Source organism: Haemorhous mexicanus, chromosome 2 (assembly GCF_027477595.1).
Source record: "Haemorhous mexicanus isolate bHaeMex1 chromosome 2, bHaeMex1.pri, whole genome shotgun sequence".
Taxonomy (NCBI): domain Eukaryota; kingdom Metazoa; phylum Chordata; class Aves; order Passeriformes; family Fringillidae; genus Haemorhous; species Haemorhous mexicanus.
Window position 1 is genome coordinate 52,880,060 of NC_082342.1, and position 71,655 is coordinate 52,951,714.

The window sequence follows — 71,655 nt, forward strand, 5'->3', positions numbered from 1 at the left end:
CATCATTTAAACCAACAGTTTGAGTTCCTCCAAAATGCTTTGGGAAGAAAGTTACTGCAGCTTCCCAGAACACTGCAGGGTTAGAAGTTCCTTGAAAGTACAAGGTATATGGAAAATTATTGTAGGACAAGAAACTGATGAAAGTGGCAGATGACTAAGCAGGTGATGTGATAAAACTGCAACATTAGGACTGCTGTGGAGAGGTAGGAAGAAACCCCTTTATGGCACAAGAATAGATGAACATCCCACTAAAATGAAGATGGTAAACTCAAAGCTGGTGGTAGAAAGAGTGTTCCATACATCTTGAAGTGGTTCCATCACCAAAGCCAAGAATTTAATGAAGAGACAAAGCGGGAATGGACATGTATGTGGAGGATAGTTAACATTCTCTTTATTGGAACGTCAACAACTATTTCATGTGTCAAGGCCTACAAAACCACCTGAGAAGCAGAGCCTTTTCCCAAGGGGTCGGTGTTAGCTGCCGTTGCCCAGCAACGCGGGCCGTGTCAGCCGCGGATGTGGTACCTCATCCCCCGGCCTCTACACGCGAAGCTGCTGGCGGCCATCCCGGCTCAGGGCATGCACCCTTTCTGCTCTGTGCGGAGCCAGCCACGGCGGGCCAGCCCTTACGGCGGGCACCACGCGTCCCCGGCCGCAATGCCGGGCCCCGTGCAGGGCAGGCCGGCGCGGCCGAGGCGGGGCCGCTTCGCCGCCGCCTTGCCGGGAGGGGGCCGCGGCGGAGGGCGGGAGCGGCGGATGCTCCCGCTGCGCAGGCGCGGGGCTGCGTTGGCGCCAAGCTTCGAACGAGGCGGCCGGGCTGGGGGTCTGCCGTGCCCCCTCATCCCCCGTCGCCTTCCCTGCCCGCCCTGCCCGCTCCGCCCGCCTCGCTCCCCTGCGTGAGGCGATGCTGCGGCCGCTGCTCCGCCCGAGGCGCCGCCGGCAGGTAACGGCCCCGCGTGTGCCTCGGCCCTGCCCCGGAGCTGCGCTGTGCCCTGAGGGTGTCACTGCCTCCCCTCGGGCGTCCCCCCCTCTCCTCACAGCCCGCCGAGGGTCCGCAGTTACCGGGTGTGACTCGGTCACGGGAAGCGGGGGTTGGGTTCCGTCCCCGGGGACCCCGCGGTGACCCGGCGGGGCTGCACAGGCCGCGCTCCGTGCGCAGTCATTGCCCGGGAGGAGCTTCCCCTCACGGAAAGCGGCGCGGACTGGTCAAGTCGCGCTTTTAAAAATGTACTTCTCAGGCAATGTTGAGTTCCTCGGTGTTCTGTCTTAATGCTGCCCGTACCCTATTTTAAAGCGCCCGTTTTTCCTAAGGTTTTGGTAAGGCAGCGTGTGGGAAACGTGATTTACTGTGGAAGGCATAGATGTGTTAAACGGTGAAGTCTCACTATGGGCTTATTTTACATGTTTTTTTGATAGAACCGTGAAACCGGCAGTGTCTGCTCCACTTGAAAGCAACTTTGAATTAAATTCTTGACATGTAAGTTGTACGAGTATGGTTTTTAGAGTATATATGTGATACTACATATTCCATCCTATCACGTAGTAGTGAGTGTGGGGTTTTGATTTGTGTTTAAAATACCTTAGAAGTGTTCTGCCCTTTCCATCGTGTCGTTTGTTTGCTGAGTGTTTTCATTATCTCTGGTATAATTCCCTTTGCTCTTGTCTGTTTTTTTCCCACCATGTTCATCATTGTGGTGGTTGAATGCTCGCATCACTGTCAAAGCAAAACAAGCTGGGCTGTGGCACACCACAAAATGCAGAAAAGCCAGCCTAAGATATTCAAACAGCAGTGTATGAAAGTGTTTTATTTCTTCTCAGGCTCTTCAACTGTTCCGGTAACTTAATGGATAAGAAAATGGCTGGCAAACCAGTGGAAACACTAACTTTCTTTGACATATTTAAGGCACACTGCAGTGAATCAGGTACAGCTTATCTAAAGTAATTCTTACTAAGATTGCTTTCTGGGCACCAGTATTTTCTACATATTTGCTGTGTGTTTCACAGGAAAGCTTTATGCAAGTTGTTAACTGCTGTTCTTGCCCCAAACCTGTATTTCCTATTACCTAGATTTCTTCAAGTTTTTATTTGTAGTTTTTGTACTTCCTTTTTTAGAGTTGTCACCTCTGTACATACCCACATGTAGACCAGGCTTAGTCTTTTGGTAGAGATACCTGTGGTTGTTGGTAATTTTAAAAGGAACCTGTTTAGCTTGCCACTCTGAGCGAAACAAGAGAAACTAAAAGCCAGAGTATACTTGTGATTTTAAACAAACTGGATATTTTTCTGGTCCTTCAGTTAGCTTGTTAATGGTCTGAGAATTTGGGCAGACATCCCTGTATATTTGTGGTTATCAGAGTCCAAAGCCATCCAGAAAGAAGCAAACCAGGACTATGGCAGTGGCAGGAGCGATGTGTTTTGCTGTTAGCATTTAAATGCCTGGTGTGTTTTCGCATCCTCCATGGAGGAACCTTTTTCCTTTTCATGTGGATTTCTGTATGTTTTCCTTTGTAGATCTAGGACCTATCAGTCTTAATTGGTTTGAAGAACTCAGCGCAGAAGCACCCCCATATGAGCCCAAATCCTTTGGAGAGGTTGATGGGCCCTATGGCTGGCTTGATCAAACAGCTTTTAAAACTCCAAGAACAAAACCCTCTACATACAGTCAGCTGGCATCAACCCCACTGCTCTTTAAAGAACAAAATGCAATATTGCCACCTTCTTCTCCTGAAAAAGAGCCAGATCAGAAAAAAATAAGAGCAAGTGAGTAACTTTTTTTTTAACCTTCTGTTGCAGCTGATGATCATTATGTAATAGATAATGCTACTGCAGCAACTGTGGGACTGAAAAGCTTATTTTAGTAGTCTTCTGAAGATCATCTATAAAAATGCAGAATTAATCTCAATAGTGGATTCAGATTGTGAAAAACTGGCAACATATAAGCAAAATTCCCTGTATAAATGATACTGTTGTGGTCCAAACATTCTAAGTACTGTTAATATGAGGGGATATGAACTCAGTATAACCTGTTGACTGCAAATCAAAGTGAATATTTCAGCAGTCTAATTTTTTTATGTGGAAGTTTTGAAGCTTTTAAAGGGAGAGAATCATCCTTATCATGATAATGTGGGAGGAAATGTAGGGCACTCCTTAACCTTTCTTGGAAAGTTTTAGAAGCACCATCAATTTGGGTTACTGAGATTGTAAATTATAGAAAAAAAACTACATTTTTCCATTTGGAAAAAAAAAGTAATTTTGTGAGGTACTTCTCATGCATTATTTCCAAATCCCAAGTACATCATGGAAGTACATGTCACTCTGCTCCTTTCTGGTGTACCCATCCTCCTTGGACAGCCAGAACCTTTTTTATGGAGAATGTATATGCAACATTGTCTGTAAGAATATCTTCTTTGGAAGAGTATTTAACCTAATTCCTGAAGTATGTGATTGGTACATCTGCTCTGTGTCCTTCTGATAAGCTTTTCTAACCAGAAACACAAGACTGCCTTTTATTACCAGAATTGTTCTTAGATCCTGTGCAAATTCTGTGAAGGGTTTGAGCGGTGCTGCTGTTCAAGTATACTTTATAACACTACTTCCATGGAATATTGTAACTCTCTTTGTTCCTGCTCAACTTCTGCTGAGAAAATGTTTCTTCTCAATGTGTAGCTATTTGTATTTTACAGTGTAAAGTCCTTAGGGAATTCCTGGTTTCAGGAATTTCATTTGGCAGTTTCATAAATAGCAAAGAAAGGAGCCTTATGATAGTTTATTTCAAAATGGTCCATTTTGGTCTGCATATGTGCAAAGTTCACGTGTGACTGCCTGAAATATTCTATTTTCTTGGTTAGAGCCAAATGGCTCTTGTGAAAACAGGTGCCTGGATGGGAGCTGATGGATTTCATATCTTGCTGTGGTACCGGGATGCACCTGTGCTGTGCATATGAACTCAGGAACTCAAAAGCAGAGAGAAATGCACAAACTAAAGTGTAATTTTTGATACTAAGGTTGTTTGGAAACTTCAGAGTAGAAATTCCTGTTAGTAGTTGATTGTCCATGTAAGGGTCTCACTGTTCATAGGGTTCTGCTGGCTATTTAGTGGTTACATTGTCTTTTGCCTGGAGATGCTTTGCAAATAAAGAGATGGTGCTGACAGTGACAGTGACTCCAACAACAGTTCTGGAAATAATTTTTGCTTTTTGCTGCTTATCTGAATCAGTAAGTGTATGACTTAGTAAATTTGAGGGTAAACTGCACAAACCTGTGTTTGCATGTATTGTATTTTTGCTAAGAATAACTTGTGCAATGACAAGAAAGGCACAATGCAGTATATTAAAACTGAAATGGAATGGAATATATGACTTGATTAATACCAAGTCAATAAAGTGACATGATGAGGGGTCTTCTTGGCTGTGCATTTGAAACATGTTTAGCATTGGTTGGATATAAAATTTGAACATATTTAAAGTACTAGAGTAGAAATTAGGATTGGGTTGTGGTTTTTTTGGGTTTTTTTGGGTTTGTTGTTGTTGTTTTGGTTTGGTTTTGTTTGGGTTTTTGTGAAAACTCAGCTTTAAACTTCAAAATTGAAACTGTTACCTGGAGTTCTGCAAAGTTGTGCTATTATTATCTTCTATGTTGTAGATCGAGAGAATTTGATAAGCCCAAGTAACACAAGAAGAAAAATAGACCAAGAAAATGAAATGCTGGCTTCTCCTTCTGGTACCTTCCACAACTGCCTCACTGCTAGGTATGCTAAATATGTCAACACAAATAGAAAATAAGCTGGACCTTAAGCAAAAAGTAACATTTAACCCACCATATTTGACTATTGAATTTTAAGAGCAGTAAATAGTCTTGTATGTCTTATATGTTTATGATACATGTAGGTTGCTAAGTGAGTTGAAAATAAAACAATAGCTAAATTCGAAAATGTCCTTGCTTTCAGGTGATCATTCTTCATATTTTTCTACTCTTTCACAGCTGGAATACAAAATTTTTTAACATTATTTCAACTTTCCAAGTTCAAACATCCAAAGAAAGAGTAGTAGTGATGTATCATGTACTTCTCAAATAGTAAAGCTATTTGTTATATTTACTGAGACTTTTTTTTTAATAGTAGCCTTGATTTTTACAGACTTATGTCTGTATTTCAGATAAATTTTATCAAAGTACTTGTGTTGATTATAAGAAGAGTTAAAGTAGTTATTTAATTGCAGCCAATTTCCCTGATTTCATACAGCCTATTATAAAATGCATGGTTACGTTAGAATTTATTACTTGTCAGACAAATCATCACTGAAAATTATAATATTTACTGAAAGAAAAATGTTACAGTTTATAGTGGACTTATGGTAATGTTTAAAATATTGACTGATGGTTAGGAGGAATCTACATTTTATCTAGTCAGGGAAGTAACCATGGTGCAAAGAAAAGAAATAATGGAGGTGGTAATATATGTAATGTTTGAAATATTCAATGATTTTAAGAAATTGAGACATGAAATTAATATTATGGCTTTATTTTTCTTTTGCAGTCCAACTATTTTAAGGAATAATTACAGAACACCTCAGAGAAATAATGTCCCTGGTTTGTATCTTCCCTTTTTGGTTCTATAAAATATTTGACATCTCTAGATAAAAACCCATATTTTTTAGTCACTGTTTAATGTCCTTTTTATATAATGTTTTTCAGGTCCATATGGAAGCTTGTTTTACACACCAAAACTTTTGGAGGTACAGATTTTATTCATGCATTTTGTTTCCTTTTCCTGAGTTGTACATTTAGAATTTGGTATAGAAATTATATATATGATTGTTAAATGTATTTCTAGGTCAGAACTCCAAAATGTATTTCTGAAAGTCTGGGAGCAGAAGTGGATCCAGATATGTCCTGGTCAAGTTCTTTAGCCACACCTCCTACCCTTGGTGAAACTGTGATAATAGGTATTTCTTAAAATGAGCAATTGCTAAGGGTTTAAAACTTCTAGTCTTGACACTGGAAGTTCACTCAGTATGAACTGTTTGGTTTTTCAACTAAAAAAAGACAAAATTCCTACAGTGATTATTAGTGGGTGCCTTTAGATAATGCAGCTCTACACAGAAAACTTTTCAGAAGTTTTCTTCCTTTGGCTGAGGGGTTAGGGAATATAAATTAAATAGAAATAACATAGCAAAGCATAGAAAGAGGATTAGATATGTTTCCTTTGTCCTGTCACTTAACTAGAAACTGTTGGGCTAAGTTAAATGGGTTTGTTTATGCAGTGTAAGATGGTGGCCTGCTGAGTTAACCTGCCAGCAGCAGTGTTGTGTTCAGCATTTTAACCACTCTCACTATGCCTGCCATCAGAATCAATCCAGTGCGATGGACTGGGATACTCATCCAATTTAAGACCTGAGCTCCTGGGTTCATATTTCCTGGGTTGTTTGGACGGGGCAATTTCTGGAGCTCATTTACTGCACAGCTGCACAAACAGCTGTGTCAGCAGAGCTGTGAATGAGAATGAGTGAGTGATAATTGCTTCAGTGGTAACTAACAGTGATGATAAACATCAAGCCTCAACCTAAGGTGTTGGTGAAAGTGAGATTTCATTAGCATATGATAAGCAAAATGAAGTTTGACTGTATGATTTGTTGATGAAAATTCATGAGAAAATGGGGAGATGTGGATGTGTTTCCTTAGCTTCTGATATTGCTCTTTTTCATGTTGTTAAACTACCACTGTATAGAGTATATAAAGCATATTAAGAATGAATTCTAGGACTGGGAATTTCTTTTGGGATGTAGGGGATGGTACTATTCACAAGGCTTTTGAGTTGTGCTATTTTGGGTGTTCTTTGGTCCGGAAAGGTGTGAGCTGAAGAAGGGCTGGGGAAAGTATCCATACCTTAATGATGATATTCTGGGAGATGAGCTGTGGTTTGAGTTCTCATTCTCCCATGTTGTGGATAAGCCTAATATTTTATAATAGTGATGTCATGCTCTCTGCCTTCTGACACCTGTAAAAATAGAGCTGCTACACAGAACCTAGATGTTGTGCCTATGAAATATTTTAATATACGCTCTTCAGGCATTTTAAAAATAGGGTTCACTTTCTCCTTTTTTTACAAAAGTGAAGATAAGACTGCTGTTTTGGGAGGAAGTGGGAAAAAAACCCAAATTCCTGAAAGGCTTGAAGATCTCATCCACATCTTTGGACAGAAGAAAATGGGGAGTAGTGCCATGAATAATTGCTTGAAAGGGGAACGACAGTGCTGTTTCAAGGTGGTAACTGGAAACAGCAGAAACCATAACCTGTGGTTTGTGCTGTTACAAAACTGCCTTTGTACCCTGTCCATCCTCCTCATCTGTATGACTTTTTAATTAGAACTTTTAGTTTTTAGTAGTTTATTTATAGATCTGAGAGGAATTTAAAATAATCCAATGAAAATCCTCCCAAAACACAGCTGTATTTGAAAACACACAGCAGATCACTCAGGAGAAAATAAATTGACTTGTCTGTCTCGTTCTAAAGCTAGAGAGAATGATTCTGTTTCTGAAGCAAAGCGACAGGATGGAAGAGCTGATACAGTAAGTGGTTTTAAGAGCTGTATTCTTCAATTTCAGTTAAGCTATTTGGTTACATGTTTACATTCCTTGAGCCAAGAATAAAAAATTCCGTTGTTTTCATTTTAAGCTCTCCTATCTGTTTTTTTTTAAAAATTACTGCTCACAAGACAAAATTTGCAATACATGGTTGCAGAATATGTTCTCACAAATAACCCTCTCTGAGGAATATTTTTTGCTGTGCTTATTAAAAAAAACCAAAGCAACCCCAATCCCCCAAACCACTTGGCTTCTGCAGCACTCAGTATTATTCAGAGAGGAATCAAATCTAGGAATTATGTTACTTATCTGAAGATTGATTTTTCTGGTTTTTCCCACTTCCATCAGATTTTTGGAAGTTATTCTTTGGGAATAATGTGTTGCTCTCAACCTCTACAATCAAGAGTTGAAACTGAGTATTAATTTCAGTCCTTTGATAGTGGTAGGGAAAGTTCTTGCATAATTGGAATTTGACACTGTGTATATGAAAGCTGAATGGTTATTGAGACTGAAGACCAAGAGTGGCATTAAAAGGATTCAATTACAAATTTAAGTTGGATCCTTAATGACCTGAAATTTCACAGTTAACAAACTGTTACAAGTGAAAATAGGCAAAATGTCTTTGTCCTTCCTCATATCTCCTTTGTTCCCTTTTTGAGAAGATTACAGTAAACTGCTGAATCCATTTACTGCCCTGAAGGCGACTTTAAAATGGAATCTGATTTGCATCAAAAATGGGGATTATCTGATTATTTGTTTTATCTGAATATTTGTTTTTCATGTGTACCTGTGAAAATGTTACCTTTCATTTTAAGAGATGGAGTCAGGTACTGCAGTAAATGTTTAGAGTTCTGTCCTTGACAATTAAAGTGACACTTACTGGTGCATAATTTAACAACTTTTGTCTTTGGTTTACAGATTTTACACAACGGTTTTTCGGAGCATGATAAATGTCCTGGGATAAGTGATGCAAGTATGCTGCCTGTACCAGAGACAGTAAAACTAAATGCTGAAGATGACATCAAAGATTTGGGTATGCATTGATGCTTTACCTAATAAGTATTCAGTGAAGCAAGACTGAGGATAAAAGTACATTCTGTGGTTTGGGCTGTTCTTATGGCTGGTTTGTTCTGCCAGCTGTGTACTGTGAGTCCCTGAATTGATTCTCTTTTTTAAAATTAATCTAGCCTTAAAAAAAAGGGAGTCTGTTGAGTCAGTGAATTAAATCAGTGTCCTGGTTATGCCATGAAAGTCAGGTTATGGTGCCACTGGACAACAACCAGATTAGTACTGTGAAGTGTGTTCACCGCAGCTGGAGAGGTGAAACTGTAGAAAAGCTGAGACAGAAAAATGGTACAGGCTCAAGGGGGAGCAAGACTACTGCTTCTAGATATTGAACAGGCTTACTTTATCATGAAGTTTCATCCCAGCATTCACTATTCTGTGGGGAGCTTGTTTTTTGTTCTTGCTGTATCCTTTCTTCATTTACTTCACCTGTTCAAAATAGGTAGTTCAAAATTTGACAAATCCTTTTGGGAAAAAAGTGTTTCTAATTTCTTTAAATGAATGCAGAAAATACAAAAGACAAGGGAAAAAATATTTTCATTCCATGTTTTTAGATCACATTAGTGAACAAATGAAAGTGTACATTTCGGTGGGAGGCTTTTTGATTTTAGTTGAGAAATGAGGTCAGAAGAGGAGATTATTACCAGATATTTGTGCAGCATGCATGGGTGTAAAAGGGTGCTGTAGAGATTATACTTGCTAGACAGGACAGTATATCCTTAGGATATACTGTCTCCTTATCTGAATTGAATGACCTGCTCTAAAAATAAGGTTTGGTGGTACATGTAAGAATTTTAAAAGAATCAGTTTAGAATTTGATAAGGAGAGCTAAGAATGCTAGCATCAGGAAGCATTGTTGCTTACAGATTGATATAGGCCTGCTGTTTTTATACCATAGGTTCAAATGTGCTGAAAAGAGTGTGTTCGGTAGTAAATGTATTCAAATAATCTGTAATTAGCAAAATACTTATAGAAATTAGGCACAAATTAATTTATCTTGGTCTGTGTTCCAGTAGGTCCTGTTACATTGCATACTACAGTAGACAAGATCAATTAATGTCTTAGAAAAATAAGAGGGAGAAGAAGACCATTTGTCTTAAGAGCTGAAAATAACTTTCAAGTGTTTCCCTTTTCCTACGTCTTCCCTTTTTGATAATTTGGCATTTGAAGATGCCATGTATCAAAAGGACAGGTCCACGTTTGTAGCTTTCAGATGTTGGTTTTCTCTGGAATAGTTTCATAAAGTACAGTAAGTTTTACTAAGTATACATTTTGTATCAGTTAAAGAAAATAAGATCATAATACATCAAGTCATCAAATAATATCATCCTCCAGTAAGTTTAGAAGTCAGAATTAATTTCCCTGATTTTTGTTTTTCCCTGGCATGAGATTATTCAGTGTACAGACAGTATCTGTACAGTCTTTCAGTTAGTGCTTGTTTTCTTTAATCCTAAAAAGTAATGTCTTTTGTTTAAGGAAAAACAAATAAGCTGTGTCTATGTAGAAAGCTGTAGTGACAAGTTATCACAGTGTGAAAGGATATGGACACAGAAGTTGCTTCAGAGGAACGTACTTTGGTGAAGGAAAATGACCTACCTATCCGCTCAATCAGTAGAGTTACAGTTTCTTCGTTTTTGAGATCTTATTTACCACTCAGGCAAAAAAAAAAGAAAGCAAAGAGAATGCGGAACTTTCTATGCCTACAACATCAGCGGGAACCTATAGTGCATGTATTGCAAATAATCGGTTGTGTGTGACCAAGTACTGGGAAATCTCCTATGGACTTCGAAATGGAAAATCTTTCGGATATTACGCTATTTAAAAGTTCTAGTAGGGAAAGTTATAGAGTCTTAAGTTAAAAAAATTATACCTAAAAAAAGCTAATGGAAAAAGTTAAGCTATTGGTTATGGGCCTAAGGAAATCAGAGGACTGTTTTCTAGGTACTTTATTATGATTTCTGTGATATGAAAAAGCCTAAAAAAGCAGTCTGTACATGAAACCTGGTTTTGAATGAAGACTGCTCTGATAAGTGGGTCTCATTTCATACATTTGAGAAGGTAATATTTTTATTTGGCATATATATACTCTGCATAGTAGAGTTTGGGTTATTTTACCTCCATTGCATGTTGTTTCTAAACAGAAACAAAAAATTCTCATTATTTTTCTAATATTTATGTCAATCATGGAACTACTTAAAAGCTTCCTAATCAATTACAAGCCTGAGAATATTTCTAAATCTTTCTAGATACTGTACTATTTTATATCACAGTAGAAGACAATTTAATAATTAATCTTCATATAACAGTTTCTTTAGCTGCCAGTTACAGATAAAAATTGGCAGCTTCTTAACCTGCCTGGTACCTATCATCAGGTATAAATTTTGGAAGAAAAAACCAATATATTTATCTTGTCAAATTTTCTACTCGCTCTCTGTAGGGGGAAAAAAATACCCTTTTGAGACAGCCAGGTTTCATCTTGGCAGTCTTAGCCACTACAGAGAAATGCCAGGGCATTTACATGTATTTCCTTTGCCTCCTGTTTCCTCTAACAGCTGCTTACATTTTTCTTTACCAACTCACTCCTGAGTACAGGTCATGACTATAAAATTGAAAGCTCTATTTAACAATACTGTTCCCAAGTTATTTCCTAAAGCATATTTTCTTACTTCTTTTACTCTCTCCATCTTCTCTAAACTCTAGAGTCGGAGGTGTTAGATGGCTTACTGGGTGAGATGGATAGCCTTGAGGACGCACTCAGGATGCCAGCTGAATCCAGTGGAACTCTTTTGCTGATGCCACATGCTCTGGATGCAGTAGAGAAATATGAGATAAATCCAGATAAAACACAACAGAAGGGGGATGTTCCCTCTCAGAAGCCTAATGGAAGAAAGAATGGCATTTCACAGGAAGTCAAAACAAATAGCTGGACTGAGAAGAGCCACTGTACTCAAGTGAACGGTTCTTTACTCCAAAGCACCAGTGAAGATACAGATGGTAAAGATGGTGGTTTAATAGGACAAGAGAAAGAATTGGAGTCTCTTAGGAAGGCAGGAGATGTGCATGATTATAGAGCGCACAAGTCCTTTGAGAATGAGCAGCCTGTGAAAGAAGGTGTGCACTCTCCATCAAGCCAGTGGTCTCAACTGAACTTATCTGGTCTTGACGAAACTCACCTGGAGATGTCTGTATGTAGTTCTCCACCCTCTGACTTATGTAGGGAAGAAAAGTCATCACTAATGGCCAAGGATGATGCTGTGGAAACATCTTTACTGAACTCTTCAGGCTTGATAAAAGCACAAAAGCTGTTGAGTGTGGATTTGTCAGAAAAATGCTGTGAAATTAAAAACACTGAAAACAACCCAACATCGGAAATAACTCCAGTAAAATCTGTGTCATTGAGTGTTCAAGATCTAGTGTTAGTAAAAGGATGTGCAGCTGAGGTTTCCAAAATGAGCTTTTTAAACTGTAATTCTTTTTCAATTGAACATGCAAATGTCACAGAGTGTTCTGTAGTCCACAGTGACAAGTCTTCCCTGCATTTAAAAACAGCTTCTAAATCTGTCGTAACTGATGTTCTGTCTCACCCACTTGTGTGTAGTGCCAAATCTCAAGATAACTCTGATGACCTACATTTAATAAATAGTGAAAATACTCTTAAAAAGTCTGGTTTTAAAAACCTGAAGACGTTACCCAGTCTGAGAAAGAGATCCAAGAAATTTATTTATAGACTAAATAATACTTTACTGTATCAAGAAAAAATACAAAAAGAAGTAACCTCTGAATTACCTATTCATACTGCATTGCCACATTTGGAATCTGATTCATACGAATTTAGAGGCTGTCTGGTAGCCAGTGATGTTGAACAAGGTATATTATTAAGCTTTTCATCATTTGTGGAGAATTCATTATTTATTATGAGCCTTTCATGTAAATGTTTCAGATAAAATAATGTAAAATCTTTGTGGAAAAGTAGGTGGGCAGCTGGGAATCAACATATAGGATTGATCTGTTATAAAGTGATAAGGATAGCATAATTTTCAAGTAATTTTCTGATAACTTTTTTCCTAACAGGTTAATTTCTGGAATTGAAACTTCCACCCTGAGCCATTATTGTACTTGACAAGCTTAGTTATCTTTGTCAATGCTGCTTTTACATCCATAGTGTCAAGGGCCATTTTGTCCGAGTTGGTAACTTCTAAGCGATCATAAAGAATGTTAAAGTTGTATAGTTATTTTTCTAGAATTAGATGCTTTAAGACTGTACATCAGCTTCTTCCAAAAGCACAAAATATTTTCAAAAACAGTATAATGAAAGCAAGCATATGCTTCTATTTTTAGAAGCTGTTGTTCTTGCTAGAAGAATTACTTTGTATTTGAAGTACTTTAAATTTGAAACAAATCCTTACGTTGAGACACAAGGAGTTAAAGCCCATCTTTTGAAATTTCATTACAACTAAAAATTTATTTATTGTTTTTTACCTGGTAGCATTAACTGCAGCCAAATCTCTTGTTTCTGGCTGTTAGAATATAATTAGGTTAAACAGACCTCCAGCCTTGTCAAGGTGTTTGCATTTGAAAACAAAAGTGATACTTTGGCTTCTGCTGTTAAGCTTGTGTAGAAATTATCTAATCAGCCAAAATTTTATGAAAATCTGAATCTACATTTGTTTGAATAAATTTATTCAAAATTTTCTCTGTAATGTCTTGTCTTGTAGACCACTTTCTTCCTGCTGAGAGAAAGCGTTTGGAATCAAATACGAGGACAAAACACTTCAGTACTTCTACTTTAAAAAGGGGTATAATGGACAACTCATCCGATAATTCCTTTAGTGATAGGCTGAAACAACAAGACCTGAGAGACTTGGGGGATAATGCAAGAGAGGATCAACCTGCTGCATCAAAATGTTTAGAAGGATCTAATACACTGGAAGAAGACACAAAAAATTCTTCAAATAATGAGATTCTTTTGAATATAAAACGTAAAGTTCTGACTTCAGCATGCCTAATGGCAAGAAAGCGTTCCGGATTTTTCCCTAAAAGCTTTGCTTTAGGGAAAGGTGAAGAAGATAAGGACATGAGTGCTAAGGTGAATGATACAGCTGCTGTACCTCAGAGCCTGAAAGAGCTTGGGTCTTCTCCTAGGGACAAGGAACTCTTGGTTGATATTCACAGTGACTCTACATCTGTAACAGATAGCAGTTCCCATAATACCTTGTGTCAGATCAGCTTTGGCATAACTGGAGTCAGTAGTGACTGCTGCAATAAATTATCACCCAGTAAAAAGCATTCTACAGACCAGAGGTCAGGAATTGACTGTGGAGAAGTACACAGACCCTTGGGAATAAACTGCTCAGAAAATGACAGTACTGTATTAAAACAAGAGGAGAAAACAGATGCAGCTGCCTTTTCAGAGGATGTAGCCAACACTGAAGACCCAAAGCCAGCTGAAAACAGCAAAAGCCCTCAAGCAGCTGCATTCAGTAATGTAGCTGTAGACATTTCTAAAGAATTATTGGATTGTGTAGATGATAATTCTTTACATGAAGTAATTTCTGCGGAAGATAAAAAAGAAGCACCTATGTATTCCAGGAAAATGCCAAACAAGAACCTAAAGTGTAAAGGGGAATCATCAGAGACTCTTAATGCACGCAGTTTGAATCTGGGCTTCAGTGGCTTTCAGACTGCTTCTAATAAGCAGATTAAATTCTCTGAAGCCAGTATAGCAAAAGGCAGAATGCTGTTCAAGGATATTGAAAATGAATGCTTTGAGGCTTCTTCCATGGAAAGAGTCAGAAACATTTCACAACATAAAAAGGAAAAGATGTTATTCTCAGATTCCAAAAGCAAGCGGGGCAGTAATTTATCTGATTCTTCAGATTCACAGGCAAGTTTTCTTGAGCCCAGGCATACACACTTTGCTCCACATAAAGCTGGCTTGTATAAAAGCTTTCCTAGAACTCCACAAGCCTTGCAAGAAGCAAATCAAACCTTGACAGCAAGCCAAGAAGCTGAAATTGCTGAACTTTCCAGTATCTTGGAAGAAACAGGTAGTCAGTTTGAATTTACACAGTTTAGAAAGCAAAGTAACACAATACAAAGTTACGGCTTGCAACAATTAGGAACTGTAGAAACAAATGGAACAAAGAATGTAGAAAGTATTTCTGAAACAAGGAAAGATGTGGAGGTTTGTAGCACTTTTAAATCAGAAAATCAAGTAAAAAATGACAAGTACTGTACTCAGGAGGAAGACACAAATGAAGACACTGAATTGGTGAAAAATGAAAATGCAGAGTTTTTCCACGGAAATGATAAAAAGGTTACTTTTACTAACTTAGACATAAATGAAAGAAGATCTGATGAGAGCTTTCCCATAGCTAAGCAGGACAGCTTTTCTAATTTCATAGGCTTTACTTCAGCTGGAGGTAAAAAAATAAATATTTCAAAAGCAGCTTTGAGTAGGTCTGCAGAGCTCTTCAGAGACTTGGATGATGATAACTCTTTGTTCAAATCTTCTGAAACTGGTACTAGATGTCACAATTCAAAAGGATCTTTGTCTTCTAATGGTAATTTTTCCAGATGCCTGACAAAAGAAAGCAAAGAAAAAACTGTTGGTGTTTCAGATTTCAAACGCATTAATGCTGTTTCCCACACAGGTTCTGTTTCCTACCATGCACATAATAAAAATGAGGAAAATACTAGTACAGCATTCAAGGAAAATATGGAAAACAAGGCAAAAATATCAGCAAATAATACTGAAAATGTTAGCTTCAGTAGTATTAACAATATCAGCAGCCTATTATCCACTAAAAATCATAAGCAGAATTATGAAACTTCCAAACAGATTTTAAATCGAGGAGATGATGAAGGCAATTTGCAAGACCACTCCTTAGATGTAACATGTCTTGAAGATGCTGTTACGATTGCAGAAGAACACAGTTTAAATATGTCATATGAAATGGAAAACCAGTCTCCTAAGCAAAAAGAAGAGGACAGAAAGGAAGTTGATTGTTTGTCAGCAAAACTTCAGACTCCTGGTGGTGATATATCCATTTCTGATGCAGCTTTGGATCATTCTCTGCCCTTGTTCAGTGTACAGTGTGGAGAAGGAGACGTAAATGTTTTGGAGAACTCTGATAAAGAACAAACAAATTGTAAAAATATGGCAGAAGACGCTACTCATGATAAGGACCTGCTAGTGAATGAAAGCAGAATAAAAATAGGTTCTTACCATCATTATCGAATACCTCTTGAACAAGAGGTAAACATGGGGGAAAATGAAGTGGAAGGGAGTTATCTGACTGGTTTTCGTACTGCTAGTGGCAAGAAAATAGCAATTGCTGATGGATTTTTGGCTAAAGCGGAACAGTTTTTTGCAGATGTTGATGTAGGAAAGGAATATAATGACAATTTTGAGAATCTCATCAAGAAAAAGAAATGTGGCAAGAACTGTGTTAAAGACTGTGATTTATGTATTGAAAACGTTGCTCAGTGTGACTCAGAAAAACTCAATGAAAAGCTTGTTGCTGAAGAGCTTGGAGATCAGTTTAATCAGGCAATAGAGAGCAGTCCTATTAAACATGCTGCAATTCTTGATCCTGCTGAAGTAGATACATTTGTTGATCCAGGTGAAGCTTGTGAAGGGCATTTGGTAACTTCACATGCACATAAGAAGGCTGATGTCAGACCTGGAAAGTCAGAATTGGAATCGCTTAAAGGACAGGAGAGTGATGCTGTAAGTAGAACTCATTTGTCTGAAGATGGAAAATTCCTTGCAGAGAAAAAGTTGGACTGCTCACCAAGAAAGAGGGATGATTCAGGAGCTATAGATAATTTTCCTGTGCACTCTGCTGCATCTCTGCATTTAATAAAGGTACCACATGGCCTTGAAGACAGCTCTGTCCCTAGAGATACAAAAAATACTTTATTCGTTGAGAAGAGCAACAATAAAGCTGATCAATCACTCCTTTTAGATGCAAAAAGTAGCTGCTCTTACATAAATGGTGACAGTAAAGAATTCGACTTAGAACATTTAAATGAACCTGCTGCTGATAAAAATTGCTTCACAGACACCATAGCCAGTGCTTGCCAAAACCAGTCACTAGTCAGTCTTCTTGAAGAGGAAACTAATTTTTACAGGTTAAAAGAAACAACACTTAAGGCTGAAAAGCAAAGGGGTGATCTGAAACAAACCGTGTTTAGCACAGCAAAAGGGAAAGCTGTGTCTGTTTCAGAAAGTGCATTAGCAAGTGTCAGACAAATGTTTCAAGACTGCAGTGAGGCTGTAAAATATGAAATTGAGCCTAACTCAAGAGGGAATCAAACAGACATTGCTAGAAATTCATCTGTAGTCCTTCACACCGAATGTCCTAATTCTGCTAAATTTTTTAATGCTGCTACAAGTGAAGAGGTTAATTCAGCCACATCCCAATTTATTGAAGTAAATGCAAGTACTGATGAGGACAGTCACCAAGAAAGAAACACATCTGCAGATGCAAAGTCTGCTTCAAATTCTCAGAAGCAATCCTTTGAGCAGAATATTAAATTTTTAGGGCATTTTGTTCCAGATAAGCAGGTAAAGCCATCAGATGCTTCTACAAGCAATTTTGGATTTAGTACAGCAAGTGGAAAGCCTGTACAGCTTTCAGAAGAGTCACTCAGGAAAGCTAGACAGCTCTTTTCTGAAATGGAAGTTAATCATTCACCACATGTACAAGAAGCATTTTTAGTTGAGGAAGATGTTGAAAAGTCTAAAATACACCCTGAAGTACTTCCTAGGAAAATGCAGGTAGTGTCATCAAAAGGGGAAGAAAATACCAGCCCTGAATTGATTTCAGATTCTGCTTTTGGCTTCAGCACTGCTAGTGGAAAGCAGGTAAAAGTTTCTAAAGATGCCTATCAAAAAGCAAAGGCAATTTTAGAAGAATCTGATTACTTTTTGAGTAGTGGGCTTTCTACTACAGATCAACTTTCTTCAATTAAAGACAGTGGTCAGCGTGTAAAATCTTTAACAGATAAGGTGATCTCAGAATTCAAAACTGAAAAAAGCTGCAGTCAAGACTCTGACTTTAAAAACATCTGCCTTCAGGAAATAAAGTATTTTCCAAGCACTCACCATGTCAGAATGCCTGAGCACACACCATACAATCAGAAAAACAAGCAGTTTACATCATTTAAAAATAACTTTCAGCAAGAGAAAACTGAGTCTTTTGGAAAAGGCCAGCTGAATTTGTGGCCTTCAGAGTCTGAAGCAATTTCATGCAGTGCTGCTGCTAAAGCAGAAATTAATACTAATATTCTCCAAAGTCCAAAAAATTACTTGGAAGTAGAGGCTGTAGAAAGTGCAAGAGCTTTTATGGAAGACAGTTTTTCCAGTTCTGGAATACAAATTAATGCTATGCAGACCTTCAGTGGCAGACCAGATAAAAACTTCCAAAATAAGACCTTTGGGAAGAGGCACTTTGAAGAAAACAACTCACTTGGTAGGTGTTTTATCTTACATATGTTCAACTCCATACTTCTATATAGTGGATTGGTTTAGGTTTTGGGGGGTCTTTTGCATGTCACATTGATTTTTAGCTCACAGAAGCATTCAAGTTCTCTCTCTAGAGGTCAGTGACAAAAACTCTTTTTGCTGCAGGGTGGGTCATCCACTCTTTCCAGGCTTAAATATGCACAGTAGAAACTAAATTTGTGATTAGTAATTTTGAAGTTGTACAGGTTTGCTGTTTTACCGTAAACTTACAGAAGAGAACTACTGCTCCTTTTCTCTCTGAGCACTTTCTTCTTTTTTTCCCCTCTGTACAAATCTAGTGTTTTTTCATTGAAAAATGATTAGCAGTATTTTCATTTCCACTTTTTTGTGCATTGTAGGTGAGGACAATGTTTATCAAGATTGCTAGTCTGATATGAAAAATAATTGTTTGTCTAAGAGCAGTTTCTTGCCTTCTGTCTAGGGCTGAAGTGTTGGTACTTGATATTTGCTCAGACACCCAGAGCAGTTCAGGGAGCTGGGCAAGCTGAAAACTCCTTGTGGAAGGGGAGATGAAAACCTGAAAACTGACCTGAAAACTTGCTAATTCTGCTTGCTCTGACTTCAGTGTTTTATTTAGAAATTACAGTTATGTTGTCCCGATTGATAAGAAACTGAACTTGAAAGGAACATGACTTTTAAAACTTCGTGGTTTTATTCTAGGTGAACCTCCAATTAAGAGGCAGCTTCTGCTTGAATTTAACAGAACAAAGATTTCTCCCAGGTCTTTGAAAGCTTCAAAAAGCACCCCTGATGGTAATTTTAGTCATCTTGTGTTCTAAGCAGTAATCCAGTGTCAGTTGTTATCCTGAGAATTCTTCAATTTCCAATAACCTAACATATAAGTTTGCTTAACTACTGCATTTATCAGTGTGGTCATAGAAATTCAGGAAAGCTGCTGTGATAATGCAAACTTGAAATTATGGGATTCATTATTTGCCTTATTGCATAGACTCTAAATATATTCCTTCTGCAAGAACTCTGGTTTAATTTCCAGTTCAGGAGGAATTTACCTGCTCTCTCACAAATTCTAGTCTCAATAGGAAGAATGCGTTTTATTGATTAATTCTCTGTAGATACTTACTGGTAATATACTTACTATATAATTACTTCTCATAGGAAACTTCCTTTTTGCAACCTAAGGGCATAGCACAAGTGGGTTTGCAACTTAGATCTCTCTGGGAAGATGTTTAAAAAAAACATTTTTGGGGGCAGGAAAGAGTAAAGCTATTTAAATCCAGTCTAAAGACTTTTTTTCTTAATTAATTATTTCTGTTAATTTTCATTAATATAGATAAAGTATGTGGCTGTAAATTTCTATCTATCTATATAATGGGCCATTTAAAACTTTTTTTTTCTACTTATATTACAGGCATTTTCAAAGACAGAAGAAAATTTATGTACCATGTGCCTTTAAAACCCATAACTTGTCAGCCTTTTGGGTGAGAATTTTAGAGTTCTTCTTTGTAACTGTCTAAAATATACAGTAATAATTTACTACCCTTTATAATTTATTACCCTTTATAAAAGGCTAATAATTTTATGACAAAATAAATATTAAGTTACCATATAACACATGCTGCTGCAGTAGACCAGTGAGATACTAAACAAACTATACCCTATATTACACTGTGTCTTTTCTCAATCGATAGAAGTATTCTGGTTTTAAAATATCGAAGACTGATGTTTTGTCTTTTAAATGATACTGAATTGAAATTTTTATTACTAAATTAAGAATACAAAACTCCTGACAAAGATTTTTGTCAGGAAGATGAAATTTGTATGCTTAAATGTTTGCATTTCTGTAGGTCAACTAAAGAACGACACGAAGTCAAGAATCCTACCCTTACCCTGCCAGATCAAGACTTCAGAGGATTCCAGTCTAAACCTGCCATTTTTCAGCACTGTGCTCTTAGGCGCTCTTCAGACAGTGCTGTAGGGGTTTCCACTCCCTGTAAGGCCTCGGCAAAAGACAGCGACGAAACAAGAAGTTTGTACAAATCTGGCAAAGCTGCTAAAACTTTTATTCCACCCTTCAAAACCAAGCTGACATTTTCTACATGCGAACAAGGCAGCAGCAGCAGATGTGACTTACCCATCAGCAAAAGTATGACCAAAGAGATGGAACTAAATCCGATCAGAGCTGAACAAAATACTGCTGACCCTCAAGATCAGCAGCCTTGTATCCAGCATGCAGCAGAAAATGACCTAGAAAATGGCAATTTAGGTATTTTCAGATCTTACTCACTTAACTATTGTGATTACTAACTGTCAGAGTTGATTCTTTAAGGGGTTTCTGCATAATTTGCAGACTTTTTTTTTTATAAAAAGAAGCTTCTTTTTAAGGCTTTTTTTATTTTGGCAGGAAAATTAGGAAATTGCTACTTTCCTAATATTTTATATTGCACTCCTAAAAGAGCATATCCTGTTTATCTCCAAAGTTAATTGAGAAGAAGGAAAATATTTCACACAGTGCTTAGAAACAAGATAGCTCATGTTTCATTTGATATTAGATTTTTTTAATATACCTCATAGATAAAATAATCTAGGAATCTTAGATTAGCCTTGCTATACTTCATTCACTTAACAGAAGCTTGTTTTCCTTCTGTCCTCTAATTAAATGTAGACTTAGCCCATATAAATGATTGATTGTGTCATTTCAAAGAGGCAGACTTTGAATGCTCAACTGTTCTACTTAAGAATGTGGGTTTATGCCTTCTAAGCTCTCTGGAATGCTCTGGTTCTTCTGGGTACTTCTATAATTTACTGTCAAATAATCTGGATTTTTTTTCAGAAGGACTTGCGTATATTTGAACAGGTGTATGAACATGCAGAATCAGATCCTACAGTAACAAGCCAAAATTTCAGGATTATGGATTCTGTAGTCATCAACTAATTTTCCATTTGGAGTTTTCTATGAAGATTGAGTTCAGTCTTCATATGAGAAAAGTATGTGGGTGGAAGTTTAGTTCAGAGACTTATATAAAATTAATATGGATATGTAATTTGTTTTATATAAATATTCAAATGCCTTCAGTAATCACTGCCTTCTAAATGCATTAAACTTTTAATATTTAGACGTGCAGTTTCTAAAAATCTGCAGAGTGGCATAGAAAAAACTCTGCTCTGAATCTGCTGGAGTGTGACTGTATATCTTTATTTGATACTGCTTTTAAAAGTTTTTGATGTTTTGGGGTTTTTTTTAATTTGCAGCTATGGCCAGGATGGTGACAAATCTCCGCTGTGCCAGAGATCTGCAGGAAATGAGAATTAAAAAGAAATGTAGGCAAAATATTCATTCACAGCCAGGCACTCTTTATGTCATTAAAACATCTGCAAGCAGTAGAATCCCTCTGAAAACTGCAGTGGAAGAGAAATCTCCTAGCTTTTATTCTACAGAAGAGGTATATTGATATCTTTTTATGTTCTGTCTCACATCTGTTTCTCAAGACTAGCAAATAAAAACTCAGTGGCTTTTGAATAGATACATTCTTCAGTTTTTAGGTAAGTATTTACAGTAGCTGTTACACCAGTTGCTACAGTACTTAAGTATCAAAGATCGAGTTTTTAAGACTATTCCAAATAATAAAGGTCATAAATCTCTAGTGTTATAATCAAACAGGAAAAAATCCACCAATTAAAATGCATATGAAGAGATGGTTTAAAAGAACAGTTAAAATTTAAGCTTAGGTAAATCTATATGAAAATGCTCTTGCTTTTGGTACTGTGAAAGTACAAAACCTATTGAATTTTTTAAACACTTTCAAAGTCATTGTGATGCTGTTCTGCTAAAACAGTTGTTGGGAATCCTCCATTCTCCATGGTTTACATATGGCAAGGTCAGACAAAATCTGTGTCAACCTTAAAGAAATATTTAATCTGAAATTATGAGACTGGATATTTAAATTCTCTGTTGAATTCTTACTGTATTGTCATTATTTTGTCTTTTCCATCTGATTTTTTTCAGCTGTACACATTTGGTGTTTCAAAACAGTGTGTACAAGTTAACAGCACAAATGCAGAATCTTTCCAGTTTCTCATCAAAGACTTTTTCAGTAAGGAGTATTTGTTAGCTGGAAATGGAATGCAGCTTGCTGATGGAGGATGGCTAATACCTACAGATGAGGGAAAAGCTGGGAAAAAGGAATTTTACAGGTACTGTTGCTTATGAACTTGGGGATAGCTATGCTATTCATTAGATAGCAGTTCTCTTTTCTCCTAGAATAAATCCAACACAGTGGTATTTTAAAGCCTCTGATTACTGGTTTTTTACTATTCATTTTTAGTACACCTCTGTTGCTATAAATAAAGATATTATAGGATTGTAAATTTGCTATGTAGATTAGTGTTGCTAGTGATTGATCCTCATTGACCATTAAAGAAAGCAAAGTCAATTTGGAATATTTCTAGAAATTCTTCAAAGGTGTAAATAGTCCAAGTAATAGGGAAGTTAAAATTTGCAGTGGATTTCAGATTAATTTATTAACAATTTATCTGCAGAGCACTCTGTGACACTCCTGGTGTGGATCCCAACCTAATCACAGAGGCCTGGGTTTACAATCACTATAGATGGATTGTATGGAAATTGGCAGCCATGGAAGTGTCTTTCCCACATGAATTTGCTAACAGATGTTTGACACCAGAAATGGTCCTGTTGCAGTTGAAATATAGGTATGTGTATAGCAATATGAATATTGCTGTGATTTGTGTTACTGTGTGCTTTTTGGTTCGTCAGTATTACAAAATAAGCACATCTACCTTGCATTCACTACTTAGTGGAATGCTTGTATTGTTAAACTTACACACAGCAGTATTAAAAACACAGTGTGTGTTACCTGCAAAAAATGTAGAAAACATTTGCTTTGCTACAGTGGTGCTTAATCATGTAGATGAATAACCAACAGTTTTCTACAATTGTGTTTAAAGAAAAACAATGTGATGGATTTTGTTCGCTGTAACTAAGCACAAATTCTTTTTGTAGGTATGATTTGGAAGTTGATAAAAGTAAACGATCAGCAATCAAAAAAATAATGGAAAGAGATGATGCAGCAGGTAAAACACTTGTACTGTGCATTTCCAAAATCATATCACTGAACACAGTTGTATCTCCTAGCAGTAGCAATAAGAACATGGAAAATAAAAAAGCAGCAGCTTTAATTGAAGTTACTGATGGCTGGTATGGGATCAGAGCTCTTCTGGATCCACCTCTCAAAGCTTTCTTAGATAGAAGAAGGCTGACTGTTGGTCAGAAGATCATAGTGCATGGAGCAGAACTTGTTGGTCCTCAAAATGGATGTACACCACTGGAAGCCCCAGATTCCCTTATGTTAAAGGTAAATAAAATATTAGTTCAGCTTGATTGGATGTGGCTGAGAGATGTGATAAATGCTACTTAGTTGAGCCATATTTTGTAAACAGAAAAAAGTTATTGGGGCTTTACAAATAGATGGGGCTTTGCTGGAGTTTAATAACCAGATTTGTAAGACATGATTCAAGGGTGTTACTCAATACGGTTGGAAGAGAAGTTTGCAGTATAAAATTCTGCCAGGTTTTGCTATGTTAAAGCAGTTCCAGCTCCTTACTTTGGTTAAACACCAAGTTGCAAAAAAGTATTTATCCATCTCACACAATATGGAAATTGGAGGAAGAATGGGGGGAGGGGAAAAACCAATGACAGGATGAACTGGTGGGGGAAGGCCTTGGCTCATTTGAGGTTAGCTAAAGAGCTTTAACTTTAAAGAGGGTGAAGTTTCAGCATAATACTGAAATTGCTTCTCTGGTACAAAGCAATGGTTTGTCTCATAGAGCCTCATTTCCCAGAGAATTTTAACTTTTCAGATTTTTAGATTCTGTTGAAAATACATTCTTCAGTGTGAAAGGAATTAAAATGTGATCTGCTCAGGTGCAAAAGTGATATATTCCCAGTGAGGTCAGTGTGAGAATAGGTATTTGTGTAGATAAAATAAGTTGGATATAACTTGGACTCAGCAGTGCCAGTTTCTCATTCACCATTTCCTTTGCTCAGATCTCAGCGAACAGCACTCGCCGTGTGCGATGGCACACTAGACTAGGATTTCATCGGGATCCCAGACCTTTCCCTGTGCCTTTGTCATCGCTTTACAGTGAGGGCGGTGCAGTGGGGTGCATTGATGTGGTTATTCAAAGAACTTACCCTATTCAGGTATGGTCTAAGTATTTTATTAATCTAACAGGGTTCTGTGAGATCTCAATTATATTAATGAATTGCTATATCATTCCTCAAATCAGATACAATATAGAAAACTTCATTTTTTTAAAGATACCATTGTGTGTAATATAATGAGGAGTGGTTCTTGCATTTTGCATGTATTTAGTATTTCAGGACTGGAGTATCCTGATATAAGAAGAATTTGATTTTGTGTTCAGTATCTTTTGGTTGGCTTTGCTTTGAGCTTCAAAAAGCCAGAAATAATTGAGTTTCAGTTCTGTACTCTAAAAAGTACTGCACTTGTTTTATTATAAACATATTAACAAAAAGTTACATATTTCTAAGCATTTGTAGGATTACTTTTTCTTACGTGTAGCTAACTGTATTGTGTAAGTTCTATATTAGTGAAAATACAGTGTGTAATTATGGTGTAAAATAGATTTTAAATCTTTTAAATACCACTTGATATCCAGACATTTTAAATACTTCAGTCAGACTTCACTGCAACTACTTGGTTTTATAACAATACCAGACACAAAAAGAAACAATATTTCTGTTAGTAATCAATCTTTTTAATGTAACCAGTTTAACCAGGACACAACTTTTCATATTTTATTACCTTGCCTCAGAGCAGATTATACTTGGCATGTATATCTAAGATTGTTTTTCATTGCCTCTTTCTAAGGTATTATTTTATTGTTGGTGGATGTAGAATGAATTCTGCTAAGGTATTTGGTTTGGATCATTACTTTGCTATTTAGATCATTACTTTAATGGAGGAAATTGCAGCACTTATTATGTGAGCTGTCTGGTAGAACAAACCTTCATTTAGGTCTCAGAAAGGGGACTGTAATCTGTACCTGCATCGCAGTAAATGGTTTCCAGGCTGGGGAGGAAAGTGCTACTTCGTATCTGGCTATGTCAAGAGATTGATGTACTTTTTTCTTTTTTAAACACTGAGACTCTTGCTCCAACTTACCAAAATTATAGGCAGATTTGGGCTGTCTGTCTCCTTTTACCTCAAGAGTCAAGGAGCGTAGGAATCACAGTAGCCTTAATTAAAGGTGTCAGACTGAGTAATGCAGGAGATACATGGTGTGCAATTAATGAGGTAGGCAGAGCCTATTCAGCAATTCACTGCCTCATAAGTATTGGTCCTGCAACCTTTCCTTGTCTTGCTTTCACTATACACTCCTGCTGCTTCTCTGGAGCTCACCTGGTCCTGTTACTTAGCTTAATTCATTAAACAAGGAAAAAGTAACTAATAATATTAACAACACACAATGAACTGCTGTCTGTTGAATTACCAAACTGACACAGTGTGCTGAGGTCAGATATGTGCTAGAGCCAGTGCAAGGGAGAAGACAGAACTATGCAGAAAATGCAAATGGAAGGAAAGGGACCACTTTCAACAGCTGTGGATCTCCTTGTTTAGCTCACTGGCCTCTTCAAATCAGGCAAGCCAGTTCTGGTAGAGTTGTGGACAAGCCTCTTGTCCTATGGAACCATCTCAGCAGTAAAGGTTTAGGAGCATCTGAAGAACTACATCATAGTTCTTTTACAGCATCTAACCCAGAGAGTTAAAACAGACAGTTCAGCTGATGTGGAAAGACAAATTGGGTAGAATTCAGTCTGGTGTATTTTTTAGCGTTGAGTTTGATGGTTTGTATCTTAATGTATTTACCAGTGGGATTCATTCATTATCTAAATTGCGACATTGATACCCACTACTTGAAGCTATGTTTTCTTCAGCTGTTAAATCATCTGGTTTTGGGTACTGCTCCATTCTGCTTGTTTTTGACAAGATATCAACCAGTGCTGTGGGGTTTTGCCTTTTATCTGTTACAGTTGAAGAACTTAAGGTCTGCTGCCTGTTCGTTTTTAAAGTATTTTTTGTTTAACAGTGAGTATGAAAGAGAAGCTAGATAATGTTAAAAAGAATTTTTTGAAATTCTGGGTTTACTTTTAATCTTTTTATTACAGTGGATGGAAAAGACGTCAGCTGGTTCCTACGTTTTTCGTAACAGCCGAGCTGAAGAAAGGGAAGCTGCCAGGCACGCAGAGGATCAGCAAAAGAAACTGGAAGCTCTGTTTGCAAAAATCCAAGCAGAATATGAAAAGCATGAAGGTAAAGCTTTCATTATTTCAGAACATCTGTAAAGAACAGGAAAACATTTTGATGTTTTCAGACAAGTCAAAAGAAATTGTCAAAACTCTTCTCTGGTAAAAGAGAAGCAGGGATGGGATTTTGGGTTGTTTTCTTTGTTGTTTTGTTGGTGGTGGTTTTGGTTTGTGTTATTTCAGGTTTTTGCTTCCTGTGTGTCAAGACCGTTTGGTACAAAATGGTTATGTGCTTATTTGCATGGCTTTGCAGCTATCTAGGGAACACCTTTTGAACATATTCATAGGCCACTAAAAAATTATCCTTGAGGTGATTCTCAGGGAAATGCTACAAAACTGTAGAATTCATAATTCCCTTCAGGAATGTGAGACTGTAAGATTTCACCCAGAGGTGGGCACTGCTAGGATATATCTCAGTAGACCTGGACACCAAGACTGAGCATCTTTCCTCATGAATAATTGCATGACTGTGTATATACTGAGGTCAGTGGAGCTGCTCAATGGGACAGGGACTCTGGTGATGCAGGCCATGGAGAATGCTGAGTTGCTGAATGCCCTTGGTTGGCAATCCCAGGCCACGGAGACCAGGGGAAATTCTGAAGCAAGGAAGACATACCCTTGGTGGAAGAGGATCAAGTTAGAGAACACTCAGGCAAACTGGACGTATGTAAGTCCACAGCTGATGATGGATTAACTCAGAAGTGCTGAGGAGCTGACTGGTGTCTGTGGGGCTGCTTTTGATCCTCTTTGAATGATCATTAGTTCATTGGTAGAGGTGCCTGGAAACTGGAAGAAAGCAAATGTGTCTGCTGAATTCTGAAAATATAGGAAGGAGCACCCAGAAAACTACAGGCCAGTCAGCCTTACCCTGATCCCTGAGAAGGTGATGGGACAAATAATCCTGGAAGCTGTTAACAGGCACAAAAGGGACAAAAATGTGATTTGGAGTATTCAGCAAAGATTCACTCAGGGGAAGTCATGTTTGACCAACCTGATTTCTGTGATGAAATCACTGGCTTGGGCAGTTGAGCAATGCATTGCCTACCTGGTCTTCAGAAAGGCTTTTGACACTGTTGTCCCTTAGGATCCGCAGAGAGAAGCTGATGGGCTGGATGAGCAGGCAGGCAAGGTGGATTGAAAGCTGTCTGAACAGTAGGGCCCAGAGGGTGGTGATCAGTGGCACAAAGTCTGTTTGGAGGCCAGTGACTGGCCTGGGGTAATCCTGGTGTATGCCAGCGATGAGTACTGGGTCTAGTCCTGTTTCAACAAATTCATTTATGATCTGGAGAATGGGGTGATGTACTTACAGCAGGTTTGATGCTGAATATTAGGACAGGTGATGGATATACTAGAGGATTATGCTGCCATCCAGAGGGATTTTGGCAGCTGGAGAAATGGGCTGACAAGCACCTCATGAAGTTCAACAAAGCAAGTTGCAAATCTTGCACCTGGGGAGGAGCAGTGCCATGCACCAGTACACGCTGGGGATCACCCATGTGGAAAACAACTTGGCAGAAAGAGCCCTGGGGGTCCTGGTGGACAAGTTGAGGATTGTTGCCAGAATGTCTAAGAAGGTGATCCTTCCCTTCTGTTTAGCACTGGTAAGGCCACATGTGGAATGCCATGTCCAGTTCTGAGCTCCTCACTACAAGAGATATGGACACACTGGAGATACTACAGCAAAGGGCCGTGAATGTGTTTAAGGAATCGGAGCATCTGACCTAGGAAAAACTGAGAGAGCTGGGACCATTGAGCTTGGAGAAGGCTCAGGGACATCTGATCAATGTACTTAAATACCTGAAAGGACAGTGCAGAGAAGATGGAGCTAGGCTTCTGTCAGTGGTGTCCAGTGACAGGTCCAGAGCCAAATGAGTGCAAACTGGAACACAGAGAGTTTTCTCTGGACATCAGGAAACTTTCACTATGATGGTTGACTGACAGTGTTGCCTGGAGAGGCTGTGAAATCTCCCTCCTTGGAGATAATGAAAAACTCACTGGACATGGTCTTGATCAGCCTTCTGTAGGGAGTTCCTGCTTAAGCAGGGGTGTTGGACCAGATGACTTCCAGAGGTCACTTTCCACTTCAATATATTCTAATTCTGTTATGGCTGACACTGTTCACCTCTGCCAGTGATTTCTAACAGTAGTTCTAGCATGGAATTCTTAGTTGAAATCAGAGATGGCCTTGTAATTCTTAACGTCACTGCTCTGACACCTTGTGCATTGTTTTATGTTTGGTAAACTTGTGTACACAGGAGTCTGCTGTGCTGAAGGAATTTATTGAAATTCTGGCAGCAAAGTGACTTACAGAAGGAGAGGGTGATAGTTTAATACGAGTGAACTTGGCATTTAGCTGATGTCCTGAGGAGGCTTTGTGTGCAGGGCTTTGCTGTCCCACATCTTGGTGTCTTTAGGACTTTTCTACTGCATGAGAGAAAGAGCAAGTGATGGACATAAAGAAAATGTAGTCAAGTATCTAGGAAGGTTTTTGGCAGCCCGTCAAATCTCCCACCCTCCCACCAGTGATACTAGTAACTAGCCTCCTTGCCACTGCTACTGGCTACCCCAAAGTTTGTATAATGTTCTATCTATGTTGTATTTAAATGAATAAGATTTTTTTTTTTCTGTATTTTCTGGATATGTATATATATGCACACACACACAAATACACATCAATTCCTATACATGTGGTTTGTGTTTTTATTCTGGCAAGGCCTAAATACTACTGTACTTCTTACATAATTATTTCTTCCTTCATTTTAAAATGTATTGGTTGTACTCCACATAAAGGCTTTTTCTCAACAGAGAGAACCAGTAGAAGAACACCAAGATCACGGATCATCACAAGACAGCAAATCCATAATTTGCAAGATGGTGCAGAACTTTATGAAGCAATTCAGAATGCATCTGATCCTGGTTATATGGAGGTAACTGTAGATACTACTGGGTTAATTTTGAAAAGCTTTTGGAGTAAATTAAAATTTAATAACTCCTGCTGAAATTGACCATTACATTGCTCTTTTGTTTGCTGCCTTTTTATATTTTCTACAGCATGCTTATTGCTAAATAATTTAATATTAAAAAAATTGAAAAAAACTAAATGAAGGCTTGTTGTAATTGATTAATATTATCTTGGATGACAATTTTCTCTTGGTATAAAAATCCAGGATATAGCACAATTAAAAGTTAATGCTACTTGTAATTTTATTACTTTGCTTTGTCTTGCATATATGAAAACTTAATGCATCTCATCAATCTAGAGTTTCATACACATACTCTTGCATGCTGTTCACTGAATTGTTTGGATTATTATATTGTCTTTGTTGTCTTCATTCCCTATTCCAGTTAAATCACAACTTTTAAGTGTTTATGCCTTTGCTAATAAAGATACAGGTGATTAGTCCCTGCCAGTTATTAAAAAATTAAATACATGCCTTGCCTTTTGCAAGTGAGGATCCTTGTCTGTCATATTTGATGAAACAGTATCTATGTCTCTGGAGCTGCATGTACAGAAATCTGGGTCTTGGAGGCTTGGTCAGTAAAGTGATGGGTTTGGTGCATTTTAGTGTAAATCACTGTGTCAGCTCAGAGACAGCAGCCTGAGGAGAAGTGCAACTCTTCCTTTATTCTCCCAGAAATTTTTCCTAATATGTTTTCATATGAAACAGGCAAGCCTGCCTGTTATATTAAATATTCACCTTACTTACACACTCTCAAGCAGGCTTCTCACTAGTTGTCAGGTAGGAACACTGTAGTGTAATCTCTGCACAGACCAGAGAGCACCTGCTGAGTACCAGCAGTACCACTGCTGCCTCCTGTTGTTTTAATATACCTCATTTCAAGTCCTAGTAGTGCATCAGCTGGAAATAAATTGCTTCTAACAGATGAACACTCAAGAAAGAGGCTATCTAAAAATCTTGTGGCTTTTTGATTATTAAAAAAAATACTGAGTTCATCTTCTCTTGGTTGCAGGGATATCTCAGTGACGACCAATTAAAGGCCTTGAAGGCTTACAGGCAGCTGATGAATGACAAAAAACAAACTCAGATGCAGGAACAATTCAAGAAGGCTTTAGAGGCAGCAGAACAGGAAGAAAATGGTTGTTACAAAAGGGACGTGTCTGCAGTATGGAGATTATATGTAGTAGACTACAGAAAGCAAGAAAAACATAAAGGTCAGTGCTTGAAAAACTTATAAATAACTTTTACCAAAATGTGGTAACTGGCCAGCATAGATAGATATGAAGAGTTTCCCAACAGTATTTTAGCTTACATGTTAATATTTCCAGTTTGATTCTTGGTTTAAGGCTTTTGGATAGGAGGGAATGTTGTAGATTTATTTTGTTTAAAAGCCTTCAAAGTATGACTGAGCAGGTAACTGAGCTTACTGTGCTGTTGTCAGGAGCAGTACTGAGTATCTGGCGCCCGCTGCCCGACGTGTGTTCCTTGCTGAAGGAAGGAGCTCGCTACAGGATCTTCCAGCTGTCAGCATCCCAGTCCAGGGGCAGGGCAGACTCCACCAACGTCCAGTTAACAGCCACCAAGAAAACTCAGTACCTACAGCTAGCAGTAAGTGCTTTAAGTGCATAAAGGTGCATCATTAAAATGTGACACACTCATTAAAATGTGTCACACTCTCTAAGTGTGGTAAATACTGAAGTTTTGTGTTTCATCAGGTATCACAGGAGATGCTGGTACAGATTTTCTTTCCAAGAAAGGCTCTAGAATTCACCAGTTTGTTGGATCCTTCTTTTAAGCCCCCATGTGCTGAAGTGGATTTAGTTGGGGTTGTCATTTCTGTGAGCAGAACAGGTACGTTGCAGACCACATTCATGTCCTCCCATTGAATAAGCACTGAATTGTTTATTTCAAAGTCAGAATTATCTTGGTGTTGTACCTGCATCTCAGGCCTGTGAAAACCTGCTAATACAGCCCATCATGGTGACAAGCTGGCAGATAAATCTATGTTTCTGAAGAAAAACTCTCTCTGCTTATTAGTTCAGGAAGTTAGTAAGGCAGGATCTAAGCTCAAAAGCAGCTTATATTTAAATGTTTGGGGTTTTTTCCATAAATGGTGGGCCTTAGTTCTCATATCTGCAGAGACACCATCGTGCATGTACATGAGCTCCCTCTTTGGTGTACAGTGTCATGGAATGAGTGGAATTCATGCACTGGAGCTCATGGATAGGGAGAGGTGGATAATCTTCTGCATTAAAAGGAAAAGTTCCACAGGAGTATTGTTTTTAAAGACACAGACTTTGAGTTGTTTTCTGTAATCAGTTGGAAGCTGGTGTAGAATATGAAAGAAGTATGAGATACCTGTCACCATGCAGATGGGCTGCCATGTGGCTCTTTCAAGATGTGTGTGACTTTTTTTTAGTAGATCCAAATCACTTAAAGAGATGTGAAGGTTTAATTCAGACTTTTTTCCTGCTTTTAGGTTTTACTACTGTGGTATACTTGTCTGATGTAAGCTATAATTTAGTGGCAGTAAAGATCTGGACAGATCTCAGACACTTGGCTATTGAAGACGTGATTGTCCACTGCTCACTCATTTCTGCAAGCAACCTTCAGTGGCAGTCTGAATTCAGATCAGAAATTCCCGTGCTGTTGGCTGGAGATCTTTCTTTGTTCTCAGCCAGTCCAAAGGAATGCTATCTTCAAGAGAAGGTTAATGAACTGAGAAGTGTGATAGAGGTAAACCTGCAGAAGTGTCATTTCATGGTTACTTTTAGTTACTGCTATGTTACATCCTTCAGCAAAAAGTCTGTTAGTATTGATCATCCTTTAAAACAAGTAATGCACATAATGCTGAATTTTAGGGGAATTTTCTGGGAGATGGAGTAAGATGTCCATGCAGTTTTCCTGGGGGATCGAATGTCTTGATTTTTTTTTTTTTTTTTTTTTTTTTTTTTTTTTTTTTTTTTTTTTTTAAATTTTCTAACTCATCCGGCATTGTCTTTAGGATGTGCCACAGAACCTCTGAGTTGCAAAAGATCTTGTACCTGTCAATAGGGAATCTGCCATGGACAGAAAGTAGGGGAATCTTCTATCTTGTTGGTTTGATATAAAATAAAATTCCAGTGGGATAATGATGAAAAAAGAAAGTCTTAAACTCCTTACATAGTTTGAAAGCCAACTATTCTGCGTTGCAAACTCTGTTCTCCCTTACAGAGTGTGCCCTCCTTTTGCTCTGATGCAGAAAGTAAACTGAAGAATTTGCTAGGAAGAAATCTCTTGCTGACACCCAGTTTAACTAAAAGATGTGGTTTGGAAAGCCCCTCTCCTTCCTGCAGCCATGCAGAGGATAGAAGTTTGGTAAGCTTCTGGTAATTAATGCTGTGTTTATACTGGCAGTACATGCAGTAAGGATTTAAGCAAGTGTTATACCTGTGTGAATGGTCTCACTTCTCTGTCCATTTCATCCAATCTTTTCAGGGCAATGCAAGCTGATTAGAAGCTTTCTCTGTGTGGGGGGGGTTTAGGATTATTCCCCAGAGGAGCCGTGAGATAGATTATCCTTCCTCCAAACACTATATGGAAACTTCCCCTTGTGGCCTGTGTTTCCACAATGTACTTTAAGTATTTTGAATTTGATGTGAGTAAAATGAATCATCTTTCTTTATAGATGATTTATTGCTTCTTTGGTCCCACTGTGAAGATGATCCAGTGTGAATGTCACAGAAGGGGAAAATCTTGAACTGTACCTTTTTATTTCAAGGCATTCTCCATTTCGCACCTTTGTTCAGAGAATTTACTTCTGGTCTTTTTATAGATAGTGTTTACTATTTCTAGGATTTAATAGGGATGTCACCTGGAAAATGTATTTTAGCAGTCTTGACAAAAATTGATTTAAATAGTACTCAAGTTTCCCATGAAAGCTGCTGGTGGTGAGTTGCTTCTGACATGGAATACTGAGCACAGTCAGAATAAAAATTTTTTCTGCCATGAGTTTCAAGGGTGGAAACACCCTGGTGTGATATAAGTTCCCAGGGACTAAGTTTAAGCTTGTAAGGCATCCTTTTCTATTTCAAAGGGAGGACTAATGTTTAATTCTGAAGGTCTAGTTTATATACTTTAAAGACTGACTAATTTATTTTTGTATAGTTTATTGAATTCATTAATCATCTTTTTAAAATGAGACATTAAGTGTATTCTCAGGCCTGTGCCTGAAAGATTTGCTATGCAGCATCTGTCTTCTGTGCATTGTTATCTTCAATTTTTTTGGTCTATGTTTTATCCTAGGTTTTTTTTCCAATTTTTTTTCTCCTTTTTACTTATTTAACCAACCATGTGTGGAGAACATGGCCAAGGCAGTAGAAGACTTATGAGTGCTTTGATTTCTTACCATCTGGCATAGAAAAATTCCCATACATTTTGCTTAGCTCTTAGAAACAAAATGTAAATGTACAGGTAAACAGTGACTTATCAGTCATCAGCACTTGAAGGAATAATATTAATCACCATCAGGAGATACCAAACTAAACTTAAATGGGATATGAATGATGATGTAGTTTTTATAGTGGGGGGGGGGGTGTCCCCCATTTTTTGGAAGTTTTCGAGGAAGTTCATGAGAACATTCTATTCAACATAAAACTTCTCTTTTTATCCAGATCTCTTCTAGAATTGAAATGAAGCATCCAAGCCCTTTGTCAACTAGCACACCAAATATGGAACTTGTCACACCAGGGTCAACAAAAACACCTTCACCTGCTACAGTGAATGAAAGCTATCTCAAAACCAGCAAAAAGAGAAAAGCTATGGACTTCCTCAGTTGCATACCTGCCCCTCCACCCCTGACACCAATATGTTCAGTAATTTCTCCATCTGTTAAAAGAGCATTTCAGCCTCCACGAAGTTTGGGTTTACAGCACAGCAAGTCACCTGGAGGGGCAGATCAGAATACCGGCCTTGTCACCCCTTGCAGAAAAGTGAGAGAAACTGTCCATCTTCCTGAGAATGACCTGGTTGCTGATGAAGAACTGGCAATGATTAATACACAAGCACTCATGAATAATTTACCAGAAGAAAAGAAGATGGATTACCTAAATGAAAACAGAAATGCAACAGCTACTACTTTATCTGATGATCTTTCATGCAGAAATAGTTCCAGGTCTACTGGGGAAGCAGATAACTCATCAAAAGCAGTTCTGAAGTAGCTGAGGCTCTTTAGAGGAACCCAAAGGAACATGAAGACTCATTACCAGCCCACAGAATGCTACAAAGACCAAAATCCCGAAAATGCTGCTAATGCACATGTACAGTATTGTATATATTTCAAATTCAAATTATTTTTACACTTTGTACATTAAAACTTGATTGTATTTAATAAAGTTCTATTACAAAAACAGACTCATTAAATAACACTTCATTTGCAAAATAGTTTGAAGTTTAGTATGTAAACACTTCTCACAAAGATGTATTGTACAATAACATCAGTGTGGCTGAGGGTTGGATGACATTTTGTAAGCCATTGATTCTGTGTTCTTATATTACAGCAGGATCTTTGTTTCAGTCTAAAGCCATCAGTTTTGTTACCCTCTGCAACATTAGAATAGTTGTTTGGCTGTCCAAAGTGGCACAGGCATAATAAAGAGTTCTCTTATTTTCAGCAAACAGAACACTTTAATTCTGAAATGTTGCTCTGCTATTCTGGCACAGTTCTTGTACTTTTCTCCTCGGCCTTTCCATATAGCACTAAGGCAGGTTTAAAGAACAGCTGTGATTATTTGATTCACAGCAAAATGCCACGCAGGGTTATTATTAAATAGCTCCTCGGTCTGTGTTTCTGCTTCAGCTGTTCAGAGCTGCTCCTGTAGCCCTTTTCCCACCTGGGAGTTAACACGCACAAGCCTAACACTAATGTTGCATTTTAGGAGCCTCTCCATCTTGGCAACTCCTATGTCTTGGCAAGATGAAGAGCTAAGTTTGCTTTGTTGAAGTGTTTTGCTTACAGGCTGGAGAAGCTGTTTCTGTGTGAGGTAAGAGCAGCATGAATCCAGTCAGAGGAGAGAGGGAACAACATCAAATCTTGCTAAAATCTGTTGAGCTACTTTTGCCATCATTCACTTTGCCTCTGAAAGTTATAATAATGCTGTAGGCAAGTAGTAGATACAGAAAGTTTATACAGTCAGATATAAAGCATTAAAATGGCAAGAAATGCCATTGTGTGGGGAATGAATTGGCCACAATGGCCTTAAGACAGAAATATGTTAGGAATGTTTACTGCTAGTGTCAGACTGATGCAGAAAAAAACAACCAAAATGTGGCATGTGGTAGAGCCCAGTGCATTTCACATATGCCTGGATGGATTTTCATGGAGGAAGAGGGATGAGACAGTACAGTTTGCACTGGGTACAGTGCTCTTACAGTGGTCACATATTGCTGTGAGATCATGGTCCAATGCCATTTAAAGATTTGTATGAAATAAAAGTAATTTAGAAATGTAGTTGAAAAACACAAGAATAAAAAACAGTTTAGAAAAAAATGTAAAACTAGAGACTCTTGTACCCTGATAATTAAAACACCAAGGAATGCACATCTTCAGTTAAATGTCACATTCGTACGTGCCATGCCAGGTCTTCTCCTTGGGAAGGCAGAAAGGTGGGTGGGATGGGGACCTGTCCCATAAGCTGCACTTGCCCCACTGTAGCTTCCCTCATCCCTGCTTGGTTTTTCAGACCGGAGAACACTGTGGAAGGTAACATTGTGCTCGTATTGCTCTTTCATCCGTTGTATCTTTTCCCGAGGGACATGATGAATATTTCTTCTGTAGAGTCAACAGTAACAGAAAACACAAGTATTTAACTGCCTGTGCTAAAGGGACTGTGAAGTCCCTGAAAGGTTCAGCATAACGGTTCAGGTCTCCACTGATCTCTTTCTGGGCTCTTGTAACAAATTATTGTTCACTTCCACCTACTTCTTAGGAATAATACTGTGACTGCTGAAATACATAACACCGGTATTTTCTGGGAGGCAGATGGGACATAGGGAGTTGACAAATGTCCAAAATAAGTGCAGAAGACCTGTGTGGTATTTTATACAAGTGTTGCTGCCTTTAAGCACTAACAGCTTGTTGGCCTCAGTGAGCTTCTGTACAGCTGGAGAGAGGCGGCCAAGGGCTGCAGCCAGCCCAGACACGCAGCAGCAAGGACAGGGGTCACAAACTGCTGTAGGGAAACATCACACGTGATGTGGCTCAGGCTCCAAGGCAGACTCATAAATGACAAGTTTGAGAGGGAGGGGAACACAATGCTCAAACATGCAGGACTTTCTGAATATAGTAGCCAGAGTAGCACCAGCCATGAGCGCTCCATAACTTAGCAGGAACTGTCTTCCCAAAGACCACCAGGAATTTCTGTTTGTGAGTCTGCAAACCCTGAGTATCTCTGGGGTTGCCATTTAGTGCTGTTAAGGCGCAGCTTGTGCCCCAGTGAGTGTATGTGAATTATCTTTACAATGCTGCTGTGAAAAGTCAATGTGTGTCAAATATGCAATAAAACAAACTGCAAGTTACTGAGTGGCTCTGCCGACAAGGAATGATCAGATTGTGCCCCTGAAGTGCTCCCCTACCAATGGCTGGGGCTGCTGAGGCCAGAGCTGGTTGACAGCTCAGGCTGGTGGTGTCCCCACCTGTCCCCAGGCCTGAGCCATCATCTGCCATGTCCTGCCTCCCTCTGCAGCCATCAGCACTCTGGGCCTTGGCCCTCTGCCATTTGTGTCCATCATATACAGACAGGAGCAGCATTAATTTTTGACCAGAGCTCCTGGCTGGTAGAAAACAAATCCATCTATTGCAATGAATGGATGCCTTGTTATCTTGCACTAAGCACATGTTATCTTCTGGATTTGGTAGCTGGGAGAGCACTGTTCCCTGTAACTCACTTCACATCAGGCTGGCTAAAGGCTAGGACGTCAGCCTGCACTAAATATTTCAGTGACTACAGCAATTAACCCTGCAGTCACTGGTCAACATAACATTCTTAGAGCCACATTCAGCTGCCTCTATATCCTACTGCACTGTGCAGAGTGTTTATATCCTTTTTGTGTGTGTGTGTGTGTTAAGATCCTGACAAAGATTCTCTAGAGCCCTGCTTCTTACCCACACTTATGATCCCTCCATGCTGCAGCAGGACAGCATCTGTTACAGTTAGATTCTTAAGGAAGTCTCAATATTGGCTATAGTGCTTAGATTTGAGTTTGTGCCCAAACAAAAGAGACTGCTGCTCAAAATACAGAGGGAAAATCAGGGCTCCTGCCCCATCAAGCTTGCAGCACAAAGACATGCTTCAGGGCTTGTTGCCTTTTCCACTGCCTGACTCACTTCATGCTCTTTCAGGGCTGAATTCACTACAGACCAGGTAGTCAGGAATGGAAATTTTACACAACAATCCCTCTGTTGTCATTTACCAGGCTACATTCTTCCTTATGTGAAGAGGAAGAAGGCTGACCTGAGAGCATGTCAACAAAATGAGAGAAGCTGCCAGTTCCAGCGAAGAGAAAACTATCTACCTTGTCAGTTCTTGAACATTGAACTTCCAGGGTGTATCCGGTTCTTGGAATGTAACTTCATATCTATTTTCATGTGCCTAAAGGACACAAAGATGACATTATGAAACTGCACTTAAAGAATTGCCACCTCTGCCAGAACTCCTGACAAGAGACACGGATGCGTCTTCAAAGACTCTGTACGGTGTGTTTTTCACAAATCATGAACTACAATTATAAATCACATCTTGATATATTTGTCAACAAATAGTTTGGGAACTGTTCAATCCACATCACTACTGGGGAAGGGTATGATGCCCTCATCACCAAGAAGTAGCAGGGCAGGTTCAAAGGCCATTAATCTTTTCAGTCTTTTGAGTTACAAAGCTGACCAGCTAAATAACTACATTGGCACCTCTGCCCCTACTTCATCACAATATCCATCCTTAACTACAATTAGAGAACTACAAGAAAACTGAAGTAAATATTTTTAGCCATGTAAAGTACTTTTTCAGTCAGATCAACCTGTAAATGTCACAGCTAGGCATATAAAAGCAATAAATCAGAGCTTGCCCTACCATCATCACATACGGCTTCATTTCCCAAGCATGGATGTTGGTGTTGTCAATAATAACCGGGCTTTTCCCATTCTTCATTGCTTTGCGTGCTGCAATGTAACACATTATGTAAAGCTAAAATACATTAAATAACAGAGCCAGGCCTTACTAGCCCTACAGTGTTCTTTCTTTGCCCACTGCTCACTCAATTGGTTCCCTACCAGACCTGGGTTTGCACCAACCACCCAAATGGGAGCCAAGGCCAGTGCCCAGCAGCTCTCCTGGAAGAGGTGGTGCAGCCTCTGGCTGATCTGAAGCTCTTATAGAACATACTTACAACAGCCAGAAATTGCTGTCATTTGCAGGAGATCCCTGTTACATCATCCCAAAGTATGAGATCTCATTGTCATCCCTACAAACTCCTTCAGAGCACAGACACAAAAGCACGGTACATTGAGTAAAGAGCTGGGTTGTTTAATTCTCAAACTTAAACTTAGCCTGCAAGTTTCCTTTCTGTCTATCATTATATTCTCACCGCCTTCCAGGTCAGGACAGACACCTAAGAAGTTAGAAGTGAAGGCTGCAGTGCCTATACTGCAGGGAGCAGCTGCTGGGCTGGTGTCTGAAGGGCATCAAGATTCAGCAGTGCCTCCTCTAAAATATCATTAACCAACCTCCAATATGTTTTCATTTACAAATTTCCCATTTGTAAGTCAGAAGAAATCAATTCAGAAGTCGTAAATGTATTTTTAGCCAACGCCCTATGAACTACAGTGTATGACACCACCTTGAGGTATTTTAATCTGGGGGCTAAGTTTAAAGACAGCCTGAAATGCAAAACTATTTTGCACATCCCCTGGATAGAGTTCAGTCACCTCTTTTCTGGTTCCACTTGTGTGCATCCTCTAGGAAGTCAGGCTCAAAGATGTAGACACCATTTTCAATAAAGAAGTCATCAGTACTAAGGACTACAGCACCGGGGTTGTCACGTTTCAGCTGTCTGCAAGGAAAAGAAAAAGATGAAAAAAGGATTAGTACCAGGTAACACCTTTTAACAGAGACCATTAAGCCATGAGCTATTTGAGTGCTCTGCAAATACACACAGTGCTTTACTTGAAAAATCCCAATTTAAAGGATCTGGAAGTACTACAATCAGTAGATGGACACGTAGGAAGAAAGGAATGGAGCCTGAAGGTGTGGCCTTGATTTCTTTAATTCAGCAGAGAGATCTACACTGGACTACCAACATCTGAGTCTTTAATCTTATTAATATATTTAGCTCTCCTTCTGAGTTATCTGAGAAAGCAGGACTGTAAAGAGAAGGAATTAAAACAAAAAACAATAGCCCAAACCTGCTTATCCAGGCATGGAAGTTGGCGTCCAAAGACAATTTGATGATAAGAGTTTTGCTACAGAGATTTCTGAAGATAACCAGGAGGAGGGATTTGTTATTTAGTAAAGATGGTCCAGAGAACCATGAGTTTGGTTTGAGGGGGTTTTCTTGGCTGTAAAGCAGGTAGCATTTATTTAGAATTTTAATTTGCAAACAAGTATTTGAATGATAAGCCTATATTTTGTGTTAATTTATATAATTTTATGGTTCTTATCACTGGTCTCTATTCCACTTAAACCTCCTCTTGTAGAGTTGAGTAATTTTTATAGCTTCAGCTTTTAAACAAATTTTCCAAACAAATCTGAGTATAAAAAATATTTTATAGACAAATTTGCAGATCCATAAAGCAGACTGCTGTGGTGAGTGGCACTGGGCAATCCCACTTCCCTTCACACGGGTGTGCGTCCCCCAGCAGTGCTCCTGCAGGCCAGGGATGCCATGGGGAGCAAATGTGTGTCCTGCTGGACACTGACCAGCAGCCTCACAGGCAGCACTGGCTCTTGGAGGTGAAAGGAAGTGCTGCCTTGTGTGGAGGTTTAAATATGAAGCATCCCTCTGCCAGTCCTTAGAGACCCCCAAAAAAAAAAACCAAAACCAAAAACAACCAACTCTTAATGTATGATTGTGCTCCCATTTGTGTCTAACCCAGAATTTTTTGTGTCCATAGATATAGAATTGTCCTTTCTTTAATCAATCAGAGAAGAGTTAGGGGAGGCGAGAGTCTCTGCAAGAAGTCAGGGAGAGCCCATGGCATCATCCCACTATTTCCTGCCCCCCCAAGGCCTGGAATGTCTTGGGAAAAGACAGAAAGGTCAATCAAGAAACTCTGTGTCTCTCAGACATGAATGCTGCTGCCCTTCTGTATCATTCCACACATGGTCTCCAGCCCCTGTGAGTCATTTCAGCTTTCCTCATTAACACTTCTCCCTCCATCCCCACAAGCTGCGAAATAACCATTTCTCAGTGTCTTATCTACATGGGCAGGAGCCAGGGAAAAGGTGTCTACAGGTTATCAGCAGCAGAACAGGCACACAGGCAGAAAAACCTTAATTCTGTCACCCAGCTCTGCTCCAACCATTTACTTACCAGTTGTACCCTCATCTGCCTGCAAGCAGCAGCTCTTCACTAGGACTGCAGGGTGCATTTAGCTGAATAAAGGTCAGCTTCTGACTTGCTCTGTCTCCACTGTAACTTCTACCATCTGCTGATTAATTAATATTATTTTGTGGTGGGGTTCACCCCAGCCAGCAGTGACTCAGTGCTGATGGAGCCAGGACTGGGCTGTACCCCCTGTAATGCATCATTCCAGCACCTACCTGTCCTAGTCTTCTAGCCCCAAAGGGATGTTTTATTCACAAAATTACTGCTGGGCAAACTGATTTTAAAAAAATCATGTTTTAAACTGTTAGCAAATGGTAAAATTTTGTCGCTTTAATTTTGGCCTCGGGCAAAAATTCTTATTATGAAAAGCAAAGCAACATCTAATGCTTATCTGGTTACTGCTGTGGATAACTTGATATATTCAGGTCTCCCTATGATTCAGCACCTTTCCCATTGCTTTACTCATTGCAATTTCTTCTCTAAAAAACTGACTGCTAAAATATGTGTTTTCCCTTTAGCTACTAATAGGCACATAAAATGTGCACATTAATAAAAGATCTCAAGACTAATTTTTTTTTCTTGTTCAGTATTTCTTTTTAAAATGCTCTTAACCAGTGCAAATTTTAAAATCCATTATCTTAGCACATACCTTACTGAATTTTCAGCCCTGAGAGCTTTGATATTAACCATTTAAGCAATCTAAACTGTAGGTGAATATTTGTGAGCTCAGTCTATGGTCCTCACATCAACAACTAAAGCAGATTAAACTTGTGTTTCAAAGGAGGAAAAATGTGGGACAAAATGAGCTGAGAGCTATGAATTACTGAAACATTTGCTATATTCATACCAAATGAGCTCCTGCTAACTACAACATAAGAAAACATGAAGTGGGAAAAAGATGGGTCACCTTCTGTTTGTTTTGCTGGTTTTAACTTTTAGCTTTCCAAAACAACCAAAATGTGGCTGAAGTTGACAGCTGTTTTCTGTAATCCCTTCCATATTGCCCACAAAGCTGACAAAACTCCTATTTCTTCTCTCCCTTATCATTCCAGAGGGCACCAAGAACCCTTTCATGTGTTCCTTACTAAATCAGCCACAATCTTCACAGGACCTCAGGTTAGTTTAGAAGAAAGGTCCTGCATAATCACATCATGCTCTTAATTGCTGGAAGCAATTAAAATGCCTGTATTTCAGAAAAATACAAACCAGCTATGCAAAATGGGAGGGCTTGTGACCAGTTATTTATGAGTAAATCTTGAACTGCCCTGTAAAAAGAAAATTACCCACTGCTGACAGATAAGCACACTTACACAGTAAGCATAAAGCTTACTAAGGAGGAAAAGAAAAATGCAATCTCTTTTCAAGATCAAAGGACACATAGGAGCCATGTTGGCATTTTTTAAAGAAGCCACTGAATTGGAAGCACTGCCTTGTGACAGGCAGCATCTCTGAAAAGTTCAGTATTAATTTGCTTTGGACACATAATTGCACAGTACTACATGTCTTCATCTTGCAGTGGATATGGTACCTCCTTCACCTTGTAGAGGGGTGAGGTGAAAAGGGTTTAAGGAGATCTATACTAAGCAGAGGAAACACCCCTCATTCTCTTCTTACTTTCTTATCCTCTGTAGGTTCTGAAACAGCAGCAAACCTTTCTTTAGCAAAGGGTAGAGCATAATGCATTTTGTATCCATAGGTTTTCATACTTTTCCATCAGAAAACTTGAAAATAAATTAATTTCTGATAGCAGATTGGAATAAACATTTTCAGTGCTCAGAAGGCCACAGAATGGAATGTCAGAGACCAGAACATATATGTACTGGCACCATATGCAACCACTTCCTCTGGCCACTATTCCAAACGTTAAGGGTGCTGTGGCATTTCAAAGGTGTCTAAAAGCCTTTTGCTCCAGCAGGAAAGCAGGACTGTGAGATCTGGAGTGGCAATGCCCAGCGCTTGCCACTCTCTACTGCATTTGAAGAACTCCTGGTGCCCCGAGGGCTTTGCCTGGCCGAGCTGCCAGGTGCTGCTGGCAGAGCACAGCCGTGCCTTTGTGTCTCACCCCCAGGGGGTCCAACCACGGCTCTGACTCCTAGAACACCAGGCTCGTGTCCTATTTGATCAAGGCACTGAGGAGACTCACCTGAAGTGGTTTCAGGCAAAGGTAAATGTTTACAGTGCAATGCTGCGCGGAGGCAGGAGCTGCAAGAGCTGAAGTCCATGAACCCGTCAGAGCTGCAGTGGGGTCAGGTGCTGGGAACGCTGGGAACAGCTGGCCCAGGACTGGAGGTGCTGGGGTAAACTAGGCAACAGCAGCAGAGAGAACTGGAGAAGACACAGATTGTGCCAAGCAGTGATGCCTCAGTGCCAGTGCATTTTTTTCCCTCCTGTTCTGAAAGAATACTCGTTCTGTGCTTCTCAAGATAGTACAAGAACGAGCTCATTTTGAGAAATAAAACAACAGCTGCGGCTGCAAAGTTACAAGTTTGATCATGTCCAGCCTATAGAGCTTGAATTAAACTGCTGGATAAAGGGTCAGGTGTAAGTTGAGCTGTGCAGCACAGCAATGTGCTGCCAAAGAGCTGGAACTGCAGCTACTGCGCAATGCAGTTTGCTGGGGAAGCAGGTATGAGCTTGTATGTGGCTCACTTAAATTCTGGAGGCAAATTCTGGAGGCATCTGGAAGCCTCTGCCACTGCACCTCAGATAACCTCTTTCTTAGCAGCTGCCTCAGTGTGATCACAAACCTGCACTGTGAAGCCAAGGACAATGTGCTCAGGAGCAGCATGTCCAGCTCGCCTGAAGGAGGCTGATGGAGATGTGACTCCCAGCTGCCCCTTCTCCTTCACACTTCTGTGACATTCAGTGAAAGGCAGGTAGCTGGGGCCACCTGAAATATGTGGTTCAGGGAAGCTCATCCTGAACAGTGAAGCTGCTGGAAAGGTGTGAAGCTTGGTGGTGAGCAGAGCAACTCCTCGTCCTGGCTTGACTACTCAGAATGTCACACGTGGGTCCTCCGCTGCCTTTACCAGAAACCAAAAACCAGACCTGAACTGATCCATGCCAATGTAGGGATGCTCTGAGCTGGGAGCAACCAGGATGAGGAAATAATTTTAACAGAAGTGCCACAACTAAAGCTTACAAAGCTATATCCAAACTCTGCTGAGTGACATTGAAAGGTCAGGGAAACAAGCCATGGATCCAAAATTGTTCCTAGGACTGTGTGATGAATAGAAAAGGGGCCTTTTGACTGGAGTAATCACTGAGTTGCTGTATCACCAGTGATAAGATTCATGATTTGTGACTCATGGGCACTCTAAAGATGTAGAGTTTGTTACAGAAACAGAGAAACACTGGCTGATCTGCAGGAAGAATGAATGTAGATACGTGTGAAAGCATCAGAAGAAAGAACAGAGCACAGGCTAAAACAATGGTACCCACTGACAGCCAAGATCATTAACAGCAATAAAGCTGGGAGAGGTCCTGTTTACAGCCCCCCAAGGCCAGCACTCAGCTGAGGCCCAGCAGTGGTGACCTGCCACAGGAAAACTCATGCTCTGAGAGCAGGAGGATGGCCAGTAGGTCGCACCAGCCTCTCCACACCTGCTTCCTTCCCCTTGTTCCAAGAGGGGCAGATGATGAAGACATGGGAAAACAAATATAATGGGGAAAAAAATCCACCTAAGACTCATAAAGCACCAAGTAAGCAGAATTCACAGGCAAAAAAAATGGCAGCATAGGAGCTGTTGGCTGGAGATGGCACAGCAGACCTGGCCAAAACCTACCCTGACACTACCAACTGAGAGCAATGAGGCAGAGAAAGCGAGGATGAGACAGCTTATAGTCCTTGTCTGCTCTGATTTTGGGCAGACCATATGAGCACATTTATCTTGATGCTTGCAAGTATTAACTTGCGATATTGTGAGTGAATCAATTCTGAGAAAATAAACTTGAATTTATAAAATGAGTTTATGGAGTACTTTTGCAAATAAACAACCACCTTCCTCCTCCAGTGGGATCTTGCACTGAGATCTGTTGCAGTCATTTTCTGCAAACTTTCCCTTGTGCAGCACATAGCATCTGCCAATACCAAAAGCTATGCAGTGTGAGAACAGCAAAAGAATTCTCTTGGTACAGTCCTTCACAAGCTGGACAGGGTTAAGGAGAGGCACTAAATGCTGCTTTTTGAACTGTGTGTTGCTGAACAGCTAAACATAATTATGTGATTAAGAGAGGCTAGAAACAATAAGATACTCAACCTCCATCTCACAGAGGACTACTACAACAATACCTTCAACTGATTCTGTAAATGTGTCATTAACAATTAACCTTGTGTTTTGACCTAAAAAGTACAGGTAAGTACAGTTACTTGCACTGCCTGAGAATATGCCCCCAAACCTTTATGTTCTTACCGTGCTGTGAGAAGACCCAAATCCCCCTGAAGGAGCAGGCCCACACTTACACAGCCTCTTAAGGGAGAGGTCTGGTTTTTGGGTGTGAGCAAAACACGGCATTTGGCAATTCATAAAAGAGCTTTGTTTGCCAAAGTGCAGTGAGGCAGAAGGCCCAGTGGGACAGGGAAGTGCTGTACTGGGAAGAGGAAGCTGCAGATGAAGCCAGTGTATCACACAGCTTCGTGCTGCCGCCTCTCACAGCAGAGCCCTTCCTGTGGCAGCCCATGATCCCAGCACGGGTTCCTCAGCCCAGCAGAGTAAGAAGACGGAATGTTCCTCTTTTGATAGAGAGTGGGTGGCACTGACAGCTGTGTGACACCAGTCTGTGAGATTTTGTGATATCAAACTACAGCTGCCACGGTCACACCGACTGCGGTGCTGCTTCCCAGAACTCCCCGCTGTGTTTTTCTACCTATTTACAATCAGCCTTTGAGATGTTGGAGCATGGAGTGGTCCCCTCTACTCATTGTATACACTGCTAAAGCTCGGACCAGGAGTGTGGGACATTACAAAAACAGAAGTCAGAGTTGCCAATTTTCAGCCAGAGAGAGGAAGTTTTTTACCATGTTCGTGATTAAACACAAGAAAAACCCAAATCACCAAAAAAAAACCAACCCAACGAAACCAAAACAAACCAAACAACCAAAAAAAATTTTTTTAAAGAAAAAAGAAAGCCACCACCAATCTGGCGCCTTTGAGAAAAGGAGCAAGTACCGCCCTGGTCGGGGTGATCAGTCCATCTCACCAGAAGCATCCCTGTAGGTACCGCTCGCTCGGAACAGGAGCTCGCACAGTCCCACGGGCAGGACACCCAGACACGGCCACAGGTGCCGGGGACAGCGCAGCCTGGAGCGGGTCTGGAGCCGGGGGGTTCCGGGCGGCTGCCCTCAGCCAAGGCTCCCTCGGGGCTCCCGCTTATCCCGTCCCCTCCCAGCCCAGCCCTGCCCCGGCGGGTCAGCAGCGAGTGCCGGGCGGGCACACGGGCTCCCGAAGCATCGCCTCGCTTGTCCCCGGCCGCTCCTCCTGCCCCGGAGCCGGTACCCGCTTACCTGGCCAGGGTGCTCTTGCCGGCGCCCGGCAGCCCCCGCAGCAGCACCAGCCTCCCGCCGCCGCCGCCCCGCGGGGGCCCCAGGCTCAGCCCCCCCAGGGCCTGCAGCAGCCGCTCCTCCTCAGCCCCCGCGGGGCCGGGCCCGCCGGGGCGGGGGGCCGGGGCCGGCCCGGGATGGGGAGCCCGGGGCAGCCGCTGCGCAGCCCGGCCCCGGCCCCGGGCCCCGCCGCGACCCCGGCCCCGCCGCCCTCGGCCCCCGCGGGCGGGGCCGGGCGGGATCCCGCGTCCCTCCATGTCCCGGGCGGCCGAGACTTTGCCCCGCGAAACCGAAAGCTGCCGGGAGACTCGGGCAAGGACGGGCGTCTGCCGCTGCACAGCCAAAGCGCTCAGCTACGGCACTCGCTGCAGACTCAGAACTTTGGGCCGAGATACCATCTCCAGTTATTTAAAGTCAGGATTATTCCCCAGATTCTCAAAGGCAGGAAAACACGAGGCAGCGCTGACAGCGTTCCAGTCCCAGGTGCTGCCCCTGTATTCCGAGGGCAGGGCCAAAATGGAATGAATCATCAAAGCCCCAAAGAGAAGTGGGGCTGGTTACAGGACACCAGGTGTGCACCGAGACCTCTTCGCCGCCCGTCCCTTTCGTAGCAACGAGCTACCGGAGTCCTCTTCAACCACAGAAGCAACAAGGATGCCAAGGGGATGAAGCTAAAGAACTGCCCAGCACTGAACAAATGCTCACTACACCTACCTAATTATTTTCTTTCTCGAACATATAAGAGAAAGTAAAGGAAATTTTAAAGATTTCTCTCCTCTAAAGAAAACCTGATTTCCATTAACTTGCTCACCAAAGAAGCCAACGAAATTGCAGTTTGCAATAAAACCAAAAATATTTGGAGTGGTATCACACCCTCCCTTCTCAGAGCTACACACAGCATCATGCCCAGCTTGGTTAGGAGCGAGTTTCAGGTATGCCCCAAGCACACACCGCCACCAAATCTCAGTGCTGGAGCTTTAGGTTCTGAGGTTCCAAATAGTGCTAAAGAGAGTGTTCACACACAGGGAGAAAGCTTAGCTCCCCAGGGACATGGCACACCAACACTAACTGAAGCAAGTGGGGAAAATGTGGCAGGAAAGAAGAGACAGAAAATGTGAAATTCAGATACTGGGGAAGGGGGTTAAAGTAAATTTAAACTGGCAACACTCTACTAAGAGATGAAACATGACTTGCCCATACAAGAGAACTGTGAGATTTTGAGAACTATTTTTATTTCAAGCATTCTGGAAGGCCAGGATTCAGTAACAGAAAATAGAGGCATTCAGATCTCTCACTCAATAAATAGAAGTAGGAAGACAGTATTAATCCTTGAGTGACATTTTCCTGAAATCAAACTAACTTGTCTGCTGCCACTAGTACAACACAGAAGTCTGAAGCTGTGGTTGGGGGGGTATGAACTCCATTCCCCCTCCCCTTTACATTTCATATAATGTTCTGCTGGTAGGAGAGCAGGACATTTCCAGCCAAGGAGGACACACATGTGTCCATGGGAGATGCATTCAAACAGTGCTGCCAGAAAATTTCACCAGTGGTACAACATTTAGAAATACATACATTGTTAATTGCTTTCATGTAGATGCAGTATTTAAGTAGAAAGTGGAGACACATTGACAAATTTGACCATGGTGGAGCTTCAACACAAGTTCAGTCAAGTCCTGGCTCTTCAGTTGATGTATAAATAAATGCAGGGAAAGGTGAGGAAGAGGAGATCAAAGAATAAATGGAGAAATATTCTGGATCTGCAAGCTGCTCAAGTGGGAAATATTATTTCTGACAAGTAGACACAACCGAGTTTCCTTCTTCTCTTTAATCTTTTCTCACACTTTTATTGTTAAATGAGGTGACAGCTGTCACTCCCTCTCTCTACAAGGAAGTGTCCAGCCTTATGCATGCCTCATAATTGACAGAGGTTGCTCTTTATAATTAATTATGATTTATCTCTACATACATAAGTATTTCCACCACCACTAACAGAAACATCAAATCACTAGTTACCAGTGCTAGTTATACATCTTCTCAGCCTACCACAAACCCTACACACCCTTCCTTCAGCATGTTTGAATCAGTTCCCTAGTGAAATATTCTTGTTTCTGTAGTCCCAAATTCCCAAATGAGTCTAGCTGAGGGGAAGCCTAAAGGCTGGTTTCAGGAGAAAAGAATGGAAGTTTTGCACCCCTGTTTGAGTGAATAGGAAGGACAGATGAAGACATTTACCATCAGAGGTTGGAAAGGGACTGGGTGCAGTTATGACTGAGGGTGAAGGCAGAAGGAGGCAGCTAAGACACGTAACAAGCACCATTCCCTGCAGGTGAGCATCACTGCCTGCTTCTGTGCCAGTATCCTGGATCCTGATACAAGTGAATGAAATACCACAGCCTGAAGCTCACATCCCATAGTGACAGATGCCTCTGGTCTCCCCTCTGAATCTCTTTATACCACACTTGAAGATATACTGACAAAGTGTAAATCCCAAACAGCTTCAGAAAATGATCTTTTGCCATACACAAAGTGATCTCAATTTTGATCATTATTATGTGGTCAGAGAGGTTGATACTGGAAGGCAGTATTGGGGGGGAGGTGGCCAAAGATGTATACCAAAAAACCTACAGTGGTTTCTCTCTTCCAGGTTATCCCTCACGTTTAAAATCCTTGGTGGCCAACTGAAGTCCTTCCATGATGGAATTAAAGCGAGAAGTTTCTGAAATAAAAAAAAAAAGAAGAGGGTCTGCTGAAGTTCCACAACAGCACAGTCAGCAAAAAGACTTAACAGATAACCCAGCCCTCAGACTGAGAAGAGTCTGTCCAATGTTTTTTAAAGTTTCTAATGCTCAGCCGTTGGTTATTTCCTTAAAAAGTTAGAAAGGAGAGGAAGCAGACAGCGGAAAGCAAAGGAAAAATAAAAGAATGCAAGGAGAGCAAAAAAGGAAGATAAGAACTTGGATGTCAAAACTAGAGGCAGTGAGGACCTTACTACTTCAAAGCTGAAAAATAAGGAGAAGAGTGGATTTTTTTCTCTACACATCACAAATGCTATATAATGAACAGCTGTTCAACCAATACCACCATAGTACATCTCAATTTTTTTGTTACGATGTGCATTGTTTCCCCTGTTACATGCACTCAGGACCTCACAGGCTTTCATATTACAGAGTTAGTGTGAGGCACCCGCACAACACAATTGTTCTTTCTTGAGAGCTCCAAAACCAGAGCTGCAGGCAGCACTTATTCCCCCAAGTAATTAGACACTGCTTGAATGATTTTTTTGAGCCAGGTTTTCCTGGTAAGCACTCTAAAATGCAGGTGAGGTTTTCTGGTCATAATTCTGTGCACTTTTTCGTGCTTCATTTTGTTTAATATTAGTGGCTAATGTCAAAGGACAGATAAGTTTTTTCACTATTATCTGTGTATCAAAGTAGCAACTGGAAGAGGTTTGACCATGGGACGATATTTTCTGTGGCAATACTGGGAAGACTGCTTTTGTTTGCTTTGTATCCTTCAGATTAATTTTTTTTCATTTTAGCCAAAAACCAGTCCTGCCTCTCCCAGCTATACACTCCTGCTTTTTTGCCCATGTCCTGCTGATCTCATGGGCTCTAGGACAATTTGTTTCAGTTCCATAGCCCAGACCAAAAACATTTTGGATGTCTTCATGCATTAGATGTTAGAGCTGAACTGCCTCACTCACAGCTGGCAAAGGGAAGTGCTTGGAATAGCACAGCCAGGGAAAGGAGGATAACACAGGGGTATTAGGAGATTTGTCCCACCAAAACCACACCCTTCAGGGCTGTTGTGGAAGAAGTATTCCTGCAGGGAGTTACTGACTGCTGTACTTCAGAAAGAAACATGTCAGCTTCTGCCTTGCAGAAGTCCTGCAGATAAATGCTTGAACAGACACATTTGTATTGCACTAGCATCTGTGAGTCCTGGTCTAAAGAACTTCTAGGCACCAAAATAATGCTGTTTTCACTGATCTCAGCATTTCTCAAACTGGGAACTCTTGCTTAATCTCCAGAACAAATACTGATGTGCTGCCACTGCCGCAATAAGGAGCTCTCACAAAAGCTTGAGATTAACCCTGTGTTTTCCCAGAGGAACACTGTTCACCCTCCCATTGGAATACAAACACCCTTACACAACATGAATACAGAAACATGTTCATCTGGCTAACAGATTAAGTTGCACTTGGCCAGTAATGCTCAGTTTGCTTTCCAATCTAAAGGGACCATAATGATCATATTAGCTCTCCCTTGATTTCCTATGATTTTAAAATCTTTTTGGTAGGAGTGTCTCAATTTTCCTAGTTTTTTATTCCCCCCCTGACATTTGAAGGAATGAAATCCATTTCAACACTTACAGTTGTTCACTTGAGCAGTTTCACAACCACTCTGGGACATCACTCTTGGCAAGTCTGCTTTAATCAGGAACCAGAGGGGAATTATTTTGTAGTGACATAAGACAACCTTATCCCTCAAAGCCAGGGGCACCATTGATCAGGAAAACTCCCCTGTCTTTTACAGTGCCTGCATGCAGACATTGTGGAAGCACTGGAATACTCACGTGGGGTCTGCATTAGCCTGTATCCTGTGCCTGACAGTGAGCATGAGCTGACTGAAAACCCTAAGACATTCTTCTTCCTTTCCACATACTTTTCTTGCTTTAATTCTTCTAACATCCTACATTTGTAAAAGCTTAAAAGAGTGCTCCACCTGAAGGTTTGGTTGCAGAATACATAGCCCCTGATATCAGAGCTGACTGCTGCCCAGACAGGACACCCTGCACATCCCCTCCTCATATCTGCAGCAGCACGACCTCATCTGCTCCCTTGCCTCAGCCTTGGCACTGAGCTGGCCCTTACAGTAGCTTATCTAAATGCCTCAGTCCAGCAGGAAAGTATTGATTTGTTTGCTGTGGGGTTAGTGAATTAAATGATAGCCTTCGTGTCAGCCAGCAAGTGCTGGAGCTGCTATCTGGAGCAGGGCTGGGAGGAAGGGCACTTCACACTTTGGGCAGCAGTTACCCATTGCATCAGCCTGGTCTGAGATGGCAGATCCCAACTCCAGAGCAGCCTAAACCCATCTGACCTCTGGTGTCTCATCCTCTCCCTCCAACAGCCTTCAGGACTTACCCTGACTCATCTCAGATGCTGAACTAAAACAAAGCAAAACAAAAATCCCCCAACATAAAACTCCAGCTGTATCTCCCCACTCCAGGAGAGCTCTCAACGGCCAAGCCCTGCAGAGACAGTGCAAGGCCTTTTTACAAGCCAAACACTGATGGGGAATCTTCTTTTGTGGCAAAGTCTGCATTGCTTTCATTCTATATTCCATAGAACTGACACAGGCTGACACAGTAGAGTGTTAGACTGCAAGGCAGCATAACAAACTGGGGTTTCCTGGCAGCAGACAGTGGCTGGGTGACAAACATGCAGGGCTCTGGGTCATTTCTGCTGCACTCATGACAAGCAGGAGAGGAAGACTGAAACAATTTTGGGAGTAGCAGAGCAGACAGACAAAGGGAGTAAATCTGATCGGAAAAAAATAGTTTGTTTGACTCAGCAACCAGATAAAGGTGCAGACCATAGGGCAGGATAACTTGCTAGCATGTGTCTTTCCTTTCTTGAAGCCCAAAAAGAAGTTTCATATTTCACCATTTTCTCCTAGGAAGTGAACATAGCTTTTCACATCTGTTTCTTTAGTATGTAAATATTTAATCAATAATCTGGACATTTCTGGATAATAGCTTAGGACACAAACCCACACAAACAGCCAGTCAGGACCATAAGCAAAAATCCTGCCTCTAGAGTGTATTGCAATATTATGAATAAATAGCTTCTAAAAATTGGTAGCAGGTGTAGGCCTAAGTATTTTGTGAAAATACTTTTTATTTGCTTACCCATATTGTAGTATCTGATTATTTAAGAGGAAAATACTGCTACCAGATGTTCTTAATGTTATTAATGATCTGTGCTGAGAGCACCCTGAGAGACCAGTGCTGTCTGGGCCACATGGTTCACAGAAATCTCCCTCCTCCTCCTACACTGGTGGCTGGTACCAGCTAATCAGCAATGTCATTTTTGTCATCAATGACATATAATCAAATCAAACCCCATTCAAGAGGTTTCAATTCCAACCCAAACTATTCAACTACTTCCCCTGTGACATGAAGATCCACTGTGAAAACTTCTGTGTTTATAACAGCTCCAACACAGTGCACACCCATCTCCTTGACTCCTAGTCCAGCCATCAACTGGAGGCATGGTCAGATACAGGACAGCAGGTGACAAAGACCCCCTGACCACACCCCATGTGGATGATATTCCAGCAGTCCTGAAATGTCTGGATGGGAACAATTTAAGCCTCAGGATATGGAATCTTTTTCTGGCTCAGTTTGCTCATGGTGCAGGTTATTCTATTTCCATGTACCTCAGTTTATTTGTTTAAAAACTACAGATTGATTCATTTTCCATTTTGGAAAGAACAACTGATGGCAAATTATAGAGAAGTTAAGCTAGCATTTTCCTGCTGGAACCCATAATCCTCCCTTTTTATCTCAATCTTCCCAGAATATCTTTCATAAACAAACCAAAGAAACTTTGCCAAGTTACCAAAGGGTTCAAAAATTCATGAGACAAGCAAGAACACGATAGCACTTTGTCACACCAAATGAAAACATTAATGAAAATTTAACACTTCAATATTCGGAGTCTTACTGTGACCTCTTGCTACTGTTTCTCCACTGAAAAGCAGAACTGCCATTTCTTCATAATTTGGTGAAACACTGTTTTATTGCTCATAGAGTTCTTTTCATAATTAGACCATTAATAGAGCCAACATTACTCTCCATACTGAAAAGACAAGGAAAGTAGGACTCTGATGACTCACAACAGATTGCCACAGCAACCAGAATGGGAATAAATTCCACCTCTTAGGCATCCTACCCTGCTGCTTTCACTTCACCACACATGTTTTAGATTTCAGAGGAAAAAATAAAATCATATGGCTTTAATAACAAAATACTGCCTTCTCTTTTCCCCGTTTGGGCTTGAAAGAAACAAAATCCGAACAACCCTCAACCCTAACTCAGTTAAAACCCAAGTAAATTAGAAGATACTAAATGCACCTTAAAAATTATAACAAACAATATTCTTTAGATATTTGGTCAAATATAATAAAAAAATATTTGGTTAAATATAATAAAGGAGTAATATATTCACAAGGTGACTGATTACCTGTTTGTTCATGCAGAATTTAAGACGGTCACTCATGACTGATGAAATGCAGCATCCAGACAGCCAGTGCAGGTTATGCTGTTCTCCTCTATCACATCTTGACACAGCTCCATGTCTGATAGTGTTTCAGAAGAGTCTTGATTCTCTTGGGGATTTTTATTTAGATCTTCAAGATTAATAATATCATCTAAAAAATAAAGAATTTATAAACTGCAGCCCAAACCACCTGAAATTACCTTACATGGTCTGTCATTGCTCTTGTCAGGATGGAATATTTCTAGAACAAACTGTCATTTTACCAGAATCCTCTTGATTTTTGCCTCCTAAATGACCTATAAAATAAATGAAATCTTTCTCTTTTGTCTCTCATAGGGGTGGGGAGTGAGAAACAACACCCACGCATGTGTGTGTCTGTTCCCACTCTTACACTGCTTCTCCAAAAGCAGCCTTTCTTCTAAAATAGAGAAACTTCTCTCCTATTTTAGACAACAAATTCTGCCAGCTTTCAGGGAACTACTGGGGTGTATTTTCAAACTTGTCAGAGAACCTGTGAAATTGTAGTGCATTACTATGGAAATCACAGAAAAAGACAACGAGCAACCCTATCCCATTACTTCCACACTGCAGGAATTAATGTGTGCAGAGGTCTAGAGCTTCACATGAACCCTGATATCTCTTACTGCTCAGGTGTGTGACCTCAAGTGCTGTTTGATAGCAACTGAAGATGAGCCAGCTGTGCCAGGTGACCAAGAAGGCCAATGGCATCCTGGGCTGTATCAGCAATAGTGGGGCCAGGAGGACCAGGGCAGTGATTGTCCCCCTATAGTTGGCACTGGTGAGACCACACCTCAGGTTCTGGATTCAGTTTTGGGTCCCTCACTATAAAAAGTCTCTGGGGTGCTGGAGCATGTCCAGAGAAAGGTAATGGAGCTGGGGAAGGGTCTAGAGCACAAGTCTAATAAGGAGCAGCTGAGGGAGCTGGGGGTGTTGTTTAGCCTGGAGAAAAGAAGACTTAGGGGGGACCTTTTGCTCTCTACAACTGCCTGAAAGGAGGGTGTAGCCAGGTGGGGGTCAGTCTCTTTTCCCAGATAACAAGTGCCAGGACAAGAGGAAGTGGCATCAGGTTGCACTGGGGAGGTTTAGATTGGATAGTAGGAAAAAATTCTTCACTGAAAGGGTGGTTGGGCATTGGAACACCATGCCCAGGAAGTAGTGAAATCATCGTCTCCCAAAGTGTTCAAAAAGTGGGTAGATGTGGCACTGAGGGACAGACTTAGGCAGTGCTGGTTAATGGTTGGGTCAATGATCTTGTAGGTCTTTTCCAACCTATATAATAATTATATTAATAATAATTCCATGGTTCTGTTATTATGCTGCCAACGTTTAGTGATAATGAAGTTCAATTAACTTCAAGATACTCAACCTTTCAGGGAAGTAAAGTCTCAAGAAAGACTATATCATGCTAAACATAATTTTGATCTAGCATGGATAAACTTGAGCTAATTACTGGAATATTGCAATGTAGGAAACTTTATAAGGCAATGTTAGCACTTAGATGAGGAAAAATGAAGTGATGACAGCAACCACAGCTCTGTGGACCATGGATGCAATCAATGACAGCATAAATTCATTTATCGCTTCATCGTGCTTTTGCACAAAGAGGAGTGTTATCACTCATTGGTAATGAAAAACCCTTTGATAAGAAGAATTTTATACTTTTTTGTATCACAGAACAGACTTACCAGTCAAGCCATCTTCATTCTGCAATCCATTTGGTTTCTGTTTTTCCTAAAATAGATAACAATAGTCCAGCAAAAGGAAAGTGTGTGACAAGAGATGTTATTTTGGGCAAGAACAAAGTCCATGCTCTATTTTGTAATTATTAGTTCATTGTAATCAGGATTTTCCTGATTTCCACTACTGGACAAGGAAAAAAAGTAATTTGTAAGTTAACACTTTCCAGACAAAGAGAATTAATCTGCCCACAGTCACACAGAATAATTTCTCTGCTGCAGCTCTAGCAGAGGTGATGGAAGATGAGATCTGCTCAGATGATGAGAGAAAACTTTAAAACAGAAAACATCTGAATGATGGTAGCTTGTACTTAATGAACATAGGTCAGGTCAAGACAAAGTTTTTTCACCCTTTTTTAACTAGTAGTTGCACACACTTCTGAAGTTGATCTTTTAAAAACCTGAATCCTACCATGCCAATGAGCTGGTTTTAGAAATACTCAGAGGAGGACAAAAAACATCTGTCTCCTCATTGTGGATATTAAAGCAAATTTACTAACAAAGAACTGAAGAATTCCCCTTTGCACCTGAAAGATTGGAAAGCCTTCCAAAATCCCCTAAAATTCATACCTCCACAGAGGTCTTCCACAGTAAATAGATCATCTTTGAAACTTTCCAGTCAAGGGGAACTATATAATCATCTGGCAACAAGGATTCTGCAGAAGAAAATATTTTTTGCAGTTGAGTGTTCAGATCTCTCCACAGCCAAAATATATCATTGAATTACGAATTTTGCACACATTATTTATATATATTTTTTTTAAAAAAAGCAGATATTTCAATGAGCCAGCAGCAAAATCAGAATTTAGAATTTCTGGGATCTAAGGCTAGTGCACAAGAGGGGAAAGAGAGGGAAGGAGATTTGGGATTTTTTTGTTTATTTAGACAAAGACTTTCCTACCATACTTTCATTTCCCCCACATACTCCCCTAAAAATAGGCACACACAAGAAAAACAAGAAGTTTTCAGCCATTAAATTAAAAGAAATTGAACTTAATTAACAATCTTTAAAATTTAAAATGCTTGATTATAAGAATTTGTGCACTATTAGTAGAGAAGGTGTTTCCTAAAGTGTTTTAACCCTAACACCACTTAAGAAGCCGAAAAGAGGTTCTTTATAGGAAAACTGTTTGAAATATTTTCTAGTCTAATAAGAACCATACAAGCACGACATGCATTTAAATCTTCCATTTATAAATAACTAAAGACATTTATTTACCAAAAATTTCCCCTCCAAAATAATTTCAATAAAGATTGACTGCAATTCCAAGTGTTGTAAAATAATACCACTCAAATGTGAGCAGCAATAAGTAGTTGCCTGTCAATGCACTGTATGCCACCAAAAAAAAGCAGCATTAATTTTTGGAATTGTAGGACAATAATAAAAGGGAGAGTGTGGCCAGCCAGGCACAATTCTGATGGGAAAACCCCAGCAGTCAGAAATCACAAGCTGGCAGAGCTTCAGAGAGATATCGGGGTGGATTTGTATTTCTTGAAGGTTATTTCCAAAGGAAACTAACCTAAATTCCAGAGAATGTCACCTGTTACTGACTCAGAGAAGAAGGACATTTGGTTCACTAAGCTACTGAGTGTTTCTCAATGCCTGGTTATTCTTTTTCTTTCTTGGAAGATGCCTGTTTTCAAGTCATGGCCAACTCCCTCTAAGATTATAAAATTTTAGACCACAAATATGAAGACTCACCAAGTTTGGAGAAGAAAAATGTTTTACTTGCAACTGTTGAGGACATGAACACTACTTCTTTGCTTAATTTCAGCTCTGTATGGCAAGTTCTTTGGTGTGTGATGCCAGATTTAGGCAAAGCAGTCCTTTAGGTCCCTCTTTAGGGATCTAAAGTCAAGTAATGCTTCCCATGATTTGCATCACTGTTCTGGCAGATAGCATTGCCATCAACTTTTACAAAACAACAAAATCCCGAGGTCAGTTGGAGCAGATAAAATGACATAAACTGCTCCTCAGCTGTCAGATTAAAATTTTTATATGAAAATTCATGCTTAACTTTAAATTCTACTGAAACAAACAAATGTAAAGGTACACTGAAAAGCTGGCCTGTGTTTTTTAATCCTGTTTGTCAGCTAAATGAAAGTTACAGTTTCTCCACTAAATTTGGACCCAAGAAGCTGAAAAACACTATGCACAGGAAATATGTCTCTTTCAGCAGGTGTTCTAGGGTGACTTCCAAACAAAAACTCTGTTTATTTTACTGGTTACAGCTCTGTGGGATTACATTAGCCTGCAGCATAATGGGAAATAGTGGCTGGCACACTCAATTCCTTTGAGGATTGCTCATATTTTACCTGCTAACTTATAAGTATTAAACTGAAAATACAAAACCAAGACATCTGGAGCTCTGGAAGGCAAGTATACAACACCAGGACACTTATTAATAAGGCACACTTAAAAAGAAGACATTCACTTTCAGAAGACATCTTGTAAGCCTGATACTGAATTTCAAACCAAATTAGATTTTGGGAAAGTTTTTCAACAGCATCTAAGCCACTTAAGAGTGTATGAAAACTCTACTAAAATAAAAAAGAATGTTACTATCTGGAATATAAAACCAAACATGCAGCCTTTATATAAGTGCACACATTTTGTACCACATTTTCATTTAGTTCCATAATCATCACAGTGAAGTCTTACTCAGTAGGATGTATTAAAACATCATTTAGTTCTGTAATCAACACAGAAAAGTCTTACTAGGATATATTAAATATTCAGCAAGCATTTCATGTTTGAAGTTAGTCAATTTTTGCTACTAAAAGACTGCAAATACAAGGCCAAACCAAAAGCTCCTTTGACAGAGACTAATGATTTCAGGTACAAACTAAAAACTGTCACCAAAATAGCAGTGATTTGTTTCAACAGCATTAATATTTAACTAAAAACTGCAATAAAAATTAGTTTCTAACCATAGTCTTTTCACTTATTTTTTGGTTTGGAGGGAGTGCTTTGGTTTTTGTTTGTGGTTTTGAGGGGATTGTGGGTTTTTTTTGTTTTACATAGGAGTAGTAAGAAAAGCATTATACCCAGTGGAAGACCTGGAGAACCAAAGAGCTGCACAAGTTGAAAAGCAAATCCTAATGATAAGGGAAGTCCCAGAAAACTGCATTTCACATCTGCATCTTGATAATCTTCAAGCTGTGATGCCTTTGCTGGCTCAGAGTCATCTGCTCCATTTGCATCTTCACTGCAGCTTGCCATTGTAGTAGAATCTTCTAGATATTCAGAAACAACTTTACCAGAAGACAAATTATCTGGTTGGTCACTTGTAACCTCTGAAGAAACATGTTCACCCTCGTCCTCTTTTTTATTAACAACCTGTTGTGGCTGAAGGGGTGTAGCTTGCTCCTCCTTTGCTTTGGAATCTACACAAACCCTGCAGGCGTATTTTGATATAGGAGAACATTGTCCTGAATGAATGTAAGAAATATTATATAACAGAGCATCTGCATCCTGAGTGGGTGAGGAATATTCCTGCAATGCATGGTCCTGTTCATGTGCTTCTCCACAGTTCTTGCTTAGAAAGTATTTTTGCCTCACTTCTAAACCACTATTTTGGGGAATATCCTCTCTCACTGAGATGTCCTTCCCTTCCTCTGTATGAGCAAAGATCTGTCTTGGTAGGTTAAACTTTGGTGCTAAATTGACAATTCTCCTGTATCTCTTCCTCTTCAGTGTAATTGGTGTAGCATCATTTATTGGCACATTTACTTCACTTGAACTCTGCATGAAGGCAGCCCTGGCTTCCACTACGGAATCAAAGTGCACTTTAGCAGTTGGAGATGCAGAGAGACCATTGCTTATTACATTGCCAACTTCCTCAGTTTCTGTTTCATTATGGTTTTCCTTTACCAATTGCTCATTTGACTGATAGCAGTTTAGTTCTGTTGAACTGTTTGTGTGAGTCTGTTCAGGTTTCCTCACTTTTTGAGATCTTTGTTCACTTACACATTTATCCTCAGAGCAAGGAGAGAGAGAAACTTGAGTATTGAAGCCCATCTGCAACTCCTCAGTAGATAAATTAATTGAAAAAAAAGCCCAGGCATTGGAGCTAGTTTCTTCTGCTTTTAATAGACATTTGCCCTCTGTGTTATCAGGCACATTATCAAGTACATTTGAACTGCAACACTGAGAGATTTCTTTTTCTTCACTGTTTAAACTTACCCCCTTGGCTTCCAAGTCAGGTTCACATGTAAGTTGGCATGATCCCAGTTTTTTTTCTGTGCTTAACAATGACATATCATAGTCTTCAGAAAAGCCTTCAGTTTCCTGGGTGGAATTTTTATCATTGCTTATTGTTAGGAAACTCTCTTTGTGCCTTTGCTTTGCTTCCTTGTCATCTAATGCATTTTTGGTTAGGTTTTCAGTACAAAAAGGTTTTACATCTCTTAAAAGCAAACTATCATCTTCTATAGGCAATTCATTTTTCCATGCACTATTTGACATTACTGAGACATCAGGCACAGTGACCAGAAAACTCTCTCTTGAAACCCCTGCAGCTTCTTTTAGGCTTTCATCACTACACTTTGGCTGCTCTTCACAAACTGTTGCTGGATCCTCCAGGCCTTTGCTGAATGTATACACTGATTTTTTGTTTTCTTCTTCCAAGTCATCCTCTTCACTTTCTGATCCATCATGGTCACCTGGAACTGGATGATGAGCTACTCCACATAACATTTTCTTTGTAATTTCTGTACGATTACTTTTCATTGTTTTGTTTCTTTTTCTCTTTTTCTTCTGCTTTGCTTTTATTAACAGGTATCCAGGGTTCTTGCTTAAAATTGTCTCCCTATGTGAAAACAAAGAAGATCAAATGTAAAACCCCAAACAAATAAAAAAACCAAGCCCCCACTAAGTTAGAGCAATAATGTATTCAGGGAGATCAATCTGAAGAATAGGTAGTTTTCATTACTGTGATGATCAAACACAGACTATCTGCATTTTTCAGTTGATAATATCTCAGATAACACCTTCTATTGGTTAAACAAATGCTTAAATCAATACCATTCAGAACAATCCTGAACATTTAAATCCATTTAAGTAAACCCAGCTGCCATCTCCATAACTTTGCTTTACAAAAATTATCACAAATCATCGTTAGACCAAACATTGTGTTTCTAGATGCCTTTCTAGCATGATGTTTGAATAATAGATCCTGAAAAGCTGGTGCTATTCTGAAATGTCAGTAAATGCCATATGGAGCTGAAAGGTACAAAGTAGAGGACAATGTCATCCATTAAGATCAAATACTCCAATTCAAAACATACTAACCAAAATCCAAATAATGTAAAGTTACAGTGACTGCAGCAACTCTGATATTTACTGTTCAGTATATTAAGGGTTGAATCATACATATTTGGAAGAAATGTTTCATACTTTATTACCAACAAAATAACACACTGTGGAAAAATTAGGATGCTGTAGGAAAAATGACATGTTTACAGTTAATTTTGTAGCTCTTTTCAGAACATCTTATTTATTTTGTCTGAATTTCTCATCAAATCTAACAGAAAGCAGCCCTGACTTCTCTGAAATCTTGATGTAGGCCCATCAGCCAGCTAACCCTGAAATGAAAACTTGTAAGAAAAACCCAGTCTAGGATTCCATCCAGGAACCTAATATCTCTCTTTTCATTTCTTCAGAGAGATGAGGTTTTCAGAGCTAAGTTTGATTGATAAATCTTTGTACCAAACACCTGTTCCTTTTCTGTAATTCTTCACTTTTCTGAAAGCCTTTGTTTAGGATGGTACTTCACTCAACACACTAAGGCAAAGCAGCAGCTAGAATTATAGGGTAAAATTGGTTGATTTTTGGGAATGTGTATGTAAAATTACCTGCTTTATTAAGTGCTGTATTCTGAAATTCTTTAGAGAAACAATACAAAACAAACCATAAAAGGGGGACTGTCAATGTAGAGGGAATGCTGATCACTAGGAGGCAGCCTAGGAACTAATGGGAATCCTATGGGAATCTATCCTTACCCTTTATTCATTCTTAAATTTACTCACTGTTAGTCTCTTTTAAGTTTTTCCCTAATTTGAACTCTACAAAGCAAACCCTCCTAATTCTCTGAGTGCAAAGGACAGCAGCAGCCTTCTCAGCATAGTAATGAAGTTTGTTGACTGCAACAGGATTCCAAAGTCTTGGGGCCTTTATATTGCTGCAAGGGGCACTACAGATCTCCATAGTGGTCTTGTTGGAAAGCATATGAAATTTATTTCCTTATAATAGCATCCAGATAAGAAATCCTACTAAGAAATGGGATTGTCTTCAACTGTTGGCATTTAAGTCTAAATGGTGCTTTTCTCCAAGTAATGAAAACTGACTTCTCCTTTTCCAGATCTGTGTATTTTCGATACAGTGCCCAATGGTTTACATGGGAATGTCCACATCATGCTGAATTCTGTTCACAATACACTCCATAGTCAGCAACATGCCTCCTGTCTCTCCAGAAAGAGAGACATACGATGCCAAAGTTTTAGGATTCAATAGATCCTATTTGCCTATTGAAATAAATGATATTAAAGTGAAGTACTTGCAATAGTAACTGGAGAGACTACTTTCATATAGCCCACATATGCAGAAATTATATACTAATCCAAGATTATATCTTAAATCTTGACATTAACTTTCTTCTTTGGTGAAGAAAATTCATAACTTGAAAGTGGTTTTAGACAAGGAAATTCTCTGGAGTTTTCAGATTCAGAAACCCCCTTACCGGTGAAATAGAAAATAATGTTCCAATTTTAACTGTTTTTAATGTAGTGGGGAATAAAACATCAGACCTGTGCACCAATTCCAAGAAGAATTCATTGTTGTACCTAAAAGTCCTTGTGCTGCCAGAACAACTGCAGAAATGACAACTAAATTATCCATGTCAACACTGGCACAGGAAAGGAATTAACTTCTCCAGTCTTGATATTATTGTAGCTAACCTTTGTTTATCACTTACTTTTCCCAGATGTGAATTTGCACTGCTGCTGCTGGAAATGAACTTCCCTAATACTGGTGCAAGCATGTTTCTGATGTCTATCCCCTGACACTGACAACACTTTCAGGACAATGCTCACAGAAACTTGCTTAGGCTGGGATGTTGCATCAGAATTGCAGAAATGCAAGAAAAAGTCTTAAAGGTCTGCTCACTTTCTTAGTCTCCTTACTATTAATTCTGAATCAGGAAAGAAAATCACACTGGATGGGATTCACTTTAGAATGCAAGAACAGAAAAAAACCCACATCCACCAAATAATGGGATAAGAATCCCCCAGATGTTCCAGAAAAACTAACAGCGATTACTGCATTGAAATTGTTGCATGTCAAAATAATAATGAATACAAATGTTTATCCAGGATGATGATTTAGCACTCCTGGATATGACCATGAATAGTGACATTCAAGAGTTTATTATAAATACAACTATGTAATTTCTGTGCTTTGGAAATGTGGAGGTTTTAAACAGTTCAAGGAAATTAGTTTTATAAAGATTGAATTTCCTAAAGAAAGGACTAAAGCAAAAAGGAAAGTGATGAACTATTAGGTGTAGAATAATAAAATGTATTATTCTTCATCATTCCAAGTAACATTTGTTTTTCAATTGAAAAAATGGAAAAATACTACTCCAAGGAAATATTCTAATGTGCTGTGATGGCAAAGCTAAAATTACCTGCTTGGGCTATATCCCCATATCATGTTAAAGTGTTTGCATTCAATTAAGCAAATTGTCTACTAGTTTTCACAAGTTTAACTTTGTTCCTCCTGTTTTAGTCCACCTACATGCCTTTTGAGAGTTTCTCTTACTGTAAAACCATATGGCACACAACCACTGAGAAAATGCAAGAACCAGCATGGAGACAGACTTCTCTTTAAAGAGACATTTGCTAGTGAGCTGTTATTAAAGGCATACAACACATGCAAAAGGGAAAAGAAAAAAGGTGCTATTTCAGCTGGTATTTAAATTCTGCTACATATTATGCATTTAGAAACCTGGTTAGTAATAAAAAGACCTGAAAAAATATGATGGTATCTTTGCTGAAATAGGAATTTCCCTTCTGTAACACTTACAAATTTCTCAGCCTACTGTTTAGACAATACTAAAAGCTTTTTGCCATAACTCTGTTAGATGTGACTTTAAGGTTGTATCCTACTGCTCAAAGTAGCACTGACCAGCTTGATTGCGAGTCAGTGCTCAGACAACGCTTTCAACTGAGAAACAAATGCACTTTCACTGAAGTAGAACACATTAATTAATCTAAAGCAATTAGTCACATTTTGCTGGAAAATGGCAAAACTAAAAGAGTGACTTATTTGCAGTTGTACAGACTCCACCTCCAGCATATATCTAAGCTGATGTCTGCTTAACGTAGAAAAATGCCCGCAGTCACTACTGTAACGAATCATAAAGTCATTTAGGTTGGAAAAAGTCTCTGAGATCATTGAGTCCAACCATTAACTCAGCACTGCCAAGTCCATCACTAAACCATGTCCCCAGGTGCCACATTTACATATCTATTAAATACCCCTAGGGATGGTGACTCCACCTCTTCCCTGGGCAACCCATTCAGTGCTTGATAGACAGTAAAGAAATGTTTCCTTATCATCAGGCAAGATGGAGATAAATTTAAAATCCAATTCTGAATGACATTTAGCAATGAGGTACATGGTCTTTCAGAAATTATGCCATCATTAATCTCCAAAGTCTCTGGACTGTGTTTTCAACATAAAAAATTACAGCAGAGCAGTTTGCCTAAGATGGCATTTACTGGGATACACTTCACTTTTCCCATCTGGTAAGTCCAAGTACATTCTTGAATTCCTTGTGATTTAATTTTGCTTCAGAAACAACTAAAAATTGAAGTTATAATTTTGGAATGAAAAAAAAAAAAAACAAAAAACCTGCCAAGGTACCAGCCTTTTTGTTACATATCTTGCCTTTAGAACTGAAATGAGTGATAAAGATCTAGTTCTGCAAAACCAAATGGAAAATTGGGTTATATTATCAGGTGATCAAGCACCTGGAAAAAACCAGAAAACTTGCCAGCATTACTGGGTTTCCTGAAAGCTGAAATTCATTTGACATCTGAGTATTCAACTTAGGAGTTTGCTGCTGAAGAAGCAGTCTTTGTCACCCTTTCCTACTTTGCTCCAGATGATGCCCTTGCACTTCCACTATGGTCTTTTGCTGTCTCTACCACTCTCTTAGTGGGTGGATTCACCTGCCTTGACCCTGCATCAAAAGAAAAGAAGAATACACTTTGTTGTTATGCTCATTTAACTCTCCAAAGCAAGAAGGAAAAAAAGTGTCTAGCTAAGACAAAGAAGTTGTTGGTGGGAACATGGGAGTACCTTCAGCAGCAACATGTCAGATTGCCTCACAGCAAGGAAATTCACCACAAATTATTTGTAAGAAATGTTTACACATTAGGGTTGCAAATTAATTCTCTCTGCCCCCAAATCAGTAAAGATCATACTAACTGAATTAAATTTGAAGTAACTCAGTATTTATTAGTCTTTTTTCTCTCAACAGCATTGCCACTGGTGGTGAGATTTAAGTACCTTTATAAAATAAACTAATCTATCATAATGCTCAAAGAGCTGGTCCAATCTTTATACAGCAATGATGTATATACAGTTCTGTGCAATGTATAATCAGTCAGACTGCTGCCATGTTATAGTCCAGACACAAAAGACCTTGATCTAGAGAGTACACAGAGAATAGCATACAATTGGTCTGATTAAATCATGCCTTTAGAAGCTGTTCATTTAATCAAATACCTGGCAAAGTGCAAGCACTTTGCTTTCCAAGGTTGAAAACCCACAAAACCCACCCACCAAAACCCCCACAATCCTGAGTTAACAGCAATTCAGTTTCAAGTGACAGTCCGTTCACTCCACAGAAATTTCAGGCGGGATGACTTTACTGATCCTTGTCCTGCCTGGTTCATCAAAGTCATGAATATTATATGATTTAAATGTCCTAATTTGGCTCCTTAGTCATAGACTATGTTGATCAAAATTAAAGAAATCAATCCTGAATATACTGGTTAAAACATGTTTATGTACTGAATATACTTGTGCCTACTATGAAACACCTACTTTCTGAGCAAGGAAAAAACAAGCTGTTTCAACCTCTTCTAGATGCCATAAATATCTCACCTAACACAATTCGAAACTGAGAAGAGAAACAAAACAACTCCCCCAGAAACAGATGGACTGATGGATGCCAAGAGATGGAGAAGAGGTGCCATTTTTTTCTTTGACTGAATTTTTCTGAACGATCAAGTATGACTTGGTGTTAAAAAGCAGGTTAAGGTGAAAAAAAATGACAAGTGACTCAAAGTGATCTAATTACATCTTAAGGGGATGTACTTACAATACAGAGAAAGAACCCTGCAGTTTCCATCAGCCTTTCCCTCATGAAGGCTCAGAGGATCAGTTTCAAGTTCTGGCCACATTCAGTCCTTTGAAGGGAACATGATGGGCCACCAATGCCAATGTTATGCACTGCAAATACAGTACCAATCATCTTGTCATGCACTCTAGAGTTACTGTTCAAATAAATAAATAAATAAATAAATAAATAATTTAACCAGAAAATAAAAATACCCACACACTATGATACATCATCCTAGCACCTGAACACAGATGACAGACATTGTAACAGGATGTAAAGATAAGCAAGTACAACAAAAGGGTTTTAAAAGTAAAAATGAGATTTACAGGGGGAAGTGTTGACCTTTCTTACCAAATGCACATTCACACCAAAACCAAATGTAAAATGAAATTTGAGATGAGACACAAGCAGAATCAAGTTGAAGAAAAATATGGTTGGGAGACTAAGGAAGCAATAGGGGCATAATGAGAGCAGTTTCAAATATTTGGAGATAAGTAATAAACTATTCCTTGTTAGGAACTTTCAATGAAAGATAACAAATTTTAGCTGTATTTAAAGTAACTTTAATTAGCAAAATTATAGCAAAGACTTAACTATCCACCAGAGCACAGACTAATTCTGGAACAAAAGCATGAGTTTTACAAACACAAGACAATCCTGCAAACTTAAGGAGGAAAAAAATAATGAAGACAAACAAATGTAGTATTTTGTACGACACAAAATACTACGTTTAACAGAACAAGAAAAAAATTCAAATCATTTAGGGGGTGGGGTATATATGCTCAGCTTTTAAATCAGCGAGGGACTGGAAGCATTTCAAAAGTTAGAGAACAAGGTGTAGCTCTCAAATTTATAATGAAGGGAAGAAAAGGGAAGGAGGAGATGGATCCAGAGTTATGAAGACAATTGCACTAATAAACACACTGGACTCAGATGAGAAAAAAGCAGTTAAAGAAGAAACAAAAAGTGGGAAGGGGGGAAGTTACAAAAGGAAAACAGTAAAACAGTATCAGCAAATATTAAGTAACCAGCCTCTAACCTAGATTATAGCAACATTAAAATTCAAATACTTGTAACTGCAGACAAAGTTGCCATTCAGACCATTTGTTCCACTTGTTGCACTCATTCTGTGCATCTCAAATGCTCTATGAAAGATTAAGAAACCACAGAGCAGTCAGTTAAAATGCACATTCCATGGACATTATTACACCTTTCCCAACAAATCTCCATACTTCGTCATGCTAGCATCCAAATTTTACTATTTCCGCATACTACTCTTTGGTATTCACTCATTTTCCTTTTCAAATATCTTTTACCAAAGGGCTAGAGATATACAAAAGACATGACGAATTAGTCCCTTAAAGATGCTTACTTTTTAAAAAACAGCCCTGTATTATTCCTAGAGTGTTGGGGATGAATAGGTGCAGAAAACTGTCTTCCAACTCTGTAATTTAGTGAGCATCAACAGAAATTTGTCTTTGGACAGAAAATAAAAAATTACTTTAGAGAAGCACTAATATATACTGTTATTTTCTAGTTCTGGAAAGAATACAGCTAACAAATGGACACTGAGGGAGAGAAAAGGGGAGCAGCTAAAGGTGTTGTCAGGAACCTGTGAGCAACTCTGCCAACACGGCTATGAAACAACATAACCAGAATAAAGGGTACAGACAGTTTTGCTGCTAGCTAAAGCCAGAAACTTAAGTGCCCACCTGAGAATGAGAACAGCATCACAGCCAGCTTCCAACACCTTGAGACCAGGCAGCACTTCCATTAGTGATTTAAAACTCTGCTCTGATGGGTAAGGGTAAGGGCTAACTCTTCTGATATTCTGGACACTGTTCTCACTCCATCACTTATAACCAAATAACTTCTGTCAGAAAGGGTCAAACCTCTGCTCAAAGCAATATCATGACCCCACTGCTCAGTGCCTTGCCCGTATAAGTTTTGAATATTCTAAGGATGAGATTACACTAACACTATTCAATACAAATTTCCCACATTGCAACCTCCACCTGTTGCTTCTCATCTAAAAGGACCTAGACCTAGGACCAAGAAAGGCACCTAAGTACTAATTATTAGAAAAAAGAACTCAGTTTAGACTGCAGGAACAAAGCAGTAACAGAATGAAACACAATGCTCTGCCATCTACATATTACATACAAAGAATTAAATTTCTAATCCTATATAATGAACTTTTGCTGCACTGCCAAAAGCACAGTCTCCATAAAGTGAAGGATAATGCTAAATATTCATCGAATATTTAGCACATGTAACAAATGCCTGCAAAGAGCCACAAATGCAGCTCAGACATACAGGCCTGACCTGCTTTGGGCAGACCATTCCATGTCTATACTTTTGTTGTCAAAGTCCCTGTAAAACACTGTATCCATCTTACAGGCTATCAGGAAAAATGCCAAATGGGGGAAAAGTAATACATCCTAAGCCCCGTTCATGAGCCTTCAGAAACTATTAATGGTTAAGAGCAAGATGTGGGATAAGCTGTTCAGTAACTTCTCATAGACTATTATAACCTATAATACAGGCTACCCAGACCTAAAGCTAATGAACAAAGGAAAAAAAAAATTAAAAGTAACATGACTAATACAACAGCCACACAGGATTTTGAGCCTATGACTAAGACTGATTTGTACATGATACAATACAGCCCTTAAAAATAAGCAAATATTTACTCAGTAAGCTAAAGCTAGCACTTCTGCTAGCAATTTAGAAAGAGGTTAAACATTATGACCAACAGAATTCAGCCTTTTTAAAAATCAGTAGTTTAGACTGGATTAACAAAACAAAAAATTTAACATCACTAAAAAGACTGCAAGTACAACTGATTTTTTTTTTTTTTCCTTTTCTGTTTTCAGTTTTCATGGCTATATTCTGGCTTGGCACAACATGATATTGTTACAAGAACACTATAAATCAGTAAGGTACACATGACATGGTCAAGGACTGCCTGCCTACCAGAGAAATAAAGCAGCAGCACTATCAGCTAAAAGGAAACTGTAAAGACCAATTCCAGACAAAATACTTCAATGTTTTATTATCCTTGGTTTAGAATTACACTGACAGTATACCTCAACCAAAAAGCACCATTTGTAGCTTCTCTATTCCTACAGTAATAAATTAAGACAAATTTGAAATGATCAGACTTTGACAAACTGTTACTTATTTTTTCAAAATAAAACCAATTATATTTTCACACATTTTTTTCTGTGATCTCAAAATAAGCAGATTTGAAGCTAATTTAAATCAATTAGCCTATAAAAAGAAAAAAAACCCACAACAAATTTATTGATGTACAAGAATTTCACCTACGATATTAAGAGAGCTTTATTCTCTGCTCTTGCTTTTGTTTCAAAAGGACAAGAACATAAACATTAAAATGAGACAAGTTCAGTCTAGAAACCCCAAAGAGAAATATTTCTACATCTGATCCACATGAAACATCTGATCACTTAAAATGAGGGCTTACTTTCAATTTCATTCCAACACTGTCTTTTTAATGCTTTTTACAGGGAATTGTAATACATGTATCTGCTCTTTTGAAGTCTCAACATATTCCTAGTCACCTCATCTCCATGATGTACAGCACTGAGCAAAAACATTTCCTCCAGAGAATATGATTGCTAGGAGAAAGCAGCAGTTAAAACTACATGCCACACATGAATGTGAGAATTCTTCCAATTCACCAAGAATGAAATTTACAGTTCAGCTAAAAGAAGAAAATACCAACAGTCTAAATTACAACAGGAAAGACACACCAAACAATTAAATGTTATGGGTCCTATCTCAGCTAGAGAAGGCCTTGTTTTCAATGATCTATTAGCAGAGAAACAATCACCTCTGCAAAAGGTTTCAAGAGACAGATGACAGATGAAATCTTGGCCGCCTTCTTAAACACAAAAAGCTTAAAAATTATGCATCGTTGCAAACTAGATTAAAATGAACCTCAAGAGTGTATGGCTATAAGAACAGAAGACAGGATTCCTCACAGGAGATCATTTCACATCACATCCTAAAAAATTAGCAGTGTTACACCAGGTTGTCACCATTTATCCCCAGCAGTCACCTCAGCCCCACACAGCCCCTCACTCAACTCTTTCCTGATGGAATGAAGAAGAGGATCAGAAGGTTTAAAGTGAGAAAACTCATGGTTTGAGATAAAGACAGTTTAACAGGTAAAGAGCTACACATGCAAGCAAAACAAAACAAGGAATTCATTCACCACTTCCCACAGGCAGGCAGGCGTTTAGCCATCTCCCAGGAAAGCCAGGCCCCATCACATGGAACTGTTACTTCAGAAGACAACTACCACCATTCTGAACCCCCTCACTCCTTCTTCCTCCAGCTTTATATACCAGGTGTGATGCCATAAGGTCTGGGATCTCCCTTTGGTCAGCTGGGGTCAGCTGTCCCAGCTTTGTCCCCTCCCAACTCTCTGTGAGGAGCAGAAAGGCCTTGATGCTGTGTAAGCACTGCTCAGCAGTAACAAAAAACATCCCTGTGTTATCAATACTGTTTCCAGGGCAAATCTAAAACACAGTCCCAGACCAGCTATTCTGAAGACAACTAACTTTATCCCACTCAAAACCAGCACACAGGTTTTTTAGGGTTTGGTCTTGGGGTGGTAATTTTTTTCTTATCTATATGAAATTAAAATATGAAAACTAAATCACCCAAAGAATGCTGATGAAAACTTCTGGTAATTCAGGATGTAAACCAATAAACAGCAGCTTAGATGAGGCAGTAAAACTAGAACCACTTTTTCCTATACAGCTGATGCTAAGTGGTCTGCTATACTGATGCATTGAGAATGAGCCAATTTATGTATGTTCTACAAAATAATTTTCATTTAAATTTCATGCTTAGAAAAGTCTTAAATTTACTTACCAAACATCCCACTAGTTTCAAGTTTGCAGGAGAAACTTAGGATTTTTATTTATATTATGGCTCTATGCATTAGTTAAACTAAAAAAAAAACAACCTGACATTATTATTTCATGAAATATGATGAACTAGAAATTTATTTAAAAAGTGAACAATGGGAAACCTTCATTCTAGTTACACTATCATCATCAACAGAAGTACTGTACAGAAGGTACTGACAGCAAGATTTTTCAGATCCCCTGTCTAGCTAAGCAGCAAGTTTACATTTCTTGTACATTTTGACCAAATAACTAATTTTCCTTGGTTTTGAGAGCATAAGAAATTCAGTACCTGTCACATGTATTTCACATTTTTTTACCTATAAATAGTATCGTGTAAAATCAGCTTCTGAGATATATGTCTGTCCATGATCCGTGACTGTTATATCCTCAAAAAATATGATTATACCATGAAACAGAGAAGTGTTACACTGACAGTAATTTCAGAGGGTTTTCACCTACCATATCACTGTACTTACCTTAGAATGCAGCTGTACAGATGAAGCAATTTACAAATGTTTGATACACAAATTGCAAAGCTTCCCTTTCCTAACTGTCCTTTTCAAACTGCAGGCCAATTGATCAGCATGCTTTGCACAGCAAAAACACTCCCATGCACCAATAATTAAAAAGGTATCACAAGAAAAGCTGCACCATCTTAGAACAGTACAAATTAGTACCTTTTCAAATAAACAGTACAAAT

The 71,655-nt window shown here is 39.4% G+C and overlaps 2 protein-coding genes and 1 long non-coding RNA gene across 6 annotated transcripts; 1 reads left to right on the forward strand and 2 right to left on the reverse strand.

Annotated features, from left to right (window-relative positions):
- Positions 1 to 859: 859 nt before the first annotated feature.
- Positions 860 to 34,831, forward strand: BRCA2 (BRCA2 DNA repair associated). Of its 4 annotated transcripts, none has more exons than XR_009485367.1 (28): positions 860 to 943; positions 1,417 to 1,477; positions 1,819 to 1,922; positions 2,512 to 2,760; positions 4,642 to 4,747; positions 5,534 to 5,586; positions 5,692 to 5,732; positions 5,831 to 5,942; positions 7,510 to 7,565; positions 8,499 to 8,613; positions 11,346 to 12,512; positions 13,361 to 18,124; positions 18,838 to 18,930; positions 19,547 to 19,616; positions 19,983 to 20,401; positions 21,388 to 21,578; positions 22,142 to 22,329; positions 22,675 to 22,845; positions 23,156 to 23,507; positions 24,200 to 24,355; positions 26,345 to 26,489; positions 29,288 to 29,409; positions 30,455 to 30,656; positions 30,884 to 31,050; positions 31,158 to 31,293; positions 31,922 to 32,178; positions 32,684 to 32,799; positions 34,095 to 34,234. XR_009485367.1 is itself a non-coding variant. In XM_059838837.1 (28 exons), coding segments are annotated over exons 2-28 (10,128 nt in total). In that variant the 5' UTR covers positions 860 to 943; positions 1,417 to 1,475; the 3' UTR covers positions 34,641 to 34,831. The 4 variants fall into 4 exon arrangements, 3 of the variants coding, with proteins under 3 accessions (XP_059694820.1, XP_059694821.1, XP_059694823.1); XM_059838837.1 differs by having other exon boundaries at positions 32,656 to 32,799; positions 34,095 to 34,831; XM_059838838.1 differs by lacking the exons at positions 18,838 to 18,930; positions 19,547 to 19,616; positions 19,983 to 20,401 and having other exon boundaries at positions 32,656 to 32,799; positions 34,095 to 34,831.
- On the reverse strand, positions 14,938 to 38,607 carry LOC132323535 (uncharacterized). The gene is made up of 3 exons (XR_009485368.1): positions 38,547 to 38,607; positions 37,993 to 38,069; positions 14,938 to 15,225 (listed from the first exon to the last, which is right to left on the reverse strand). It is a non-coding gene; the product is annotated as an uncharacterized LOC132323535 (long non-coding RNA).
- Position 38,608: 1 nt separating this feature from the next.
- Positions 38,609 to 60,570, reverse strand: LOC132323533 (uncharacterized). The gene is made up of 7 exons (XM_059838841.1): positions 58,649 to 60,570; positions 56,171 to 56,256; positions 55,550 to 55,595; positions 53,808 to 53,994; positions 49,187 to 49,277; positions 39,401 to 39,525; positions 38,609 to 38,635 (listed from the first exon to the last, which is right to left on the reverse strand). The coding sequence occupies exons 1-4, from the start codon at positions 60,330 to 60,332 to the stop codon at positions 53,840 to 53,842; spliced, it is 1,971 nt and encodes a 656-aa protein (XP_059694824.1). The 5' UTR covers positions 60,333 to 60,570; the 3' UTR covers positions 38,609 to 38,635; positions 39,401 to 39,525; positions 49,187 to 49,277; positions 53,808 to 53,839.
- Positions 60,571 to 71,655: the final 11,085 nt, after the last annotated feature.

What these genes read in the sequence shown, in the direction of transcription:
- BRCA2 (XM_059838837.1), top strand. An exon ending in TGAAGAAAACAACTCACTTG is followed by an intron (nt 18,125 to 18,837) that starts GTAGGTGTTTTA and finishes GTTTTATTCTAG; the next exon opens with GTGAACCTCCAATTAAGAGG. An exon ending in CATTTCTGTGAGCAGAACAG is followed by an intron (nt 31,294 to 31,921) that starts GTACGTTGCAGA and finishes TCCTGCTTTTAG; the next exon opens with GTTTTACTACTGTGGTATAC.
- LOC132323533 (XM_059838841.1), bottom strand. Translation starts at nt 60,332, where the DNA reads ATGAAAAGTAATCGTACAGAAATTACAAAGAAAATGTTATGTGGAGTA. An exon ending in TTCTCCAGGTCTTCCACTGG is followed by an intron (nt 56,257 to 58,648) that starts GTATAATGCTTT and finishes TTTCTTCTGCAG; the next exon opens with AATCCTTGTTGCCAGATGAT. An exon ending in GAATGAAGATGGCTTGACTG is followed by an intron (nt 53,995 to 55,549) that starts GTAAGTCTGTTC and finishes TTTATTTTTTAG; the next exon opens with ATGATATTATTAATCTTGAA.